The sequence below is a fragment of the Macaca fascicularis genome, chromosome 1 (assembly GCF_037993035.2).
Source record: "Macaca fascicularis isolate 582-1 chromosome 1, T2T-MFA8v1.1".
Lineage (NCBI taxonomy): Eukaryota > Metazoa > Chordata > Mammalia > Primates > Cercopithecidae > Macaca > Macaca fascicularis.
Genome location: NC_088375.1, coordinates 229645633 through 229717721, shown reverse-complemented (window position 1 = coordinate 229717721; position 72089 = coordinate 229645633).

Sequence of the window (72089 nt, the reverse complement as noted above, 5' to 3'; positions counted from 1 at the left end):
GCTACTGTTTATTCATAGAATGAGACAGTACATCACAGACATTGTCATATCAAATAGATGTTTTTTGTATTACATTGTATGCAGTTTGAATGAGCCAGAAGTGATTTGCCAAGTAGGAAGTGCATTAAGAAATGAATTTTGAATTTTAAAACACATCCACTTGCTGTTGCTTGAGTGGCGGGTGTCTTGGGTTCCAACTTCCTTTTTATCTTTGGGTTTTTGCCTTAAGAAAATGTGAGCTGGCTGGTGGGCTGAAACATTGAAGAGGGGCTTGTTTAGTGTCCTCAGGTCACCAGGGGATGTTGCTTTCCACTGCCTCTGTGCACAAGAGTGGGTGTCTTGCTGGCTGCAAAAACTGTGCTACCTCCATTTCTCTACCTTTCATCAACAAAGATGTCAGTTATCTGGCATGTCAATTTGGAGCCATAAGGAGATCAAGCTGGCACATTCTGCAAAGCTTAAATGCTTGGTTGCCATTAGGATTCGGAACAGTACTTTCAGGAGCCACCAAATGGAACCTCACATCTGCAGGGACCCGGGGAGAGATCACCTCTCTCCATTTGTGAGGGACACATATGGAAGCAGACAGATGTTCTTGATGAGATGGCCAGTTCAATTTGCAGTTCCTAAATCTGCAGAGACGTCACGTCCTGTCATTAAACATTCATTTAGAACCATCTTCGTAGGAAATAATGTAACAGAGCATTGTACCTAGATGATAAATGGTGCTTTTTCTGCATGAAATATTAAAGTGACAACCGCTAACTTTTCTCCATCTGACTGTTCAAGTAAGTACTTGGCTGGTTAAACCAAGTACGTTTCCTCAAAGCTCATTCATGTGGCTGCTTGCCACACGCCTACTGTGTGTTGGACAACGTGCTAGAGGTGAAATGGCATAGACAACATACGAGACAAAGCGTAGCCTTCCGAGAATCTTCCAGGAATATGTTCTGAATATTTAAGAATACATAGAATGGGCCGGGTGCAGTGGCTCACGCCTGTAATCCTAGCACTTTGGGAGGCTGAGGTGGGTGGATTATTAGATCAGGAGTTCGAGACCATCCTGGCCAACATGGTAAAACCCCATCTCTACTAAAAATACAAAAATTAGCTGGGCATGGTTGTGGGCGCCTTTAATCCCAGCTACTCGGGAGGCTGAGGCAGGAGAATCGCTTGAACCCGGGAGGCGGAGGTTGCGGTGAGCTGAGATTGCACCATTGAACTCCAGCCTGGGTGACGGGGTAAGACTCTGTCTCAAAAGAAAAAAAAAAAAAAAAAGAATAAAGTCAAGATATGTCTCAGCAAATGAGTACTCTTCTTTGTTGGATTCACTTTTAAATGAGTTACATTTTAAAATTTCTCAAGCATATTGGACGTTTCCCTGGATGTTGTCAATGCCATTTTGAAAGCTTTCTATATGCACTACACTTCATAAAACTTCTTTCTTATTCAAAGACATATTTAATTAAAACCCAGTTTTATGGTGCATGCACTAATTATTACTCTTGGCTTGAAGGCTCAGGCTGAACCTGCTTTGAAATTCTGCGACTCAAATCCTTTGCAGTCATTTTGGAAGCCTGGATATTTTCAAAATAATTCAGTGGTTCTTATGTAAGCTGCTCGCAGATTTTTTTGTAAATGTAAAAATATAAATAAATAGAACACCCAGGAACTTGTTATAATACAGCCATATCAAGAGAGATTTGGCTTGCTGAAAATATCATGCTCAGTTAAGATATTGTGAGAGGGTATAGACTTTCAATGGAGGAAACTATACTTCTTATCTAGCCGAGCCTTATTATAACTTTCAAGATCTGCCATGCCCATCTCCCTTCGTGACATGAGTATGCACTAATACTGGTTGAGTTGAATGGAGATAAAGCACTATTTTGACAAAATCTTGTTTGACCTACTGTTGTGCAAAAGGATTCTGCTTAGACGTAGTATAGATGTGGCTGCAGAAAGAAAAGTGGAACTGCTGAGGATGGTCGAGAGAGTCTTGATGTTAGGGTCAGAACTTGCATTTAACAGGGCCAAACTCAACACTGGCCTGACGCTGTGTGTCAGAGTCCTGGCTGATTGTGAGAACTTCATGGGGAGCTTTTGAAACATACCACATAGAGAATCCCCCACTATGCTATCCCCTGGTGACCTGAGGTCACTGAACAACCGCCTCTCCAGTGTGTCCCTTACGGTTGACGTAACAGATACCACAGACTGAGCAGCTTCAACAACAGGCATTTATTTTCTCACAGTTCTGGAGGTAGAAGCCCAAGATCAAGGTGTCGGCAGGGTTGGTTTTGGGTGAACCTCTCACCTTGGCTTGCAGATGGCCACCTCCTCCCTGTGCCTTTCCATGGCCTTTCTCTGTATGAGCACATCCCTGGTGAGTCACCCTCTTCTTCTAAGGATACCAGTCCTATTGGATTAGGACCCCACCCATAAGACTTAATTTAATCTTAATAACCATCTTAGAGGTGTTATCTCCTAACATAGGCACACTGAGGGGTCAGGGATTCAACCTATAAATCTGGGAAGGACACATTTTTTTTTCCATAGCACCCCCTAGACAAATTAAATTAGAATCTGAGACAGTAGGGGGAATCATTACTATTTTAATGACTTTAATTTAAATATTTAAATTCAGATATAGTTGACGTACAATAAACTGCACACATTTAAGGTGTACAATTTGATATGTTGTGGCACATGAATCTGCCAGTAAAACCACTTTTATAATTAAGAGAATAATTATCATGCTCCAAAATCTAATCATAACCCTTTGTAATCCCTAGCTCCTGTATCCCTCATCTCCAGACAACCAACAGATCTGCTTTCTGTTACTGTATTAGTTCGTGTTTTATAGCCTTTTACATAAATGAAATTTTACAGTATGTACTATTTTCTTTTTTGGGGAAGGAAAGTGTCTGTTTTCTCTCAGCATCATTATTCTAAGATTCACCCATGTTTTGTACATATCCATAGTTTATTTCTTTTTGTTGCAAAGTTGTATTTTATTGCATGGTAGCTTTCTTTTGATTAGTGTTAGTGTGGTACATCTATTTCTATCCTTTAATTTTTAACTTATCCATGTCTTTATATTTAAAGTGGGTCTCTTGTATGCAGCATATTGTTGAGGCTTTTTAAAAATCTAATTTGATTGTCTTAATTCAAGCTGCCATAACAAAGTACCATAGACTGGGGGGCTTACAGATCACCAAAATTTATTTCTCACAGGTCTAGCAGGGAGTCAGCATGGTAGGGTTCCGGTGAGGCCCCTCTCCCATGTTGCAGCCTGCCATCTTTTCACTGTATCCTCATGAAGCAAAAAGAGAATGAGAGAGCTCTCTGGGGTCCCTTTAATAAGAGAATTAATCCCATTTATGAAGGCTCTATCCTCATGACCTAACTTACCTGTTAAAGATCCCAGCTGCTAACACCATCACATTTAGGGTTAGGATTTCAACATATAAATTGGGGGAGGGAAGGGCACAAACATTTAGTCCTTAACACTGAAAATCGATGCCTTTTAATTTGAGTGTTTGAGCCATCTACTTTTAATACAATTATTGATATGCCTAGATTTGAGCCTATCGTCTTGCTACTTGTTTTGTATTTTTGCTATCTGCTATTTGTCATTTATTCCCCTTTTCTTCTTTTTCTGCCTTATTTTGAATTACTCTATTTTCTCTCCTTTTTTGTCTTTTTAGCTTTAACTTTATTTTTTTAGTGGTCGCTTTTGGGGTTATAACATACATCTTCAACAGTATATCTTCAAGTGCCAGTATACCACTTGTTGGTATAAAATACAGGGTATACAAAACTCAAAATGGTATACTTCATTTCTCTCCTCCTGGTCTATTGTTATGCATTTTGTTTTTATGTGTTATTAACTCCAAAATACACTGTTATTATTTATTTAATTAGTTTTCTTGAAAAGGAGTTTAAATAATAAAAACTATGTATATATATATACTTTTGTAGTTACCACTTCTTGTACTTTTCATCCTTCACGTAACTCTATATTTCCATCTGGTATTAGTTTTCTTCTGCCAAAAGGGCTCCCTTTATTGTTTTTTGTTTTATTTTGGTTTTTAGTGTGAGTCTACTGGCGATGAATTCTTCAAGCTTCTGCCAATGTTGAAAAGTCTTTATTTTGCCTTCATTTTGTAAATATATTTTTCATTGGCTATGTAATTCTCTGTTGCAAATTTTTTTCTTCAACTTTGAAAAATGTTGCCCCACCACCTTCTTGCTTGCATTGTGTTGAATCCTTAACTTTGTTCCTCAGTACGTCTGTCTTTTTTTCCTCTGCCTACCTTTCCATGTTTTCTTTATCACTGTTTCTGGACAATGTGATTATGATATGCCTTAATTTTGTTTCTTCAGTTAACAAATGTTTCTTGTGTTTCACATTTTTATTATTTTGTTGAGTTTTATGAATCTGTGGATTTAGAATTTTTGTCAAGTGTGAAAACACTGTGGCCATCATTTCTTCAAATAGTTTTCTTTTCTGTCCTTCCCTCTTTCTCCTGTCTTTCAGAACTTCCAGTTATACATATATGAGGCCACTTTACATTATGTTACAGCTCACTGATGTTCTTTTATTTTTTTCCAGTGCATTTAATTTGAGTCAATTTTATTACTGACTTTAAGTTCACTCATTTTTTCTTCTACAGTGTCTAATTGACTATTTATCCCAGCCAGTGAATTTTTTTTTTATCTTAGACATTGTAGTTTTCATTTCTAGAGATTTGATGTGAGTCTTTTTTCCTCATGTGTCATGTTTTCTGCTCTTTTCATGCCTTGTAATTCATGATTGGACTTCAGACAATGTAAGTTTTATTCTTGGGTAATGGATATTTAGTCAGAAAAAGTTTAAACCTTTCCAGGCTTGCAGATTCGTTAGGCCAGATGACAGCAGCATTTACTCTAGAGCTACTTTGCTTTTTGTTTGTTTGTTTGTTTGTTTGTTTCCATTACTGCAGAAAGATCCTTCTGCGGGACTTTCCCAATTCCTTTTTGAATTTTGAGGTTTTCCAGTCTGTCTGGTGGAAAGAGGCATTCTTCCAAGCCCTATGTGACTGCCGGATACTCTCATTATTCCTTAAATGTTCCCGAAATGTTTGACAGTTAATGTTTTGTTTTGGTTTGGTTTTGTTTTGTCTTCTGGGAGTTCACTTCCAATGTGAAAGGAGACTTTGCTTAGAAAGCTGCTGTTCCTGGGGGTTCTCAGCCTCCATTCCATGAGCTCCAGTCTTTTTGGTTTCCATGAAGCTTGTTGGGCTCTTTTAGATCTTGGTTTCTAAAGCTTTGAGCTATCACCTGAGTCAAATGAAACCAAAGAGGTAGACTGTCCATTATAAGATTTAAAAAAATTTTTTTTCCTATTTAGATGATACAGAAAACAAACTCCCTGAAAGACATGGAAATTTTTGGGGAAAGATACACATATGCTGTCCGTCACAGAGGAAACCCGGGCTGCTATTGTGTCCTTCATAGACCCTAGAGGTCAGCAATTTTGGAGTTCCACATACTAAATTCCCCAGTATCCAAAGCAGAGTTGATCCCTGACTTAGAGGAACATGAAATGTAATATTCAATTACATGGTGTCTGAGCAATGCCTCACAGCACCTGATACATCTCAAATCCCCCTGGATACCTTCTTCTATAGACAAAAGCACCTTTATATTAGAATAAACTTTAGCTACACACTGTTCTGCTCTCTCAAGATGCTCAAGACAATTACATTTGGTTAATGGAAATATAGAGGACCTTATCATTTTAACAATAGAACATTCACTTCTTTGAGCCTTATTACCAGGATAATTTGTTGCTACCTTCCTAAAGGATATATTTATTAATTTCTTTATTCCACAAAAATATATCAAGCACTTGTAGTGAGCTAGGTACTTTTCTGGGACGGGGTCAAAATAAAAACACAGTCCTTGTTTTCCAAACAATCTCTGTTGCTCAGTGGGGCACCCTCTATTAGAAAAGGCTTAAGGGAAACCTTGGCTGCAGGATGAAGGAATACATTGGGTCATTTACTGATTAAACAAATGCCTAGTACCCTAGTATCTGCTTCATGGCAGGCACTGGCCTCAGTCATGTGCAAGACATGGTCTCATTCTCCCATGGATGGTCTCAGTCTCCCATGAAAGTGGATGGCTTGGCCGGGCGTGGTGGCTCATGCCTGTAATGCCAGCACCTTGGGAGGCCGAGGTGGGCTGATCATGAGGTCGGGAGTTCGAGACAAGCCTGGCCAAAATGTTGAAACCCCATCTCTACTAAAAATACAAAAATTAGCCAGGTGTGGTGGCGGGTGCCTGTAGTCCCAACTACTCAGGAGGCTGAGGCAGGAGAATCGCTTGAACCTGGGAGGCGGAGTTTGCAGTGAGCTGAGATTGCACCACTGCACTCCAGCCTAGGCAACAGAGTGAGACTCCATCTCAAAGAAAAAAGAAAGTAAAAGAAAGTGGATGCTTTTCAGCCCCTTCTTCTTGACCTTCATCCCCGTGATTCTGGGGTATTTCATCATCCTCCCAATAGTTAGCAACTCTTTCAGTTCTTAAAGTTGCTGTCCTCACATCACACCAGATGGAGCTAATTTGACAAGGATTTATCATGGAAATGGGTGCACAGACACCGCCCTGACAGGTTGCACCATATGAAGACAGCAACTACAAAATGAAAATGGCAGAACTGAAGTCTAATTCAGCTTTGTGTGAAATATTCCAATTTACCCCATTTACAATCTCTCATACAAGAGGCTGGACCAGAATATTAAAAACCTATCAACCTTGAAATAGTTGCTCCTAATCAAGTCAGGTAATGAATGATGAGAAAAGAAAATACTGGGATCGTTGGCTGTTTGTCACAAGCAGTGAATTACTGAGCAAGAATGAGCCATGTACTAGCCACTAATTGTTAATCTGGCCTCTCTGATTGTTTTCATTTTAGGAAATCATGATGGCTAATTTGACTGATGGATTTTCACAGACTTAATTGACGTCAGAGTTCTCTTTGCTTGGTTTTTAGCCACGTATCCATTCTTTAGTGTATTCACAAGGGAGGTAGAAGAACATACAAACACTGTGTCCTTAAGGAGCTTAGAACCAAGTAGGAGTGGGTGAGCAGAGTAAAATCCAGCTATGCAATCATCCATTTATTCAGCAGATGTTTGTTAAGCACATAGGGTATGTTAGGCATTGTGTAAAGTGCTGTGGGCATTCTGGAGAGTTCATCCAAGCCAAGTGCCTGGCCCATAGAAGATGCCAAATAAATATTCATCACATGAATGAATAAGTGAAGATACTTGAGATCAGAAGAGACTTTCACTTATTGAAGGTGTTTGCTATGAGTACAGATATTTTCATAAGAAAAGAAGTTTTGGAAAATGGAAGATGGGATTTGAGGAAAAGGAGTACATGCAGTTGGCCTGCAGCCTGGTTGTGTGTAGGAAAATGGGAAAAATCAGTCTGGGATAAAAGGCAGGGGCTTCTTGCAACAGGACAGAGTCCTTGGCTAGGGAACGTAGGCAAAGAGAAACCAACAGTGCCTTAAGCAGCTGAGGAAGGTGACCCAGTCACGGCAGCGCGAAAGTGTTTGTGCTTCCCGAGACATGCTGGCTGATATCAGAACAATCAGTCCCTTTAGAGAAACTCCACTCATTTCACAAAGCGAATTTTCTCCGTGGAACCAAAGGTTTTATCCAAGCTCAGAATGTAGTATCTCAAAAAATGGAGCCAACACACCACAGTCTTGGTTCCATCAATTCCAGACTAGGTGGAAACTACTGCTTATTACATTTGACTTCAGGGGAATTTGGCTCAAATATCTGTGAGATCCTACAGTAGAAAATCTGTCCCTAATAAATCTACTTTCTCTCTAATTCAGAGTGAAACTGTTGGCCTTTATTCAGCCAGAATCCAATTCTACAAATAGCACATTTCTCTCTAACTAGACAGTGTGGCCACTGTGCCAACTGCCCTTTGCTGGCATGAAACACCAGTTTAACCAAAACAACCTCATCTAGACCACTCTGATATGGGATGAAGATGAACAGCCAACACATTGACTCTGTGATGAAAGGACCAGTGATACTCACTAAACAATTACAAAGCACTGATAGAACCTCCTGTTCTCATCATGAAGCCAATTTTATCTCTCTTCAGTAACTTCTACCATTCTCTCTCCTATGCCTGTTGCCTTTATAGATCATGTTTTTACTATTACAGATTGATCTTTATGAGGCTACTCCACTGCAGCTGAGAATGCCATACCTTCTGGAATTTTCCCCTCTCTGTGGCATCAAAATTCCTCTAGGGAAAATGTTGAAAAAGGAAAGAACCATTCCTCTTTCACTAATCATGTGGAGGTAAGATCATTCTCAGGCAGCTGGTAAAATCTGCAGCAACAATAAAGATGATTTGAGATTTGAACTGCTGTGCTGGTTAAATAACTCTAATGGAGACCACAGGAGTTGACCATCTGAGCCAGTGCTGAGAATGCATCTTGGTGGCTGTTAATTTCCAGTAGTTGGGAGAAACAGTAGGATATTGGAGCCTGTAGATGAATTCAAGAGAAAACCCCTGGGTAGTTGCTGATGAAGATCAGAGATAGAGATTTCTGTGACTCTGAGGTCATCAGATCGATAAAAATATACAACGGTCTGGAAGTAGAGTTTTCTTGGAAACAGGGATGGGGATGGAGGACTTACCCTTCCACTGCACTTCCACAGCAAGCACACCATGTTTGCTTAAGGTGCGTGTTTATTTGGGCATGTCCTGGAGGGGCTGATCAAGATTATAGAAGGATCAACCAATCTTGACGCCTTCAAGGCCGCTCTCCAACCAGGACTTCCAACTCTCTTGTTCAAGGGTTTTCCACTAAAAGAGTCCTTTATTCTTCAGAGGTCTCCAACTCATATTGGCCTTATCCTCTATCGCTCTATCCTAGCTTGGATTTCATGCTGCTTCATTAGAAGCTCTCCTTGCAGATAGTTTTAGCATCCTTTCCCTTCCTTCTTTGACAATTGGGACAGAATCCTACTCTGAATGATTAAATCAGCCATCACTCTCATCTATGACTATGCCTAAAACACAGACATTTGCTGGTCGTTTGCTTTAGATTGATGGTAGGAAACCTTGGCTGGAGCCTTGGGTTAGTTCTCAATGAGCTCACTCACTCACTCAGCCTCTGACACAACTATTTCCTCTCCTTGCTTCTCTTCTTCAACCACACTGTCAAGCATCTGATAGCCTCAACTCATAGAATCCTCCAGACAGAACTCTTGCATCTTTCTTGGTCACATTTAGATCTTCTGTGTCTCCTTCTACCCAGTTATTACAAAGTAAAAAGTGTCCCTCCACCTTGCAAGGACTTCACTTATTAGGGTGTCTCTTCTCTATGCTAACAATAATCTCTCTCTATGTGATCTTTTCTCCACAAAACATACTCTATTAAGACCCTTCTGAAGGAGGAGGAAGAGAAAGAGGAGGAGGAGAAAGAGGAGGAGAAGAAAGAGGAGGAGGAAGAGAAGGATATTCATCTTATATCCCTCTTAGCTTCCTTCACACCAGCTGGTAAAGAGAGTTGCCTATACACTCTTCCTCCAACCTTTCATCATATGGTTTCTCCTTAAGACCTTCTCTTTTGGATTCTGCCCCAGAATCTCTCCAAAAAGACTCTTAATAAAGTTACCAAAAGCACAGATGCCCCTTCCTTTTTCCTCTATCCACTCTTTCTTGGGTGCAAACACCATCTCCTTGGATTTGTCTTCTTATACTCTTGTTCCTCCTTCTGTAGCACTGTCATAAGCTTCTCCAGCTCTGATTTCTAAGCACTAGCCTTCTCAGGATGTACCCCTTTCTTTTTAACTATATATCCCTCCTCAATGATCTCATCCCATGGCCTTAAAAAGCATCCTTGCAATTAAATTCATATTTTTATTTCTGCCAAAAAGCTCTCTTTCCTGAATAGCTCCAGACATATGTCACAACCTGCTACCTCGTGGGCAGGTCACACTCAAGACTGAGATGTTGATCTTTGTCCTTCCTTTCACCCACTCCTCCCACACTCCATCTTCCCCACTGTAGTGACATAATCATATGCCAAATTCTCAAGCCAACAGCCCAGAGTCATCCTGAAACTCACCTTCTCCCTCCCTCCCAGAGCATTCACAACCCAACCCTCCAGCAACCTGGTCAATTCTACTTCCACGAGACGCTCTCATCTGCATCACTTTGCTTACGACCGCCACCTTAGATCAAGCCATCTCCCTCGCTCACTCAGACTCCTGAAAATGCTTCCTCGGCATTCCCTCTGCTTCCATATTTGCTTTCTGATCTATAATATGCCCAGCAACCCATGTGAACATTTTAATGAAAAAAATTATTTATTCTTCTCCTTCAATTTTGCAGTGACACCCCATTGCACTTCAGATAAGATCCGAACTTTTCCTCATGACCTACAAGGTCATGGTTGACTCCATTCTCTCTGTTCAGCCACACTTCCTTTTGCCCACTGTGATTTGTGGCCCTGGACTCACCAATTCCATGAATGTCCACACTTCTTTCCCACCCCACAGCAGCTCCTCTCTTCATCATCTTCACAAGATTGGCTTCTTGCACTCATTCTCATGCTACTTCCGGCTCCTCTGGGTCATCTTCTTAGGGCTGCTCTATCTGTTAGGTTGCTTCTGTTATGCCTTTAACTGCTATGACATTTTCCTTTTTTATTTAGAGTCCTTTCAGAATTTACAATTGTGCATTTAATTGTGTGCCTGTTTGCTTATTGTCCAATGCTCCAATTAGACAGTAAGCATCATAGCATCATTGGGGAAAGACCAAGTCCACTTATTAGCCTTGGCATCTCCAGCAATTGGCTTGGTGCCAGCACTGAGTGGTTGAGAATATCTGAGCATATTAGGAGAGTGAGTTCAACTTTCTGTTTTTTCTATCCAATCACCATTGCTTTCTTCTCACTGTTTCTGAGCCTTACTTAGTGATTCCTTGAATCGATTCCTTGCATCCCACCGCTCTCTCCATCTGGAATTCCCTCCTTGAATTCTCCCAAATGCCCAAATGACACCCCACTTAAGGCTCAGCCAAAAATCCGTCTCCTCCAGAAGGTGCTTTAGATCCACACAGCACTTGACTCAGTCCCTCTGTGCATTTCTGAGCAAGCAGCCCACTTGAACTTCCCTGTGTTGAGTGGGCACCCATCTCCCTGGTGTTGAGCGGGCACCCATCTCCCTTGTGTTGAGCGGGCACCCATCTCCCTTGTGTTGAGCGGGCACCCATCTCCCTTGTGTTGAGCGGGCACCCATCTCCCTTGTGTTGAGCGGGCACCCATCCTCCTTGTGTTGAGCAGGCACCCATCTCCCTTGTGTGGAATGGGCACCTATCTCCCCTGTGGGACCAAGGCTCTTGCAGGCAGAGACTGGGCCATGCATTCTTCAGCACCCCAGAGGTCCTTAGTTCTATTAGTTGCCCAAAGGTGTGTTGAGAGAAACTCTTATTCCCTGTTCCTCTTTCTTTGTAGTAGAATGCAACAGAGCAAAGAATATTTCAAATAAGACAGCTTCCATGGTGTCCCAGATAAAGACTCTGTCTTATCTCTTTCAATTTAAACTATTATTGGGTTTTGGCAGGTCAGAAACTCGGTCTGTATCTTATCTTATATCTTTACTGGTATTCAACATTTACAAAGGTCCCAAGGGCAAATGAAACAGGCACAACAAAAGTTGTATTTTCAGGAGCCAATTATTGAATATCAGCCTAGAACCTTCCTCTGGCTTCTTTACTGATCATCAAGGAAGCACTGACCTGGACGCTTGGAAATCAAAGATGCGCAAGATATGACCCTTAATCCTGAAGACACGTTGGCAAAGGACACAAGCCAAAAGCCAGAGCTCACAGCAGGCATGCTGCTCCCATTCAGAAGAGACCCATCTCTGTGCCGGTGCATGGACACCTGCACATTTAAGGATGCTGTGGGAAGATGGTGTGGCCACAGAACCAAGGACATTTCACCTTCTGCCCTGTAATGGGTACGTTAGATTAAATGGTAGACAAATGTATTTTCTTTGTTTTTGTTTTGTTTGTTTTTTCTTGCTTTTGTTGTTGTTGTTGTTGTTGTTGTTGTTGTTCTTGTTTGAGACAGTCTTACTCTGTCACCCAGGCTATAGTGCAATGGCATGATCTCGGCTCACTGAAACTTCCACCCTCCGGGTTCAAGCAATTCTCATGTCTCAGCCTTCCGAGTAGCTGGGATTATAAGCATTTGCCACCACAGCTGACTAATTTTTGTATTTTTGTAGATGTGGGGTTTCGCCATGTTGCCAGCCTGGTTTCAAACTCCTGACCTCAAGTGATCCACCCGTGTTGGCCTCCCAGAGTGCTGGGATTATAGGCATAAGCCCGGCCGGCAAATGCATTTTTTAATTAGCCAAACAGGCTAGTCTTGTTCAGAAGACAGTGTCTGTTGGAAATGGTATGACCCTGGAGACTGAATGAAAAACTAACCCCTCAGGTGTTCCAGGTTCAAATCTCATTACCCCCACGTTGGCCTTGTGAGAAATATTTCATCACTATGGTGACCTGGTTTTGACACATGGAAAGTATAATAGGGAAATGATGTCCTATTGGAACAGGTCAAGGTGAGAGGGTTGGAGCTTTCAAGTCACTAAAATTATTTAAAATGTCCACCTGTTCCTATTCAAATAACATATTTGCCTATTTCCTATTCTTTTCAACATTTCTACGAAGTCATGATCAGATGTTTGGAAAAAATATGTACGTACAAGTATATGTATGATATGTATATGAATCTGTATTTACATACGTTATTCTAAAATATATCCCCAGCACTTACAAATATTTGTTTTCAGTAAAAGTGAAATCCAGAACTGCAAAAACTCATTAATCCTCTTTGAATTCCTCATGGAGATCCACTTCTGTGCCTGCCCTGCTGGCTCACAGCTCCCTGTGCAAGATGTTGTGCATCGTTAACTTGACCTTGAATGCAAACTCACCAGGGACACAGGAGAGCAGGGCTGCACCCCTTTGTGGCTGTGAGCTCACGTTGCCATAGTGTCAGGGAGCACATCTGTTTCCAGCTGAGCTGCTTTTGTTTAAGCTTCAACTCTTTTCTTTTTCTTACTTGAAAACAGTTTACCAGGAGGCAAAATGATTCAAAGTAACATCTGGGTCCCTCTTGGCATGTGCGTGGTAATTCCCTTCCTTCCATCCTGTAATTAAGTCAATTAGGTTTCTAAGTCTTCTATGAGGGGATTTCCAGGAATCTTTTCTCAGTGACACACACACCACTCTCTAAATATGATCAGCCCCTCGGAGCACCACCTCCTACTCTCCTGCCTTCTTTCTGTAGAACAAAACGTAAAGCAAAACAAAGCAGCTGAGAGTCCCTCCAAATGTTGACCAGTAAAGATGACAGACGAAACACACCCTCTCTGGTCCCAGCTCTGGATGGAGGGATCCTCGGCCTGGGCATGGCCAACTGTTCTTCCAGTTCTGGTCAATCTACAAAGGCTGTTTCCTGGATGCTGTTTATTAACTGAAATCTTGGCAGACTTAACCTATTGCTCCAGAGGAGTGGCTGAGTTTTTGGTGCCACAACTTCCAAAATATCAGGGAATGAGAGAATACAGTTGAAGTACTTCTTGGTATGTGTGCACACCAGAAAGCAAACAGACAAGTGAAGTTTGTCTTGCTTACTTTTTTTTATGAAAACTGGAACTGCAGCTATGGTTGATTCGAAAGACTCCAGCATGTTTGATAAACTTCGTACCTCTTATTATTTGGGACGGCTCCAATTACATTTTAAAAAATCTGCCTTAACATCTTAAATTTCATTTCTCTAAACACTCATTTCCTGAAATGCTAAAGAGTGTTCTTCAAGGAAATGATTCATAACTTCCTATTAGTTGTGTGGACATCAGTAGCCTTTCTAATAAAAGAACCTGTCCTCTCAAATAGCACCACCAAGACCTATCTATCAATCAGGAAGTGCACTTACCGAGACACGGACACAGAAGGAAGTACCACAGTGATGTTCTGCCATGAACTCACTTGGAATTCCAAACAGTTACCCATTTATGCCTTGTGTTCCATTATTGGAACGCTAAGCATGTGGGAGTTATTTATATCCTACGGCTCAAGGTCGTCGCCAAGGTCTGATTGCAAAAATTCAAAAAACTGCAACCTCAGGCACAAATGGGTTAAATCAAGAGAATATTGGACGTGCATGCACATGCACACACACCACACACATGCACACTCACACATGCTATGTTTTGGATTTAAAATAATTAAGCTCAGATTGATTTATTCACCAACCTAATCAATTCCAAATCCCTGTCAGACCTGGGTCATTTAGAAAATTGAAGTCAAGTATGGTGATACCATTCAAAAATCAGAATAGAAAATTATTTCTTTCAAGAGTCAAACTTCTGGCTGGGTGCCGTTCCTCACGCATGTAATCCCAGCAGTTTGGGAGACTGAGGCAGGCAGATCACTTGAGGCCAGGAGTTCCAGACCAGCCTGGCCAACATGGCAAAACCCTGTGTCTATTAAAAATACAAAAATTAGCTGGGTGTGGTGGCGCACACCTGTAATTCCAGCTACTCTGGAGGCAGGGATAGGAAAATCACTTGATCCTGGGAGGTAGAGGTTGCAGTGAGCTGAGATCCTGCCACTGCACTCAAGCCTGGGCAATAGAGCAAGAGTTTTCTCAAAAAAAAAAGAAAAATAAAGAGTCAAACTTATGTTTTCATTAACGGCAAAGCCAAGTAGAGAAAGAAGAATGAATGCAGGCGCAAAGCTGTAGTGGGAGAAAAAAAACGAAATGAGTTTTCTGCTTCTCCCAGGTAGCTTTAGCTGAGAATTCTGATTAACATGAGTCTTTAGTAAATTTAAGAATCATGTTGGCTTGTAGGTTTGTAGTATTGAAATTTCAATTGGTGATGACATTTGCTGAAATAATAAACACAAATAACTCCCAACCTAAATCACTCTCTTCAGATTTGACAATTCATCCTGAGATTTGTGTTAATTACAAACAGAGAATCCAGGACATTTTTTTTTAAATACCGTAGAGGATTCCATAGGTATCTGTTTAATTTAATGAAGTATTTCAACAAATATTTGTAAGGCTTATTATTTGTGAATCATTACCATAAGCACTGAATTCATCCGTCTATCCACCCATTCATTTAAACAGTAAAAAGTCAACTGAGTACCTACAATGTGCCAGTCACTGTTGTAGGTCTTGGAGATGGAGCTGTGCATAGAGGATCAATGAGTCCCATAAATGACCACTTTGTTCTCTGACCAGGATTGGAACCACAGAGCTATAGAAACAGGATTGGACAGATGGAGATCGAAACATCAGCATCCTTGCTAATAAAGGCTGGAGTAGAGGTATGTGGCAATATGGGCTTTATAACACAGAACACAGAATTAGGCAGACTCGAGCTTTCAGTTTCAGGACAGAGCCCTTACAGTGACATTGGACAGGCAGGCTGACCTCAAGGAGCAGCTGTGAGGCCAGTTCCTACCCAAACTCACCCACCCAAGAAGTCACCCAATATGGAACTGAGGGGCAGAGGCCAGGGTATCATCCTGTTGGGTTTCTCTTCACATAGAAATCTAAAGGCCAAAGAGATTCCCTAACCTCCTGTCTATTCAGTGAACAAAACAGGCAGGAGTTGACTGAGTTCCTAAGGAGTTAGGATTCCAATGGCAGAACGAGCAGACAATGAACAAGCAAATAGATGAAGGAGCTGGGCAACGTGCGTACAGGAGACTGAACAGGGCCCCGTGGGAGGGAGGTGGCATACGGAGGGGGTACAGCTATGGACAAGGCAGCTGTGGGCCTGCCCTGAGAAGTCCCCGTTGCAATAGAGCAGACAGACATTGAGTGCAGTGCAGGTGACTACCTCTTTACGGCCAAGGTACGTGTTGTAAAGGAAAACCATATGGTGCTAAGTGACCCTATAACAGGACGAAGGCAGTCGGTGGGGAAGACACAGACAGTGTCCAGGAGCCCGGCTAGCTTGAGAGGCAGCTTCTCTTCTCATCTCCCCAACCTGGGCTTGGTCATCTCCTTCAAATGCGTGGTTCACCAAATGGAACCATCATTTTAAAAGATGCCTTCCAAAGAGGTAATATTCTAGAAAGAGTAGGAATTTTCGATTTTTTGAATGTTTGCAATCGGGCCTTGGTAATGACTTTGAGCAGTAGGATGTAAATAACTCCCACATGCTTAGCGTTCCAATAATGGAACATTAGACATAAATGGCTATAAGTTCGGAATTCCAAGTGAATTCATGACAGAAGACTAGAAGCCAGTCTTTTTGAGATCAGCCCATGTGAAGCTGACAACTGAGCTATTCATGCTGCCCCAACATGGCTCCCCCCACAGACACCCCATAATTTAGAACAAACCGTTAATCCCACTATTCTTCCCATACCACCATAAGCTGGGGAGCACATGGGGGAGAGAAGCAGGACAGAGAGCCCCACTTACTAAACCTAAAGGTGGCTCAGGGAATTTGCAAACTTTTGAATCCCCCCTGCTCCATCACATAAGAGAATTCCAACTGCAGAGGAACTTTTCCTCCCCAGAGGAGATTCAGAGACAGGTGCAAGTCATTACCAATAGCACGGGCACGGTGTGTGATGAATTTTCCAGCTAATGTAAGAGCTATGTCCTCAACAATTTCTCCCTGAACATTTTCTTTTCCTCCAGACACCCTAAGCCCTTAAGCATGAGTTGTTTTCAATCATGGGCCTGCAATTGGCTTGTGCCTCCAAACAGCTCTCCTTGTTTGCCTGGTGTAAGGGAGATTTGTGAACGTCTTTCTCCTTTACTGGTTAAACTCCAAGGCCGCACAGCACAGCATGAGAGCAGGGTGCTTTGGGGATGATTCTCTGTCTCCAGCAGGAGCAGGTGAAAGCCCCCTGCTGCCTGCACAGCAAAGCAGCTCCTCCTCCCAGACCCCACTCTTCTCAGCTACTCAGTTCCCGCAAAGGAGGTAGGAAAAATTCTTTTCCTCGTTGTTCAGTTGTTCAATCCACAGATGTTTGCTGGATGCGTCATGTTTCGTTTTTTCTTTTTCTTTTTTCTTTCTTGTTTTTTTTGAGATGGAGTCTCACTGTGTCACCCAGACTGGAGTGCAGTGGTGCTATATCTGCTCACTGCAACCTCTGCCTCCTGGGTTCAAGTAATTCTCATACCCCAGCCTCCTGAGTAGCTGGGATTGTTGGTGCACGCCACCATGCCTGGCTAATTTTTGTGTTTTTTAATAGAGACAGACTTTTGCCATGTTGGCCAGACTGGTCTCAAACTCCTGACTTCAAGTGATCCACCCACCTCGGCCTCCCAAAGTGCTGAGATTACAGGCATGAGCCACCGCACCCGGCCGGATGTACCGTTTTTCTGATGCTGCTATAACAAGTTACCACAAACTTGGTGACTTAAAACTACATAAATACAGGGAGGCTGAGGCAGGAGAATGGCGTGAACCCGGGAGGTGGAGCTTGCAGTGAGCTGAGATCCGGCCACTGCACTCCAGCCTGGGTGACAGAGCGAGACTCCGTCTCAAAAAAAAACAAAACAAAAACAAACAAACAAACAAACAAAAAAACCAAAAACTACATAAATACATCATCTTACAGACCTTGAGGCCAGACATCCAAAATAAGACTTATGGGGCTACATCTGGGAAATGTATGGGTTCCTCCAGAGGCTCTGGGAAGAATCCATGTCCTGGCCCTTTCCAGCCTTTGGAACCTCCTGAATCCCTGGGTTTGTGGCCCCTTCTCACATCACTCCCACCTCTTGCTTCTGTCGTAGCCATTCCCGCTTCATCTCTGTTGTCAAATGTCTCTCTTCTTCCTTCTTACAAGGACCCTTGTAATGATGTCCGGTCCCACTTGGATCCTTCAGGATGATCTCCTCAACTTAATCACATCTGCAAAGTCCCCCTGGCCGTATCAGGTCACATATTTGCAGTTCCAGAGATTAGGCCCTAACATCTTAGAGGACCATCATTCAGCAGGCCACCTTGGGTGCGGTGGACACTGCATACCTTGAGCGCACCGCACCTGAATCCCCTCCCTAGGGTTGTAGAAACGCCCACCTAGGAACGCAGAGCCAGTCACTTACTCTAGAGACAGAAAATTCCAGATGGCCTGGGACTTGTTTCCCTCCTCTTCTGCCTCTAGGACTGAAGCACGTGACTCAGGCTCTGGCAGCCAGATGCACACTTTGCAGGTTTTGCTTTGGCAGCTGATAGTGAAAAGACACAGGGAAGTGGAAAATTTAGCCTAGCAAGGGTGGGCAGAAGCTGCCACACTGCACTTGAAGCAGTCTCGGTGGCAGGGGTTCTTACAGCACAGCCACGGAGCAGGGTTGAAGTATCAGTGGAACGCGACTAATTCTGGGGTGTCATTTTGCTGCGTAGCTCACAAAACCTGGCTCTCTGGCTCTCCCAGATATTTGGTGGGTAATCAGTGTCCTTGGATAAATTTATTTTCTATTTAAGTTGACCAAAGGCTTTTTCCTGTTGCTTGCAATTGAGAAACTAGGCTAGGTAGATTGTGCCTGTGGCCCCAGAGTTGTTGCTAAGTCCCTCAAACTGAATAAAGGTTCCAGGCCCTCACCAGAAGCAGATGCTGGTTTCATACCTCTTGCACAACCTGCAGAACTGTGAGCACATGTAAAGAGAACATGATATTCTCTTCAGACTTGAACACGTCTAAAGAGAACTCCTGGGAAGCTGTAAGGACACATCACCTGAGCCTCCTGAGGCAGCTGGGACATTTCCCATGAGCTGCCATGCCAACCCCTCTTCCCAAGCCTGCACAGAACCTGAGAAGGAAAGAGAGTGAGAAGCATCAGGACTGGCAGACTGGGGATTGTGGAGGAAAAACAAGGGGTTATGGTAAGACGTCATTTCCTTCTTTATGAGGGATGGGAGCTTCATTCCTTTCTATCCCAAATCACCTAGAGAGAGTGTGTGTGTGTGGGGTGCTTATATGGTTTGGATATTTGTACCCTCCAAATCTTATTGTATTGTGATCCCCAGTGTTGGAGGTGGGGGCCTGGAGGAGGTGTTTGGGTCATGGGGGCGAATCCCTCATGAATAGCTTGGTGCTATTGTCATGGTAATGAGTGAGTTCTCACCCTAATCTTTCACAAGAAAGCTGGTTGCTTAAAAGAGCATGCACCTTCCTTCCATCTCTCTCTTGCTCCTCCTTTCACCACCCGACGTGCCAACTCTCTTTCTCCTTCCATCATAATTGGAAGCTTCCTGAGGCTCTCACCAGATGCAGATGCTGGTGCCATATTTCATGTACAACCTGCAGAACTGCGAGTCAAATAAACATTTTTTTTATAAGTTTCCCAGCCTTGGGTATTCCTTTAGAGCAATGCCAAATGGACCAAGACAGGATTCTAAAAGAATCACTTACAGATAGGATGGCTGCACATCTTGGCTCACTTGGGGCAGATTCACCCATTGTCTCAGAGTCATTTCTAGTAGCATCTCCTCTCACTCTCATAAGTGTCTAGGTTTGGCCAATCAATTCTGTGGTCACCGATTTACTGAGCACTCATTTCCAGCAAGACTTGCAGACCCACTCTAATGCTGGGGGACAATTATAAGAGGGTCCTTGTGAGAGAATGACATGGATCTCTTGAATTTGGGAGGGGATAGATATTTGCCTATTTTATACCTGATGGCAAAGAGCTTGCTGAAATACCAGCTCCAGCAGGACAAGATGAAAGTGGTGTGTACTGGGTCTGGAAAGGAAGACGGAGAAACTCCCACCTTACCCTGATCCTCTACAACTCTCAGAGTTCACAGAGAAATCTGGGATTCTCTTGGTTTCATAAGAAGAATTAAGCAGGTTAGAGGAGGATGCAGGAGTTATGGGGATGCCGTGAAGATGCTGCAGGTGGAGAAGAGTGGGATGTGGAGACCTGCATCCCTCTGAGTCATGCTCAGTGATGGAGGCTCCTGCCGTAAGAAGGAACGTCACACCATGAGAGAAAACCACACTCAGCCTCTGCACAGGGACACTGATTAGCAGAGACCATAACTCAACTGAACCACTTCAGGACAAAGGACAGCTCACCATTACCAAGAGCTGCTCCTTGCATAATTTGACCATTGTTTTCTCTCTTCGATCCCTGACACCAGAGGTGTTACTAAGCTTGTCCAGCCCACCTTATTTTGTTGTCATTGCTGCTGTTGTTCTGTTTTATTTTGTTTGAAGCTTTTAGTAGCCTGAAGCTGAGGTTTTTTAGTTTCTGTCTCTAGTGATAAGCAGAAAAGAGGGATGAAAAGGGGGCATTACTAGCCCAGCCAGGAACAGAAACTAAGAACCCATGCCTGTATTCTTTCCCTTGGGCATCCCTGTTATATACTAGGAAAGGGTGGAGGGGACAAGAGTGACCTACTGTTTCCTCACCCCCTCTTCGCCTCAGGGACACACACACAACCATATCCAAGTTCTTTAGCTGAGGGTTTGGGCCACTCAGGGTCAAGAAAAGTATTGAAACATTCACAGAATTAGAATTTTAAACAGAACTGGACTGATTTGAATAACCAGCAGCAACCAAGACATTCTTAAGTAACAGGAAAGGAAGGCTTAACATAGCATGGTTAGTGAAAGAGATTGAGAAACAAATTTCCACGACGTTGAGACTATTCCATAAACCAGGTTCAAGTTCAGGACAAACATATTTTATTTTCACTTGTCCAGCATTCTCTCCCCTCCTAATTTGCCGTTGGGAAAATACGCATTCTCCATTCCCAGTTTCTGCCGTGGAGGAGGGGCTGCCCATTGTGCACCTTCCGCCCACTCATCTTCCTCATCTTCAGTCCAGGAGGAGACATGTGAGTCAGGCCTTGCCAAGCAAGAGTGATTATCAGCTAGCCCGGCTTCTGTGGCGACTCTGTTGGAAAGAGAGGTTGTCTTTCCACTGTGGTAACTTAGCTGGTGGAACTGCCAGCCTGGAACTCATGATCACTATCTGGCCCCTGACAAGAGAAGAGCTCATGCCAACATGGTGAAAAGGGGGGCCAAGAGACACAGAGCACCTGGATACCACTGTGCCTGAAGCTAGATACCCCTGAGTTTTTTAGTTTCATGAACCAATCCATCCCCTTCAATGGTTAAGACACTTTGAAATGGATTTGTCACTTTCACTGAAAAACATTTTTCTGATGCAGATGTTCGAGTAAGTGTAAAAGGATAGTGTATCAGTCAGATTCTAGCAGGAAACAAAATACAGGAGATAGATGAAGTTAAGGGAGCCAACAAGAGATAGTAAGGCACCCAGGCAAGTGTGGGAAGGCTTTACCATCCCTAGGCTTGTGCTATTGGAGTCCCATAAGAGCAGAAATTCTGAAAAATGAATCACCTGCTAGAAGTCACAGCCACTTCTGTAACTGTGCTGAGTAGGGACCTCCCGGCCTTTGACCTCCTGCAAGTTCTTTCCATTAGCCAATCTCAGAGGGAGGGAAGTCAGGGCGATGCAAAAAGTAGAGAGGGCATCTCCACAGCATTGTGCAGAGGCAGGCAAAGAGTAGAGTTTGTGGGAAGACGAGGGGAAAATGCAGACTCACAAGCTGAGGATGCTTCTAATCTCCCAACAGTATCCCTGTTCAGACAAACAGCAGGCATGTGGGGGGCTCACATTGTCCGGTCATTTTTAGCCTACAATGAATGCCCCATGGAAATCAAATGGCACAATGACATCACAGAGAGCAGGAATGAATGCTGACACTATTTATCCTTGGTCATTCCCGTCTGAGTTCAAGGCTGTTTTCCCCATGGTATTGTGTCCATTGTTCCATGGCTGGTGTGTCCTTCCTCCTTTCCCTGAATTCCACCCTTTATTCAAGACCTAAAGCTTCATCTTGTTTGTGAATCTGCTCCTGACCTTCCTAACCTGTGGCGCCCACACCACCTTAGTCTCACTGCCATTGATAGCACTTTTCTGATCATGGGGACACTGAGTCAGGGCTAATGCCTCTGATTCACTCATTTGAGTCGCGATTTTTTTAGCCTTCTTAGTCAGGGCTCGCATCCCATGAGGGAGGGCTGGGTCTTATGCTCGTTGCACTCAGGGTTTCCACCCCATTCTCCTTTCATCACCTGCCATCCCCCTCACTCATCCCTGCCAATGTGCCATACACCGGGATGTAAATGCAGGCACCTAATGCATATTTATGAGCTGGAGTGTTTTGGGAGGGGAGATTGTTTTTGTTTGGCTAAATCTAGAATCCTAGAACCACAATGTCTAAAAAAATATATTTTCAAAGAGAATTGGGCAGCTTTGAACAAGGTAAAATGAATGAACTAACATAAGAAGAACTGTTCCAAGACCCACGTTCCCAGTTAGCTTAGGGCATGGGAGATGGGGTACACAAGAGACCTGAAGCTTCAGGAAAACTCAACCACTCAGCATCCTGTGCCCCCTTAAAATCTTATCAAGGAGATTTTATCTATGCTGTTGTCTATGCTTGCCACTCAAAGTTAATCAACCTTACAGTCTTTGGAAGGAAAAGTTGCATTGCATTTCTTACCTGCTGTGAAAAGCACAGATTCTTTTTGGGATACTTGATCTTGGTTCCTGCCATCATCATCTCATGGCCCATGGTGGAGGAAGGGAGCCCTTGATGGGCCAGTTGCTGCCTTTCTACACAGAGATTCCAGTACTGCCCATGGGGGCCCCCCCTGCACCACATGAGCCACCTGCAGAGAAGAATCCCTGATGACCTGGGCTTGAGAGAGCAAGGGAGAACCTGCACCATGGATGCGCTGTGTCAGTTCACACTGCAGGAAGGCACTGACCCTACCTACACAGTCAAAGACTTGGTTAATTTCTCAGAAGACCTCTCATTTTCTACCCACTGATTTCAGAGTTTTCTCCTGGAATTGCAAATCATGGCTCTTGAAGGCCACTGGCTTGATAGGCTGGTTACACTGAAATTGGGCAATATTGCTGTATTCTATGCTGGTGCAGGCCAGGGCCTACGGGGGGCCTCTGGGTGGGAATAAAATGCATTACCTTCAAAAGCTATTTACTTCCTTCACCTGCAGCTCAATCTAATGCCGCCTCTTGTTTCCAGAAATGTCATAAATAACAATACAATTCCCAGGCAAGAATACTTCTAGCAAGTTTGTATTAAATGTTTAAAAAATACATTTTAAAATTTGCAGAATTCGAAAAACTAAATCCAAATTTAAAATAATAATAAATGGGGAACACTGCACAAAACCCAACCTGCATTCTGTTACAGTTCACCTTGGAGGACAAGGATGTTGCTTGAGGAAGGTGGTTCTCAGTAACGAGAGAGGCACCAAGGTGAACATGTCACAGTACAGCTTCAATGGGGAAATTTAAAACGTATCACAAAGAATATGCAGAGCTGCTCTGAATACTTCCAGAATGAACAGACCACAGATGATGTCTCTGCAAAAGTACTTTCCCCACCTATTCAGCTGAGTCCAGTCAACCAGACCCACTCAGTTTAAATGCAAAAGAGGCATTAGGGCAACAAAATAAGCTGATCTGATGACTCACCCCTGAATCTGCTAGCTCAGACTTCAGAAAGGGACAGTTCACAGTTTACAGTGCAAACACAGATCCAGAGAAAAAGAGTGATTTCTCACTATTTCAAAGTCAGCAAGAGGCAGACTTCCTCCTGGCCACATGGCTCCAAACACTTGTGTACACACCTCTTGGGAAGACATCACCTCCATGCTGGGTTAATTTCCTGAGCTCTATGGGGACAGCATGTCTGGTTCCAGCCTCCCTAGCTTAGCTTAATTTTGTTTGTTTCTCCCTCAAAAAAAGAGCTTTGCTCTTTGCCCACCTGTAAATAATATACTATCAGGTCTTTAATGATTAGGGGGTTGGGTGAACTGCTCTTCAATGCAAAATGAAAGAGTGAGGCCCATGTGCCCCTGTGTCCACTCCACTTCAAATTCCACCTGAATGTGGATATGCAAAAGGAAGAGAAAGTAGCTGGTGCTCCAGAACTTGCTTGTGCCAACCACAAGCATCTCCTGGTTTATACACTCATAATCCCAGGGACTCTCAGCTGCAATGGCATGAGATTAGATGTGTGACTTATTATAAGAGATTCCACACTGTGTGGATCAATAAGAAGCTCATTGAACATGAAAATTCTCTCCTTGCCATCCCAGATAGAGAATGACAAATCTAAACACCCATGCTGGGTAGGACCCCATCTAAACCCAATTATATGCTGTAATTGGAGCTTAGCATAACACGAGCTAAGGGAAAACTTCAAACATTTTAAAGGTTCTATTTTCAATCTGCCTTTTGAGTTTACTTCCCTTAATGCAATTTGGTGCATGATGAATGAGCACTTACTGTGTGCTGGGCTTAGCATGTCACTTAGTCCTTAAGGAGCTTGCAACATAAAGGTGGAAGCCACCTATTCATCTCCAGCCATGCTGTTTACCAGAGTGCTCAGCTAGAAATGCGAGTAGTAGTCAGGAGTTTCATCTGCTTTCCTCCAACTGGCCTCCTCTAAGTTAGAGGATCTAGGAAGCAGATATACCTGAAGGCAGGCAACAAGAGAAAGAGAAAGAAAAGTGCCTGAATAATCTTCAAACTATACAGTGGACATCACATGATTTGCAGTTTGTTGCTTTCAACAGCCCAGAGAGACAACAGCCCCAACCCTATCAGGATGTGGGCTGCATTAGATGGGTAAGGTCTATAAAGGGTTTAGAACGTGATCAACGTTAGTGTATGAGTCCATTCTTGTACTGTTATAAAGAAATACCTGGGCTTAGCACTGTGGCTCACACCTGTAATCCTAGAACTTTGGGAGGCTGAGGTGGGCAGATTGCCTGAGTTCAGGAGTTTGAGACCAGCCTGGGCAGTATGGTGACACCCCATCTCCACTAAAATACAAAAAATTAGCCAGGCTTGGTTGTACATGTCTGTAATTCCAGATACTCAGGAGGCTGAGGCATGAGAGTTGCTTGGACCTGGAAGGCTAAGGTTGCAGGGAGCTAAGATCGTGCCACTGCACTCCAGCCTGGGTGACAGAGCAAAACTCTGTCTCAAAAAAAAAAAAAAAAGAGAGAGAGAGAGAGAAATGCCTGAAACTAGTTAATTTATAAAGAAAAGAGGCTTAATTGGCTCACAGTTCTGCAGGCTGTACAGGAAGCATGGCTAAGGAGGCCTCAGGAAACTTACAATCACGGCAGAAGGGGAAGGGGAAGCAAGCACGTCCTTCATGGCAGGAGCCAGAGGAAGAGGGTGGGAAGGGAGGTGCTACACACTTTTAAACAAACAGATTTCATGATAACTCACTCACTATCACAAGAGTTGCACCAATGGGGAAATCTGTTCCCATGATCCAGTCACTTCCCACCAGACCCCACCTCCAATATTGGGAATTATAATTCAACGTGAGATTTGTGCAGGGACACAGACTCAAACCATATCATTTAGTTTCCTACTGCAGTGTGTGTGTGTGACAAATTGTCACAAATTTAGAGGCTTAAAATGACACCTATTTATTATCTTATGGTTTCTGTAGTTCAGAAATTTGGCATAGTATGGCTGGGTTCTCTGCTCAGGATTTTGCAAAGCTAAAATCAAGGTGCCGGCTGATTGCATTCTCATCAGTGGCTCCACTGGGGGAGGATCCACTTTCAAGCTCTCTCAGGTGCTTGGCAGAAATAATTTCTTTGGGACTGTAGAATTCATGGAAGCTTTGTTCTCCAAAGCCAGTAACAGAAAAGTCGCTTCTGCTTAGAGCCTCTGACTTAGAAAAAGTCCTGGACCTTCTTTGAAAAGGCTCACTTGATTGGGTCAGGCCCACCCAAGGAAAACACCCTTTTGGTTAACTCAACTGATTAGCAACTTTATTGAATGTTTCCACTTTTGCCACCTGCCATCACTTAGAAGTGGCATCCATCATATTCACAAGTCCCTCTCACACTCAAAGAGAAGGGAATATACAGGTGTCAGTGGTAGGAGATGGAAATCTTGGTAGCATCTTAGAAGTCTGCCTACCACAGTGTCCAGCATGCACATGAGTACCTAAGAGATGGTAGCCGCACTTATCTGAATCCTCATTAACATCACCATTATCTCTACTCTCCATGCTGGGAAGCTGAGGCTGGGGTGGGTTAAATAACCTGCTCAAGATCTTACAATTAACCAATAGCAAAGCCAGAATTTGAACCCAAGACTTCTCATTCAAAACTGCATGTCCTCTTCCATACAACAGCCTACTACAAGCAAACCAATGAAAACCAAGTAGGGGTGTTGTCTCTGTGTTAAATTTGATGATCCACCTTTCCTGGGGTAGGAGGGAAACCGATATACACATTAGATTCTTCCTTAAGAGTCATTCTCCATCTTTCTTTGATAATGTGATTCCAAATTTTTCAGCTTTGAGCACAGATATTTATGTGCTTATGAAAGGTACACAGGCCCTCTCCCCAGGCCTAAGGATGCATCTTGCTTGCTCTAAGCCAATCAAGGCACTCCAATTCCTCTTTTCCTATTGTGTTCAATGATGTCAGGGGAGATCTACTTGAGGTTACTGGGAAAGGTCTCTGTATTTGTCTATTCTCATGCTTCTAATAAAGACATACCCAAGACTGGGTAATTTATAAAGGAAAGAGATTTAATTTACTCACAGTTCAGTATGGCTGGGGAAGCTTCACAATCATGGCAGAAGGGGAAGGAAGAACAAAGGCATGTCTCACATGGCAGCAGAAAAGAGAGCTTGTGCAGGGGAACTTCCCTTTATAAAACCATCAGATCTCATGAGACTTACTCACTCTCATGAGAATGGCATGGGAAAACCTGCCCCTGTGATTCAATTACCTCCCACGGAGTCCCTCTCATGACACGTGGGGATTATGGGAGCTACAATTCAGATGAGATTTGGGTGGGGACACAGCCAAACTATATCAGTCTCCCTCTCAATAAAGAAGAAAAGCTTAAGAGAGGAAGGTCTCTGCTCCTTTTCTCCTGGCTTTTTTTTTTTTTTTTGTAATGACTTGAACAGAGTTGCAGGAAGTTGTGATGCTTGGAACCGGGCTATCATTTTGAAAGTTCAGAAGTTAACAGAGAACATTGCCCCAGAGCCCTGATCTTGTCAAATGCTGACCTAATACTGGCTCTGACTTCCACCAGGCTTCTTGTCAGCTAGAATGAATGTTCACATGGCCTAAGATACTGCCAGTGGCCTAGAAGCCAAAAGCATTCCAACTGAGAGATAATGAGAGGGAAAGGGAACGAGAAGAAAGGGGAAGGGAAAGAGAGGAAGGGAGAGAATGAGACACACAGAGAGAATATGATTGGTTATAAAAATGTTGTAGGAAACCCAACTATCTGTTAGGATATAAGGAGATTCATCTTCTCTCCCACCACAAGGACCAATACCCCTGCAGCTTAGAGTGGGGGTTTTGGAGCTGCAGGGAATGGGACAGAGCCACCTGTCCGTACTCATATTCTAGTAACCTCCTCTATATTTGTATAACATCATTAAATATTCAAAAATAATATTTCTTGATCAGCTGGGCAAAAATTTCAGGAATGTAGGAAACATCTGTGAGACTTACACACACTTACCACCAGCTGTCTTAAGATAGGCATACTGGAATCAATGGCTAAAAGCAAAGGAATATGATTTGAGACAGACTTTTCTCATTAACTACTGATACTTTCAGCAAACTAATGCTTAGATATGTTTCCCCAGGAAGCCTCTACCCCTGCCCAGATCATTTGGAAACAGACTCTCTTCTTCTCCCGCCCCTTCACCACTCCCCATATCACCTTTTAAGCACCAACATTGGTGTCTCAGCACCAACATTGGTGTCTCCATTCTGGGTTCCCTGACAGATAAGGCTAAGACAGAGAATCAGTTCTTTACTGCCCTCTTTGAACCTTATGTATGAGCCACAAACCCAACAACTTAAAGTGGAAAAGGGACCAGGGCAAGTTCAGATGGTTTGTGGTTCTCTCTAGTGCCCTGGGATAAGGTCTCAGAAATTATAAGAATTCCTTCGTCTAAACCTAAGGCTCAACATTATGGGCAGTTAGCAAGCTTTTTTCCTTAATCCAGAAGGACAAGTAATTTAGGACAAGACATGGGTTAGCTCTGATAAAGTAAATGCATTCACATCTGATTTAAATCTTCTGCAAATATAATTGCTTGTATCCCAGACTGAGCTAACATTCTTTCTAGCAGCCATGTGACCATGATCAAATGACCACAGAATATATATTTCTTTACATGCAACATACTATGCTAGGTGGGGCATAGACCCTGCCAGCAAGAAGCTTACAGTATAGAAGTGGAGGCAAGACATTTCTGTGGGAAATTATATAATAAGGGACTCAAATATCATTTATAGACAATGAGAGAAGAGATAACCTAAGGCAAGACATGATTAATTGCCAAGTGAATTGTTCAGACAGTAATGACAAGAGGTCAGAGTGGAGAATGATTGCTTCGGTCTAGGGCAATCAAGGAAGGCTGTATCAGTCTACAATTAGAACTGTGGAGACAAGTCAGGGTGGTGAGCAAATGAGTTTAATATCTATTCCTCAAGGGAGAATATTGGAAATAAGGGTGTTAAGGAAGATGGGAGCCAGCATTTGGAACATCTGTGTTCTTCTCTTGTCAAGAGGAGACCTTATTCTGGGGAATTCCTTTGAAATGGCATATCATGTCATAGGGAAAGTGGCGAGGAAAAGTAAGAAGGAGAATGACAGTAATTTCCATGGATAAAGCATGCAGTCTTACACAATGCATCTTCCCTCCGTGAGTAAATGTTTGGTTGGACTGGACTCAGTATGGACCTCCAGAAGGAAGAGAGCCTGACTGTGCTGCTTTAAGGATGTTCTTCATGAAGTGAAGAAGAAGCCCTAGGACACCTGCTTCTGGAAAAGCAAAGAGTATTGAACTTCCCTTCTTTCTTTAAACATCTATAAATCTGGACAGTATATATAAGGCAAATGTTTTCAGGCAATGGAAGATAGCAAAGATTGAAACCCCTGAGAGAGGAAAACATATGAGGAGGCCCTGACATTTACCCCAGTTCTCTTCCTGAGGGCAAGACAGTGCACAGAGGTCCCACTGAGCTAAAGGGTGGATATTTGAATTTAGTGGTGCTGAAGCAGCTTGAATTTGTGAGGACGAATACTGGGGAAAAGGAGCTGCAAGGGGGGAATAGAAGCCTGTGCAGGGTTCCCCATGGAATAAGGGTTGGTTAGTTGGCCAATGGCTGGGCTGTATTCACACAGGGAACAATTCTCAAATCCTAGCAGAGAGTGGTTGAACTCCATGGGGTTTAGAGAAGAACAATACTAGAAGTCTCACAGTGCTTCAAAGAGGGCTCATTAACCATCTGGACTTTCAGTTAAGAAGCAAGAAAAGGTATGGATTGGGAGTGAGCACTGTGACTTAGAGTAAGAGCTACCTCAGATCCCTTTTCCCTCAATAAAGCCTAAAACCAAGCTTAGACAGAGTTAAGGACAATAGCATATAAATTAATGATTTCATAAAGCTCAATCTTCTTTAAAGGAAGACAACAAAATACAGATTTCCTACACTGGATCATACACAATGTCCAACATTTAAAAAATTACTAGGCATATGTAAAACCAGAAAAATTTTATCCATGATCAACAAGAACCACTCAATAGAAATATTCCCTAGATGACATGGATGATAGAATGAGGAGACAAAGATTTAAAGCAGCTATATGAAGATGCTGAAGGGCTTATTTAAAATATATTCTGAAAGAGTAAATGGATAGGGGATCTCATTAGAAAATGAAAATAACAGATGTTACTCAACTTACAATGGAGTTACATACTGCTAAAATCATTGTAAGTTGAAAATATTGTAAGTCAAAAATACTGTAAGTCAAACATGTTTAATACACCTAATATACCAACCATCATAGCCTATCCTACCCTGCCTTAAATGTGATCAAAACACCTACATTATTCTATCATTAGGCAAATCATTTAACAAAAAGCACTGAATGTCTTATGTAATTTATTGAATATTGTACTAAAAGTGAAAAACAGAATGGTTGTATGTGTACTCAAAGTATGGTTTCTACTGACTGCAGATCACTTTTGCACGATTGTAAAGTCAAAAAAATTGTAAGTCAAACCATTGTAAGTCAAGAACAATCTGTAATTAAAAAGAACCAATGGAAATTCTGGAACAGAAAACTAAAACATCTAACATTAAAAAAATAGTTGATAGGCTTAAGAGAAGATTAGAAATGAAAGAAGAAAGAGTGGGGAAACTTTTTAAAAAGAGAGAATTAACCTGAAGAATGGGAAAAATGAGTTTAAAAAATACGACCAGAGCTCCAGCAATCTGGCATTATTTAAAGTGATCTAATGTTCATGTAAGTGGAATCCCAGAAGCAAAGGAGAGAGAGAGACAATGGGACAGATAAAACATTAGAAGAAGGCATAATGATTACATTTTTAACAAATTTGGCAAAAAATATTAACTGACAAATCCCCAAAGAATGGCAAATCCTAAGTAGGATAAATACACAGACAAACATGCCTAAGGACATCACGGCAAAACTGTTGAAAACTAAAGCGAAAGAAAAACATCTTAAAAGCAGCTAAATAAAACCAGCATATTAAATATAGGGGACCAACATGAACAATGGCTGACTTCTCATCAGAAAGAATGAAGGCCAGAAAACAATGGAATTTCAACTTTAAAGCAGAAAAAGAAATTGTCAATGCAGAATTCTATACCCAATAAAAGTCTTTCAAAAATGAGAGTGAAATTTTTTTTAAAACTTGAGAGAATATATAGCATTTGAACTGCCCATTAGAAATGCTAAAGAACATTATTCAAGCCAAAGGGAAATTGTATCAGATGGAAACATGTATCCACAGAAAGAAATACAGAGCACAGAAAATAACAAATATGTGACTAAATGTATTTTTAAATACAGCTTATTTTTTACTAGTGTTATTAAAAGAAAAATTATCAAAAAATGGTAATGAAGTGTAGTTTTTAGCACACATAGACGTAAGATATAACAATAGCACAATCAGATGGTCAAATAGAATTATAATTTTGAAAAGTTCTTACATTTGTGAAAAATGAAGTGATACACTAAGTAAATGGTGGCAACCAAAGGATATGTATTGCAGTCCTAGAGCAATTTCTAAAAAGAGTAAAACTCCCAAGTAAATATTGAAATAAAATATGAAAACCCTAGCACAGTTGTTTTACTGATTTTTTGTTATCATTACAGAACTTGTCCCCAATATCTGTTCTCAATTTCTTCCATTATATTAGGTTTTACAACTGGTTAAATAGCTATTCAGAGAGAAGGCTATATTTCTCAGCCTCCTTCACAGCTTGATGTGACCATGTGACTAAATCATTGCCGATAAGTAGGAAAAGAAGTGATCCATGTATAACATCTGTGCACTTTCCTTAAAATGCAGTAAACCATGGAAGGCATGGAAGAGCGCTGATATGAAAAAAATCCTCAGCTCCCAGATAACTTTGCAGAAGAGTGCCATTATATCAACTTGGAAATTTACTTGAAAGAGAAATAAATGTTTATCTTGTTTAAGTCACTGTTATTTTATGTTCCTGTTGTATGTAGCCAAACTTGAATTCTAATTAGGACAGGGACTAATTAAACTTATCAGCAAAAAGTCAACTATAAGATTTGGAAATAATAGATGCACAGAGCACATATATGTCAACTACTGAATATTGTACTAAATATATGTCAACATTTTGTACTAACTATATGTCAACTATAAGATTTGAAAATAATAGATGCACAGAGTGTTCAGATTCATACAACAAACACTAATAAATCACCTAACATGGGCCAGACTTGGGATTAAGTGCTAAAATGCATTGGTGGACAAGATAAAGCTTGACCTTGTCTACACAAGACATGCAACCTTGAAGTATTTCCCCTCTTTCTTTTCCTTAAAACGTCCTTGCACTTGGACTCTTCGCTTCCTTACTGATCATTTATTCTTTAACTTTCTACAACCAAATTTTCCTCTGCTTTACTAAATCTATGCTTTTAAAAGTCATTGCAAATAAACCCACCAATGTTCTTCTTCCAGCAATGGCAAAGCAGTTCTTATCAGACAGACTACCAGATAGACCCTTCCACAGAGGGCAGCTACATACCTCAGAAGACACCAGCAATCACCACAAACACACAGAAACTGAAAGTTCTCAACACTTGAAATAAAGGAATAGCACTGGGTAAGTTTCTTTTCACCCACGATCAGGACCTCATCTAGAGTACAAGGTGGATAAAACACAGAAAGGAACCAATATCTAACAGGATTGAAAAGCCAGGGGAAGAATCTGGTACAATATCATCAGCTGAAAGATGTAAGTAGGGAGGATTTTAGAAAGAAGAGCGCCACAAAGAAGGAGCAAAATATTCTGCATATAAATGCTGCCTAAATCACTGGGTGACCCCTGAACTATATATGTGCAGAGCAGACTCCAAGCACCCAGTTACATCTAAAGGGACTGAACAGAGATTCAACTTTCTGCCCACCACAGTGAGAAAAAAACGAATAATGATGATAATACGCTGTGTCAAAATTTGTGGGATGCTGCTAAAGTAGTAATATAAGGAAATAAATAGCTTTAAGTGTTTGTATTAGAGGAGAAAGAGGTCTAAAGTCATTGGTGTAAGATTCAATGTAAAAATGGTCTATAAAAAATAAACAGAGAAAAAAAGGAGAACTATAAGAGAAAAAAATCAATGAAATGGAAAAACAATAAAACCAAATGTTTGGGTTCTGAAAATTTAAAAAATAGATAAATGTATAGCTAGGTAATCAAGAAAAAAACAGAGCTATAACACAGATTAACAGTATCAGGATTATAAGAGGTTATATTATTGCAGATCCTATAGGCATTACAGGAATAGCAAGAGATTATTAAGAACAACTTTTTGCTGACAAGTTTAACAACTTAGATGAAATGGACACATTTCGTGAAAAATGCAACTTACCAAAACTGATGCAAGGTGAAACAGAAAATCCAAATAGCCCAGCTTTTACAAAACAAATTGATTTGATTTTTGATCATCTTCTGACAGATAAAGTTTTAGTCCCTATTACTTTCACTGGTGCATTCTATCAAAACTTCAAGGAAGAAATAATGCCAATCCTCCATAAACTCTTTCAGAAAATATAAAAGAAGGGAATATCTTCTGATTTGTTTTGGGAGATATTTTAGCTCAATGTTTGCTGAGACTAGCAAACTAAGGTACTAAAATATAAAAAATGCATATGAGAGAGAGGAAAGAAAGAAAGAAGGAATGGAAGGAAGGAAGGAAGGAAACTATGGGGAGGGAAGGAGGGAGGAAGGAAGGAAGGAAGGAAGAAATAATATAGTAAGGCAAAGAAAACTACAGCTCAACAGCTCCCTTGAACATAGCTGCAAAAATTCACAGTAAACTTTTAAATAAATAAAGTAAAATATGTAAATAAATAAATAAGTAAATAAAAGTAATATATTAAAAAGACAATGTATTATGTTGGGTTATACTAAGAAGTAAAGATTGATTTAATATTTGAAAATAAATCAATAGGATACATCATGTTAATACAATTAAAGGTAAAATCAAATGTTTATTTAAATAAATTAACAAAAATTATTTGATAAAATTGAGTACCAATTAATGTTAAAACTTGCCAAATTAGGACGTTAAGATTTCTCAGTCTGATTTAAAACAAAAATAAAAACTATGACGGACTCTATACTAAATGCTATGTTATGAGCTTCTTCCCTCCTAAGATACAAACAAGTCTAGGTTGTTTACTGACATTATTTGTATTCTAAATTAGTAGGTATTTCGACCATTGTAATGAGTCAAGAAAAACAAATGCATAAAGATTTGGAAGAAAAAAGAACAACTATCTCAGTTCACAAGTGGCATGGCTCCTTTAACAGGAAATTCTAAGAAATCTACACACAACTACCATAATCAAAAAGTAAATTTAGCTATGTCATGGGAGATGACCTCAACACACACAAGCCAACTGTGGTTTTATAAACCAGCAATAAAGCATTATAAATTTAATTTAAAAATCAATTCCATTTATGATAGTTTAATTAATTATAAAATAGTTGAGAATAAATTTGATAAAAGATGTGCAAGAGCTCTGCACTGAACACCATTAAACAGAGCTAAAAAAAAAAAAAAAAAAAAGAAGGTCCAATAAATGGAGATATCCATAGGATGGGAGACTTGACATGGTTGAGATTAATTCTCTCAAAATTTCTCTATAGTTCCAACTTAATCACAATCTAAATTCCAGCAGGAATTTATATAAGATTTGAGGAGCTGAATCTAAAATTTTTATGAAAATGCAAAGGACCTAGAATAGCCAAAAACAATGTTGAAGACAAAGAATAAAATTAAAAGATTTAGAATACCTGATTCCAAGTTAGTGGGGTATTGACATAAGAATAGACATATAAATTTGTTGAACAAAATACAGAACTAGACCCACACATATATGGCCAATTAATATTCATCAAAAATGTCAAGGTAATTCAATGGTGAAACAATATCTACTTGATAAATGATTCTAAAATATCCAGATATTCATACTATGAAATATGAATTTTGATCTCTACTTCATACATTATACAACATTTAGTTTGAAATGGGCAATAGGCCCAAATATAAAACTTAACACTATAAAGCTTCTAGAAAAAAATCATGGAAGAATATTTTGTGATTTGGGGATTGGCAACATTTTCTTAGAAAGGACATGGAAAGCAATAACCACAAAAAAAGATAATTTCGACTGCATCAATATTTCAAATTTCTGCTCATAAAAAGACTCAATGAATAAAACGAGTGAGCCATAGGAAAGGAAAAAAGGCGTTATAGAATGGATAACCCCTACAGTAGCGGTAGAAGTTCAACACTAAAAAAAAAAAAAAGAATTTAAAAGAGACAAACTTTGAACAAACATGTCATACATGAAGGTATATGGATAATCAATAAACACATGGAAAAGTGCTCAACATCATTAGTTATACCAATATCAATAATATCATACCAATGCAAATGAAAATCACCATATGGTAGAACTCTACAGCCACCAGAATGACTGAACTTAACAAGACTAATGATGTAAAATGTTGACAAGGATAAGGAGCAAGTAGAACTCTCATATGTTATTGTCATACCTTATTTTTAAAAAATTTTATTTCGATAGGTTTTTTGGGGAACAGGTGGTGTTTGGTTACCTGAGTAAATTCTTTAGTGGTGATTTGTGAGATTTTTGTGTACCCATCACCTGAGCACTCTATACTGAACCCAATTTGTAGTCTTTTATACCTCACCCCCTTCCCACCCTTACCCCCTGAGTCCCCAGAGTCCACTGTGTCATTCTTATGTCTTTGCATCCTCATAGCTTAGCTCCCACTTAGAGTGAGAACATACAATGTTTGATTTTCCATTTCTGAGTTACTTCACTTAGAATAATAGTCTTCAGTTCCATCCAGGTTGCTGTGAATACCATTAACTCATTTCTTTTTATGGCTGAGTAGTATTCCATCATATATATATAAACCACATTTTTTAATGTGCTTGTTGATTGATGGACATTTGGATTGGTTCCACATTTTTGCAATCGAGAATTGCGCTGCTATAAACATGAGTGTACTAATACCTTTTTCACATAATGACTTCTTTTCCTCTGGGTAGATACCCAGTAGTGGAATTGCTGTATCAAATGATAGTTCTACTTTCAGTTCTTTAAGGAATCTCCAGGCTGTTTTCCATAGTGCTTACCACCAGTGGTGTAGAAGTGTTCCCTTTTCACTGCATCTATGCCAACATCTATTATTTTTTGATTTTTTTATTATGGTAATTCTTGCCGAGGTAAGCTGGAACTTAATTAAACTAAAGAGCTTTTGCACAACAAAAGGAACAGTCAGCAGCATGAATAGACAACCCACAGAGTGGGAGAAAATCTTCACAATCTATATATCTCACAAAGGACTAATATCCAGAATCTACAATGGACTCAAACAAATTACCAAGAAAAAAACAAATGATCCCATCAAAAAATGGGCTAAGGACATGAATAGACAGTTATCAACAGAAGATATACAAATGGCCAACAAACATATGAAAAAATGCTCAACATCACTAGTAATCAGGGAACGTAAATCATAACCACAATATGATGTTGTACTTTTCTGATGAAAGGGCAGCATGGTTTGGCATTTTCTCATGAAAGTTAGAAAACACAGAACATTCCACACTTGGGTTTATTTGTGTGAGAAATGCAAGCATATGTCCACAAAAGATTTGTGTAATTATTCATAGCAGTTCATTCACAAGAGTCAAAAATTGGGAATAGCCCAGGGGTCCATCACCAGCAAAAACAGCTAAACAAACTTTAGTATATTCCTACAATAGAATACTATGCAAAAATTTAAAAAGAATAAACTGCTGATACACAGTACAATATGAATGAACCTCAAAAAAAAAAAAAAAAGGAAAAGTTATCTCAATGGAAGAAACCTTACGCAAAAGAGCACATATTGTATATTTTCACTGAGTGTTCTAGAACAAGCAGAACAATAGTAAAAAAAGAATCTTTTAAATTAGAGAAAGGGTTATAGTAGGAGAAGGGCAGGACTGACTGGAAATAGGCATGAAAGAATGTTCTTGGATGATGATGTTTGCATTACACAGCTTTACGCATTTGTGGAAAGTCATCAAATGATACACTTAGATTTATGTATTTCTTTGTTTTACTGTCATTTAAAGTGTTTCTTCTGGATATTTATTATTTATTTAGGATTAATAGAATACCACAATGAAATATCACCTCACACCTGTTGGGATGGTTGTTATAAAGAAAAGATAACAAGTGTTGATGGGAATGCAGAGATATTGGAAAACTGGGTAAAGTGTTGATAGAAATGTAAAATGGTGCATAGGCCATAGAAAACAGGCCAGCAGCTCTTCAAAAAATTTAAAAAGAATTACCTTATGATCCAACAATCTCACTTCCAGGTGTATACCCAAAAGAATTGAAATCAAAATGGTGAAGAGATATATACATTCCCACAGTCATAGAAGCATTATTCACAGTAGCCAAGATATGAAAATAATCTAATGTCCATTGACAGATGGATGGCTAAAGAAAATGTGGTATACACACACAATGAAAAATTATTAACTCTTAAAAAAGAAGAAAATTCTGCCATATGCAACATCATGGACAAAATGAGAGGATATTACATGAAGTGAAATAAGCCAGTCACAGAAGGACAAATACTGCATGATTTCATTTACCTGTGGTATCTAAAATATTCAAACTTACAGAAACAGAAAGTAGAATTTTCCTGCTATAGAATTTTAGTGGCTTTGTAACACCTAGCAAAACTCAGCCAGCTGGGTATTAGTCTGGTTGTCCAGAGAAACTGAATCAATAGAATACACACACGTAAGTGTGTATACGTGTGTGTGTATATATGTGTGTATGTGTGTGTAAAGATATATAAAATATGTATATGTCTATACACGTATGTATATGTGCATATATATACACATGTATATGTATAAACGCGTGTGTATATATACACATATGTATATGTATATGCACGTGTGTATATGTGTGTATGTGTGTAAATATATATATACATATGTATGTGTATATACACGTGTATGTATGTATATACACATGTGTGTACCTATCTGTATGTGTGTGTAAAGATATATACACACGTGTATGTGCATATACACATGCATATGTGTGTGCATACACGTGTGTCTATATGTGTGTGTATGTGTGTATATATACACATATATATGTATATATGTGTGTGTATGTGTGTAAAGATATATATACACATATGTATATGTATATACACGAGTATGTGTGTATATACACGTGTGTACATATCTGTGTATGTGTGTGTAAATATATATACACACATGTATGTGCATACACACGCATATGTGTGTATACACATGTGTATACATGTGTGTGTGTGTGTATATCTACACATATGTATATATGTGTGTGTGTGTGTGTGTGTGTAAAGAGATTTGCAATTGACAAACTGTAGAACCAGTGGCATGAACTCCAGTCCAAGTCTGAGTCTGAAGGCAAAAGCTCTATGTCCCAGCTTGAAGACAGACAGAATTCTTTCTTACTCTGCCTTTTATTCTATTCAGGCCTTCGTTGGATTGGCTGATACCCTCCCACACTGGGGAGGGCCATCTGCTCTTCTCAGTCTACAAATTCAAATGTTAATCTCATCCAAAGACACCCTCACAGACACACTCAGAAATCATGTCTAACCAGGTATCTGGGCACCCCATGGGCCAGTGAAGTTGATGCTGAACCAAGACGAGCCATCACAAGCTCCAAAGCCTGTGTTCCAGGCTCTCCATCATCAGGCTCTATCTTTCCTGGCAGGGGCACTTCTCTTCAGTTCGCAGTGCTCTCCAGGGTACACCCGCCTCTACCTGTGCCCTGCTCTGCTCTCCACAGAGGCTCTCCTGAGTCTCCACCGGAGGGAGATTTACCCAGCTCAAAAGACCACGTCTTCTTTATATCTCCAGCCTCACCATCGCCTCGAGACCTGGATTTGCACGTCCCTCTCCTTCTGACATCTCTCTGTAGCTAAGAGGCCTCTCAAACAGCCTTTGGGTCCCTCCAAAGTCTACTTCTCCCTGGTCTTCCGCACACTAATCAATAGAGCTGCTGCTAACTCAGGTAGACCAGAAACTTTCCCCGTACACTCCCTAACCAGTCCATCAGGAGGCGCAGTTGAGTCCACTTGCCAAATTCCTCTCTTACTTGACCCCTCTAACCTCTTCAGGGACACCAACCTGCTCCAAGCCACCTCTACCTTCTCTCTAAAACCTTAGGGTAGAAGCCCCCTAGTCTTCTTGTCTTCCTCTTACACCTTCTCTTTTCTCACACACAGCTTATTCTCAACCAGCAGCTGGAGGGAGCCTTGCAGGACATCATTAAGATCATGCTTGCACTCTGGCACTATGCCGTTTGCCTCATCCAAATGGGAGCCAAACTCCTTGCCATGGTCTAAAAGCCTTCACAGGTCTGGTCCCTGGTGGCCTGTGGATCCCTGTCCCTGACCTTCTTCCCCTCACTGTCTGTGCTCCCGTCACGCCTGACTCCTCCCCCGCCACATTCCTGCCAGCTACAACCTTCTCTCAGGAGCACCATCTTTGAACCTTCCTCCGCTAAGAACTCCCTTGCCTTAAATATCCAAGTGGCTAGCTTCCTAAGGTCCCCCACCCCCATCCCTCTCTTCCCCTTTTCTCTGCTTTATTTTTCTACACAGCATCTGCATTAATTAGGGTTCTCCCAGAAGCAGACACCAGGATGAGGTTAAACAGGCAGGATTTTCACAGGACTTTATTAGGGAAAATGTCTATGAAATAAATTGAGAGGGAACCCAAAAAGATGGGGAGAAGATCAAACCTGCATGCAGCTCTGATGCCTGCGAAGAAGAGCAGGGGCAAGGTTGAGTGAAAGTCGAGGCTGCCAGGAGGTCTCAGGTAGTTTTGGCCAAGCTGCGGGGGAGTCCTTGAGCCAAGGTCGGCTGTGAAAAGACTCCTTCTGCACCCAGTCCCTGACCTGGGTGCAGATGCAGGCATGGATTTTAAAGGACAGCAGTGGGGCCCTGGTCAGCCCTGCTCCCTACAGTGGGAGGCACTTTCTTGGGTGGCCACAGCACCTGGCAGTCCACAAGCTAGTTATGCTTCTAGCTGCCGTCTCCCTTCTGGAAGGTGAGCAACACGAGGGAGCTGCTTTGTTCACTCCTAATCCCATCACCTAGAATAACACCTATCACATAGTACATGCTCAGTTAAATGTCTTGCATGAACAAATGAATGAATGGATAATATGGTCTTGCTGTGTCCCCACCCAAATCTCATCTCGAATTTGTAGTTCCCATAGTTCCCATGTGTCATGGGAGGAATCCAGTCAGAGGTAATTGAATCATGGGGGCAAGTCTCTCCCATGCGTTCTCGTGACAGTGAATAAGTCTCATGAGATCCAATGGCTTAATAAAGGGGCGTTCCCCTGCACACGTTCTCTTGCCTGCTACCATGCAAGACATGACTTTGCTCCTCCTTTGCCTTCCACCATGATTATGAAGCCTCCCCAGCCATGTGGAACTTTGAGTCAATTAAACCTCTTTCCTTCATAAATTACCCAGTCTCAGGTCTGTCTTTATTAGAGCAATGTGAGAACAGACTAATACAATGGATAAGTGGATGAATGAATGCATTCGTAAGCCCAGAGTGGCTTCCTTTCTTATTTTATTTGGATACTTAGAACTTTTTATACTCCTCTCCTTTCCCACACAGAGTTTATGCATTTTTTTTATTTCCTTACTTGGATGTGGGTATTGAGGGCTGGGCCCTGGCCACATACATTTGGCTCCACCATGATACCAAATATCCCTCTGAGAGTGAGTCAGCATCTGCTTGATAAATCTCTGCTGGTCCTCATTTGATCTTCAGGAAACCTATGTAAGTAGGGGCAGGACTAGGCTGCCCCTCTTGCATGTGAAAAGCAGAATTCATAGTTATCGATCACCTTCTAAATGCCATCATTTCATACCTTATGTAATGTAACCCCTGATCTCCCTCTATCCCTCACCCCCTTCAATGGTCAAATCAGCTGAGACTGGGGAAGGGACACAGCAGTGCTGAAAGCTGGAGCCTCCAGCCCTTCCCCTGCCCTGGGCATCCTGCACGGAGCACCGCGGCCTGGCACCCACCGGGGCAGCATCTCTACGGAGCTGGAGGTTGGGAAGCTCATTCACCTGTGAGCCACGCTCCTCGTGACTCGCCTTCGTCACTCAAGTACTGTGAACATCGGAATTGCAAAGGCACGTGAGTGAACAGGTTAATATGGGGACAGTGGCTTGGAATTCAGCAATTCTGCAATGAAAGCTGCTCTGAAAGCCCGGCTATGATTATTCATGATTATTAATAATAAAGTCAAGGGAAGTGGAGTCGCGGTACCCAAGACTCTGCAGACTGATGGATTGCCACATCCCTTTGCTATTTGCTAATGTCATTACTCTTGAAGCGTAATCTTCCTGTAACCATTTTTCAATAATCAGGGAAGCTAAATTAAATTAAATGCAACTCCTTGCTATTAGGTCCCAATCTTGCTTACCCTGCGCTTACTGAAGGATATCGACTTGGAGAGTGAGCTCCTTACCGCCTTCCAATGCTCAGACTCCCATTCTTCATGTTGCCTCCACCCCCGCATTTCTCCTCCCAATGCACAAATTTTGACCAAATTGGACAAAGCGCGTGGATTCTGAAATTCACTCGCCGTTAGCACCACAGATCCTGTGCCTCTCGCTGGAATACTTCCCTTAAGTTAATGCTGACAAAGTCTGAAATTACAGAACCCTCATAAATTACAGCCCACATTCTATCGAAAATATCAGGATAACAAGAAGTTTTTCCAGATGTGAACCAATGCCTGCTTCTTTTGAGCACTTTGTCGCTTTGTGCAAGTCTGGTTACAGCAAAAGATTGAGGTAGCCCTTTCAGTTTCATTGTCACGGCCTGAGAGCTGCAAATTTTTTCTTTTAGTGAAGGATAACCCACATTGGGGTTTGTTTGGGATTAGCTTACTTCTGTACAAACCTTCAGTAGGATGAAAAAAAAATGGTCAATACCTCATACACATCTGCGGTTGCCATAAGGGGATGCTTTAAAGATAGTACCATACAAAGAGTGTAAAAATAAATTAAGGAGGCTTACGAGCTGTGCATCAGAGACAGTAGCACCATCTGCTTTAAGTAACATTTATTTTCCTGAAAAAAAATATGTTCTAAAACTGAATAATGTCCATGTAGTCTAAATATTTGCTTTCCATGAGCATTCTGGGAATGATATGCAAACGTCCCGAGAATTCAGAAGGCAGTACAAAATATCAAAGTGAAAAGAAAAGTCATTCTACTATGCAGTGTGTTCAATTGCCATGTAAATGTGAGAACATTATTATTTATTGCTTTTTCAGCTCTGACAGTTGGAAATATTGCAGAATCGAAAGACATCTGTTGAGTGTAGCAAGAGTGTCTGCAAAACTGCGATCAGGATTGAACCGTGCTATTTCTGGACCCCTAGGTGCAGGTGCGAAGTCACAGCGAGAAACAAATTGCAATGAGCTCTTTGCAGCCACTTACTCGGCGCAAGTTAAATACTCCAGGAGGGTGTTCCAGGAAGTGTGACGTTAATTCTGGCTAACCCGTGGAGTCCACTTCCAACAATTGGATTCAGAAGGTCAGATTCTGGTGGACTAAGCCATTCCATTTTCTAAATCACCCATCAGGCGTCTTTGAAGATGGGAGTCAATATCACAGGCGTAGGAACGGACCGACCTGGGCACCAACCCCTGGCTCTGTACCTTACTGACTGTGGAGCTTTGGACAAGTTGTATAACTTCCCTAGGTCTCAGTTTCTTCATCTGTGGAATGGAGATCATAACCCTCTCCATGTCGCAGGGTTGTTAAGAGAAGAGAATTATCTGATATGTATCAAGTGCTGACCGACTTGGCTACCAGGACCTCAGTTCTCACACTGCTTTGCCAACCAACACAAAAGCTCTAATGGGGCCCTAGGGGAGCTTAAATAAAAAATATATCTGAGACATCTTGGCTAACACTCTGAAAATTTTATTGACACACAACAGGGGACATTTGGTGGAGAGACATGATTCATTAACTTGTGGCTGCAACCTTTGAATTCTGTCCTGCAGGGTCTCTGACTCAATTGCCTTGTTTTATCCTTCGATATTTCAAATCTGCCAGGAGCACTTGCCCCAAGCCCCAAACACCAGATTTTAAATATCCTACAGACGCCTTCTCACCTTTCCCAAGCTCACTCAGAGGACCTGGCAGCGACACTAAGCAAATCTTAATGAGCATCAAAAAAACACCATTATGCAATGCCTGCCCACTCCAAACCATTCTCGCCAACCGTTCCCCAAGAATGGAGAAAGCGTTCTGTCTCCTAACAATTCACTGCAAGATTCTATTTTAATAAGAAAGATTCATCTGGGATAATTATCCATCATGCCTCAACAGTTAGGTAACATTTATTTAGGAAATGCTTGCTCTGTGCCCAGCATGGTGTTATTATTACTATTTAGGTTATCGGTATTATTATTAAACTCACTTTATTAATGATTCCCCTAAGTGTACCAGTTAATGCACTGGCCACGTAATTGCAAGAGGTGTTTATGGGCTCTTACAGGTCTTGTTTCCTAGGAATAACTTATTTATTCTCATGGTTTCTTTCTTTCTCTCTTTCTCTCTTTCTCCCTTCCCTCCTTCCTTCCTTCCTTCCTTCCTTCCTTCTTTCTTTGCTTCCTCTCTTCCTTCCTTCCTTCCTTCCTTCCTTCCCTCTCTCCCTCCCTCCCTCCTTCCTTCCTTCCTCCCTCCTTCCTCCCTCCCTCCCTCCCTCCTTCTTTCCTTCCTTTCTTCCTTCTTTCCTCCCTCCCTCCCTCCCTCCCTCCCTCCCTCCCTCCCTCCCTCCCTTCCTTCCTTCCTTCCTTCCTTCCTTCCTTCCTTCCTTCCTTCCTTCCTTCCCTCCTTCCTTCCTTCCTTCCTTCTTTCTCTCTCTCTGTCTTTTTGAGACAGAGTCTTACTCTGTTGCCCAGGCTGAAATGCAGTGACACCATCTCTGCTGGCTCTCTACAGCCTTGACTTCCCTCCCACCTCAATCTTCTGAGTGGCTGGGACAGCAGGCGTGTGCCACCATGACCAGTTAATTTTTTGTATTTTTTTGTAGAGACAGGGTTTTGCCATGTTGCCCAGGCTGCTCTTGAACTCCTGAGCTCTAGTGATCCGCCTGCTTCGGCCTCCCAAAGTACTGGGATTACAGGCATGAGCCACTGCCCCCAGCTTCACGGTTCTTTAATTGAAAATGATAAAAGTATCACATCACTATGAGATACTCAGTAGCGGATTCAAGTTCTCGAGAAAGCAGCTGTCTGGCTCTGCACTGAGAAAGCACAGTCTAAGCTGGCTTTCTGCTTTCCTCCAAATTAAAGGGCATCTATTAGTCCAAGAGTCCTCAAGGTGAGTGCATGAGTCCAGCATTAGCAAGCACCATTCCCAGGGTGCCATGGCGATGCCAGCGAGATAGGGCCAGAGAGTCTGGGAATGGGGGATGCTATAAACCACACTGAGATAAGTCCCTCCCTTTACCCCTCTGGGAGCTGGAGCAGGCAATGTAGAGACAACCAAAGGGGAGCCCTGTCCCAGGCACTGCATTTCCAACTGCTGGATAGAGGTGTGGCAGGGCAGGGAAGCCCTGTTGGCCACGGTGGAGCTGGAGGGAGTACTCTAGGTGTTTGTGGAGCTATACGGAGATGCCAAGGCTGACAATGGTGTCAAAGAGTGCGGAGAAAGACCTGTTGTTGCAGAAAGACAGGAGCCAGAGAGAGCCTGAAGGGACATGGGGCTCAGAGGACAGAAAGATGAGAAGGACCCACGGCTGTGGCAGGGGAAGGGTCCAGGGACTTTTTATGGAAATGCACCAACTGATGGGATCAAAAAACATGCTGGGTAATAGGAAGTATCTCAGGAGAGAACCCAACAGAAGAGCTAGACTGGAAACAGATAGACATAGACAGCCCAGGAGAAGAGGAGTCAGGGACATGCAGGCACCAGGGCCTGGGTGGGTTCAGATGGGGAGAATGACTGGTAGGACACAGGAAGGGAGGGAGGGATGGAGGCACAGCACAGCCCTGACAAGCAGACAAAGGAAAATTCTGGTGACAGGGCTGACCCTGCAAAGCTGGACCTTCTAGACAAAGGCAGCCCAAATAAGAACGGAATGCCGACCGGAGAATAAGGAGTGAAAAAAACCTGATTGGACAGCCATGGCAGCCGGGCGCTGTGAGCTTCCATGCGGTGTCATTCAGTGAGGCAGGAGGTTCCCGTATTTTAACACTTGATAGCTCTCTGAAGAGCTATTCACTGACATAGGGCAGGCCAGGCACCCAGCACGGACCTATCCATGTATCATTTTGGCCCAATCAACAGGGATTTCAACCAATTTCTACCGTACAAAATGTGGCTCCTTAAGCATCAGGAACAGCGGATGGAGTAGACAAGGGATGATCTTTTTAGTACAGTCTGCCCCTTGCTGTCAGGACAAACAGGCGAACCCATACCCCCATACGGACTGCTCTAAACGTTCCCACTTGACTGTAAATGGGAGTACCCTGAGGATACGTGGATCTGTGCTTCCAGAAGCAACGCTGCTGGGCTACATCATCTGAGATCATCTGGAAGATGTGCATGACCGTGGCATGTAGTTAACACTTTCTTGGTAAGTGGTTCTATTTGCTGCTGTCCTGAAAAGTTTTCAGACTCCATTTTCTTGAGTACTTGCCATGGACCATACTCTGCATAGGGAGAAATTTAAAAATTAAAAAGTCAAAAAGGAAGCAGGATTTTATCTGGGCTCTGAATGTTGGTTATGAAAATAATTATGTTATGTTTTTCAATCTCCTAGACAGGCTGAGCATGTATTGGATGCATAGGAAAGTTCACACAGCTGCAGGATTGGGAGTGGGCAAGGGTGGGTGGTGCCACCACAGTGACTCTCAGGGCGGGGGTTGCAGGGTAGGGGGAGTCCCACCAACATCCAGGAGGAGCCTGTCTTCAGCCACGCACTGTTAACGCTGCTTTCTCCTGCATCAATCATCAGGAAATACAATCCCCCTCCTCTGTTGTAGACCAGAGAGACAGGAAGCTGGAAAAAGAGGGCTCCTCTCCAGCCTCACTCCCAGACCCAAACTCCAAGATCCTCAGGGAAACTGGGGATGGCGTTGGCAGTTCAGAGATGTTATCCTGGAGGAAACAAATTGGACTACAGAAGCTGTGAGCTTGAGTCCTTACTTTGAGCAGCTGCAAATGGGGAAGTTCAGAATGCTCCACTGTTGCAGCTAAACACCTCAAAGCAAAACATGGTGCCCAGACATGAGGGAGGTAAACTGTGTTGGACACAGCAGAGGCAGGAGGAAGGCATAGCAGTTTGCCCAGCACAAAGATTCCTTCTTCAGCAACACCTGGCCAGTTTCACCAGTTTCTGTCATTGGATGACAATGGCATGGGGCTGTCTATTTCCGCTTTATTGTTATGTAGCCTCTCATTGGTGCATTATCTGATAAACATCTGTGAGTAAGGCCAACGATGGGATCGTGGACTTTGGAATCGCGAAGACCTTAGGTTTAATGTCCCATCTCTGTTTCTGACCAGCTGTGTGATGCCGAGTGACTGTAACTTCTCTCATCCTAATATTAACCTTCCTAAAGGTCGTTGGAGGATTAAATGAGATTCAATCCTGATCCTGTCCCAGGTACAATACTAGTTGGTCGATAAGGGGTGGATGCTTTTTCTTCTTCTCTTTCTCCTGCTGCTGCTTCTTCTTACTATTATTATTGTATCTGAAATCAAGAACCTTTTTGTGAGCATTAAAGTCAGGTATCTGGAAGAGTTAAACCTTTGCTCACAATTTCAAGTGTGGTCCATTTGTCCAGGGAGGAGAGGCCAAATCCACAGCCCCCTTGGTTCTGTGATGAGACTCATTTTCGTTGCCAGTCTCTGGCTGTAACACCTTCACATGTGTTATCTTGTGTGAACCTCATAATAACCCCATGAACAGGGCCAGCTTCATGGGCACTCAGCTTGTGCAGTCACATGTGGTCCCACACTCCAAAGACCATGCACTTTGATTTTACACTCTGCTGTCAGCATCTGGAAACTCTAAATAATCTTTTAAGAATTTTTTTTTTTTTGAGGCAGAGTCTTGCTCTGTTGCCAGGCTGGAGTGCAGTGGCGCGATCTCGGCTCACTGCAACCTCTGCCCCCCTTGGATTCCAAAGCATCCACCACTTATTGACCAACTAGTATTGTACCTGGTACAGGATCAGTATCGAATCTCATTTAATCTTCCAACGACGTTTAAGAAGGTTAATATTAGGATCAGAGAAGTTACAGTCGCTCAGCATCACCCAACTGGTCGGAAGTGGAGCTGGGGGCATTAAACCCAAGGTCTTTGCGATTCCAAAGCCTTTGCGAACCCAGAGTCTTTGCGATTCTCATCTTTGGACTTACTCACAGATGTTTATCAGATAATGCACCAGTGAGAACCTCTGCCCCCACCCCGCCTCACCCCCAGGTTCAAGCAATTCTCCTGCCTCAGCCGGACTACAGGCATGCACCACTGTGCCTAGCTAATTTTTGTATTTTTAGTAGAGATGGGGTTTCACCATGTTGGCCAGGATTGTCTCAATCTCTTGACCCATGATCCACTTGCCTCGACCTCCCTAAGTGCTGGGATTATAACCATAACTCACTGCGCCTGGCCTTAAAAATATTTTTTTAAGGGACCCTACATTTTCATTTGCACTGGGCCCTACAAATTATACAGTATCTGCAAAGTATTATATTATCCTCATTCAACAGCTGGGGAGGGGCAGGCAAAAACCACGTGAGGAAAGCAAAGGGGGGCAGGATGATGAAAGTCGTATACCTTGGACTCAGACTTGCGTAAGTTCCTTGAACTTTTAAAAAATTGTGGTAAAATTTTTTAATTTACATAACATGAAATTCACCATTTTAATTCTTTTACAATATGCGATTCAGTGGCATTTAACGCATTCAGTATGTTGTGCAACCATCACCACTATCAAGTTCCAGAACATTATCACCATCCCAAAAGAAAAGCCTATACCCACAGGCAGTCCGTTCCAACCACTCCCACCAACCAGGCCCTGGACACCACTCATCTGCTTTCCGCCTGTGATGGCAAATTTTATGCATCAATTTGACTGAGCTTAGGGATGCCCAGGTAGCTGGTAGAACATTATTTCTGCGTGTGTCCGGCGGTGTGTTTCCAGATGAGATCAGCATCTAGTCAGTGGATGAGTAAAAATCTGCCCTCACCAATGTAAGTGGTCAGCATCCAATCCACTGAGGACCCAGATAGAAAGAAAGGCCAATGCTCCCTCTCTCTCTCTCTCCTTGAACTGGGACATCCATCTTCTCTGCCCTTGCACATTAGAACTCCTGGTTCTTGGGCCTTTGAACTCCATGACTTAAACCAGCTCCTCCCCACTCTCCCCCTCCCTTGGTTCCCAGGCCTTTGGCTTCAGATTAATCTATACCTCCAGCTTTTCTGGATCTCCAGCTTTCAGACAGCAGGTGGTGAGACTTCCAAGTGTCCATGATATTCACAATCACGTGAACCAATTCCCATAATCAATCTCTCTTTCTCTCTCCAAACACACACACACACACACACACACACACACACACACACACTTCCTATTGGTTCTGTGGTTCTGTTTCTCAAGAGGAACATGACTGATACCCTATCTGTATGGGTTTGCCAATTCTGCATATTTCACTTAAATGGAATTATACGCTATGGGGGTGTCCTTGAACTTCAGGGTTCACATGTAACTCCCTTGTAAAACATGATAGCGATGCTTAACTCCCAGTGTGGACATGAAAGCTCCATGATAAGCTCCTTAGGCACAGCGTAAACAATGGATAAAGGGTGTTTATCATACTAGCATTGCTGCATTACCATTATTATTATTATTCTTGCTGTTGTTATTGCTGCTGCTGCTGTTGCTATTGTAATGAAGACAAGAGAACGACAGTGGTGATTGTGATGAGAGCTAGCAAATCCAAGATCACACAATTAGTAACTGCTGAGCCCGAATTCTGGCCTTCAATTCTAATTCTTAATCCTATTGATTCTAATTCTAAATCTTTGTAATCTCCTCGTCATCTGGCTAGGACTTTTAAAGGAGCAAAAATGAGGAGCTGGTGAAGGCAGTGCCCACAGAGAAAAATTACAAGCCAAGGTGTGGAGGAAGAAAAGACAGGACAGGAGGTAGGACAGGAGGTGGTGGATGGAGACGAGACCCGAGCCGCACTGGGCATGTCAGTTAAAGCCACATCCTGCGACCTTCAGTGCCTTTCTGTAGGGGCTGGACCACTCTCTGCTTGGGCCTTGCAGCGCCCCAGAGGCCTTTGAATAGATCTTCACAGGAGCCAGGCTCTCCTCTCTGAAAATTTTAGCTGGAAAGAAGGGTTCTGCAGGATAAGAAGAGGCAAGCTGAGCCAGTGCAGGGGTCCCCGGGAAGCACAGGGCCCAGGGCACATTCTTTCTCTATCACAGGATCAGTGATTCGTATCATCTTAAAATAACTACAATGCTTTGGCTGGAACCCCACCAGGAGCCTCCAAGCGTTTGCAAACAATGTCTCATTAGGTTTTATCCTTTATCTACCTGTCTGTGGATTAAATGGAACAGGCATGGTTTGATACCTGCCACCCTCCTACATCTTCCTCTCCTCTAGGGCTGAGGGGAGGTAAGGACCTGGCAGACCACGGAGGATGGTGTCGTCCCACTGCACAGTGGGCCTGGGTCAGCGGCACAGAAACAAGCTCAGCTGGGTTTAAAATGGACAGAGGCCTGGACAAGGGACAATAATACCCTGGCCAGGTGGGCCTCGAAATAGCAATAGGCATTCATGACAGTTTTCTAGATGACTCTGGGCAAGAGATCTAGATGTCATTGCACTTAAAGATTCTCCTTTTATGCAACCAGCTTTTCTCCTATGGAAGTTCATTCTGACACAGGTTGGAACCTTTACAGTCCATGACATTGAAAACAGTTATCTTTTTCTCTGGACGAGTCAGATAGCCATAGAGCCACCTCCTTGAGGACCAGAAAAATACTCCAATTTCAGAGTGGTGCCATACAAGAGGAGAGCGATGGACTGCAGGGAGAGCTGCAAAGCCTTTGTGTCGGGGCTCTGGTTGCAGGTTGAAAATTCTGATTTTCTCTTTGGAACAGGATGACCAGAGAGAAAGAAAACATGCGCCCCAGCTGGCATGACTTCTTACATGACACCCAAGAGGCTGTCTCCATAAATTGCAAATCCTGTTCCCAGCTCTGCCACATCCCGGCTTCATGATCTCTTGGCAAATTGCTTGTCTTCTCTGAATCTCAATTTCCTCATCTGTAAAATGACTACAAACTCACACAGTACATGGGTTTCTTGTGAATATTAAAATGGAAAAATTCTTGCAGAGCAGTCGACCAAGGCTGTACAGGGTTCGTGACATGGCAGCTGATTTGAGCCCGTGCTCGTTTAGTTGTTCTTAAATCTCTAATTGTAATGACAGAAATATTTCAGTTATTATTATTTTCTTAAAATAGCCATTTCCTTTTTGTTGTTTTATTTCAGTTTAGTTTAAGTCAACTTTTAGGATTTTTTGTGTTTTTGCGTTATTTTATTTTATTTTTTATTTTATGATGGAGTCTCGCTGTGTTGCCCAGTGCAATGGCACAACCTTGGCTCATGGGTTCAAGCAATTCTCATGCCTCAGCCTCCCAAGTAGCTGGGATTACAGGCATGTTGCCAGTTGCCACCCCACCCGGCTAATTTTTGTATTTTTTAGTAAAGATGGAGTTTCACCATGTTGGCCAGGCTGGTCTCCAACTCCTGACCTCGTGATCTGCGCCATTCGGCCTCCCGAAGTGATGGGATTACAGGCGTGAGCCACAGTGCCCAGCCTGTTTTTGCTTTATTTTAATCTAAATTTTCACTCCATCACAATCATTGAAGTGGTATGTTCTTTCATTTCTATTATCTTGGTGCTTTTAGCTCTCTTTTTTTCTCCCTCTTGAAATGTACTGTATAAATGTCATTTCTTTTATTTCATTTGTTTCCTTCCAGAAGTTTGAAATACCTATACCCTAATTCGAGTAAACTAATAATTGCCTTTACAATTTTTGCCAAATATATGTGCTTTTTCTCCTTATTCAGATGATATAACTCTTCACCATGAAGACAAGACTTTCTACATTCCCTAGGCTAGTGATCCAGACTTTCAGCTTTTTCAAATTTAGTTTTAAATTGTTTGGATTTTTTTTTCATATTATGTCTCCTTCTAATCCTCTCATAACGAGTGTATTCAATAGCGACAACAGTATTTTGAAGGTTTTGCCTGGAACTGCATTTTACTCCTTTCTTTGCCTGATATTTTCCCTTGTGTCACAGGCAGTTTTTTCCTGGGCTTCAACTTTTGCTTTGTGGCATATAAGCTCAAGGATTTTTCGTTTAGAAACATTTAACAGAAAGTATAATTTTCTTTAAAACTGCCTGTTTGGGAAATTATGTTGTTCCCTTTCTTGACGGTTTGGCTTAGTACACAATTGTAAGTTCAAATCCTTTTCCCTCACAACTTTGGAGATAATGCCCTTATTATCTTTTAGAATTTTATGTTGAAAATTATAAAACTGACGTCAGCTTAATTGTTGCTGTTTTGAGACTAGCCTGCCTTTTCTCAATACAGTTTTAGGATTGACTTTTTTTTTAAACTTTGATTTCAGAAACTTTAGCTGTATTTAGTGCTAACATTTAAAATGTATGTTTAAAACAATGTTCAAAAAGCCTGTTAAATGTTCATTTAAAAGGTATGTTTAAGATGTACATTAAACATTAAAATGTACATTTATATTTTTTTCTTAGTGTTCAATTTTAGACTCAAGTCTTCCTTAACTTAAGATCTTCTTTTTTTCCTATTTTTTTAAATCATTTTTTTCGGCTGGGTGCCATGGTTCACACCTGTAATTCCAGCACTTTGGGAGGCTGAACTGATTGGATCACTTGAGCACAGGAGTTGGAGAACAGCCTGGGCAACATGACAAAACCCCATCTCTATTAAAAAATACAAAAATTAGCCAGGCGTGGTGGCAGGAGCCTGTAGTCCCAACTACTTGGAAGCTGAGGCAGGAGAATTGCTTGAACTGGAGGTAGAGGTTGCAGTGAGCCAAGGATCTTGCCACTGCACTCCAGCCTGGGGGACAGGGCAAGACTCCATTTCAAATAAAAAAAATTTTTCTGCTCATTTTTTTTGTCACTTTCTGGATCACCCATTATTAGACAGTTATTTTATTTTTTGGGTCTCTCATCCTTGTCTCTTAATTTTTCTCTCTTTCTCTCTGTATTCTTCTTTTTGTGTGATAGGAGATTGCCTCATTTTATCTTCCAAATCAGTACTTCGGTTTTGAACCACCTTCATTTTACTCTCCAGTCATCGAAAGAATACATATTTTACAAATCTTGCTTAGAAGTGTTTGCTATTTTCTACTCTTATTTCCTAATATCTTCTCATTTGGGAAAGCAATATGTCCACGTTCATAGTAGGAAAAGTCAACACTGAAAAGCTGAAGGTCCTCCCTAAATTGATCCATTGATGCAATGTATTTCTGATCCAACTTCTAGCAGGGATTCTATGGAACTTGACAAGTTGATTTAAAAATGTTTGTGGACATGCAGAAGACCAAGAAAAACAGTAAAGATGAAGAATAGAATGAAACATTGTCAGTACCAGATCTCCATGCTTACCATAAAACAACAGTAAGACAATGTGATGTTGCCATAGAATTTGATAAATTGGCCAAATAGAAAGTAAGCAGAGCCCAGAATTAGATACACACTAAAAGAAAGAGGTGACCGTATACTGAGTGATGGGTAAGGAGGGACTTTTCGATAAATAGTACTGGCACAGTTGGTTATCCATATTTTTAAAAAGTGAAATCGGCTATCCACCTTCCATTAAATACAACATTAATTTCAAATAAGTTTAAAACTACAAGTAAAAAAGCAAAACTCAAAAATGTTTAAAAGAAAATATAGACAGGTATCTTTCTGAGCTTGAAATAGAGAAGGAGATCATAAACTGAACCAAAAAATTAAACATTAAAAAATAATTTTGGCTGCATTGCAATCAAAACTTCTATTTTGCAAAACACACTATACAGACAACTAAAAAAGGGAAGAAGGTATTTTCGATACATAAAACTAAAAATGAAAACAGGATTTACTATTTAGAATATATACAGAGGTCCTTTAAATCAATAAGCAAAAAAGAAAAGAACCAATAGTAAAATGTGCAACGGACATGAACTGTCACTACCCAGAAGTAGAAATACATATTCCACAGACAAGTGAGATAACTGACCTCATTAGAAATCAAGCAAATGCAAATTAAGATACAATGATAGACCATCATATCCCCATGGGATCGGCAGCAACTAACAAACTGATGAGACAGTGGTGGTACAGGTGTGTACAGCTACTTGAGAAACAAGTTTTCATTATCTTGTAAAGTTGAACATGCACTAAGATGTGAGAACGAACTTAGTGATAAGCTCCTGGGTAAATGCCTTAAAGAAATTCTTGCACAGATGCTCCCAGGACAAGCACAACCCAGACCAGGAGCAACCCAGTTCATCAACAGGAGATTGATTTAGGAGGCTGAGGCAGGAGGATAGCTTGAGCCCAGGAGTTCAAGACCAGCCTGGGCAACATAGGGAGACCCTGTCTCTACAAAACACATTTAAAAATTAGTCAGGCATAGAAGCACACGGCTGTGGTCCCAGATACTCAGGAGGCTGAGGTAGGAGGATCGCTTGAGTTCAGGAGTTCAAGGCTGCAGCGAGCTGTGATCACACCTGGGGAACAGAACAAAACTCTGTCTCAAATTAAAAAAAAAAAAAACCCAGAAGAATGGATCAGAAAAATTGTACATTCACACAAATTGAATATTGTGCACCACTACACATGAACGAACTACAGGTACACAACAACACGGGTCATTCTGAGAAGCATAATATCATGAGACAACAAGTCCCTATGATGCACCATTAAAAAGAAATGAATTACAAGAGACATACAGCAACACGGATGAATCTCAGAAACACATCGTTGCGTGAAGAAGACAAGTCCCAGAAGACTGCATTCAATAAGTTACCATTTTTGTAGTAATCAAAGCCAGGCACAATTAAGCAATGCACTGTTCAGGTATATACATATGGAATGATCTGGCTTTCCTTCCAGCCAGACACACACACACACACAAATTGTCAATGAAACAGGCAAGCAAATCTCATTTCTAACTAACTTCAGACAGTGCGCTTTCTGAGTGTCTTTTTCTTAAGAGCCACAGTGAGTGAATTTTTCTATATTATCATGTTACCTAATAATGATAAATAATTTGGAAAACACAAGCGCTAAAAAGAAAAAAATAAAGCTGCCCATAATCTGACATCTTTTAAAAGCCCCCCTGCAAAGGGACTGTTTTCTGTTGTGACTACTGATAGATATCTATTCTAATCCCAACCATTTCTTTCAACCATAGGAAGCAGAGAGAAGAGAGAGAAGCCTGCTCGGGAATTGTATTGCAGGGTGGTGTTTGCCACTTAGAGCTGCGGAGCCCAGTGGCACTGCAGAGACGGTGGGCTCTTGTGTATGCTCTCACACTCCCAAGCTGGTCTTAGAATCTTTCACTTGTGCCCAAGGGACAGATGTTGTCCAACTGGTGCCCATGCCAGAACCAGCACTTGCACAGCTCTGCTTACATGAGGGTGTAACATCGTCTTAAGTATAGTCTTTAGATAACTGGAATTTCTGAGGACAGAATTTCCACTTAAAATAAATCTTAACAAGCTCTCTAGAGAAATTAGCTAGGGTCAGAGACCCAAACTTGCCAAATAAACATATTGTCAGAGACTAAAATGGACAAGTTTCTCTCCCCCCACTCCTTTTTAAACATTAAGAAACTGAATAATCCTATTTTTCTTCTAGCTTCAGACAGAGCAAGTGTTCATAAATATTCATTTTTTCCAACTGAAAGCATTAGGCCTTGTTACTTCAAGTGGAACTAACTGAAAATTAATGATGGTTTTCAGAAAAAAGCAAGATTATATACACAGAAGCAATTAAACACAAACCTATTAATTATTTAACAACTTGTTAATGAGTAGAATTTTAGCATTCGAGTTGTAACTACTCTAGCTTGCCCCTGCCAAGTCACTTACATATCATCCTTTCAAAATTTGGCTTTGAGAAGTGAAAGATGGGGGGATTTTCACACAGATTTGCACCTTGCAAAAGAGAATCTGAGATGCCAATTACAGAGAAATGGCAAAGAACAGAGTTGGAAATAGAGCAAAGAAATCATCTTAAATTTTGATCCCAAACCCAAGATGTAGTGAAGTTTAATTTCACATTTAGAATATTTGTTGTGGGAAAACAAATACTAGTGCTTTTTCTGTTTTGTGCATATTCGTACATTTATATTAAGGATTTTAACATGAATTTGACCAGTTTTTAATTAACTGTGTGTATTATATTAAGTAAATTCAATGTACAGAATAGAAAATTTACAAAGCCACTGAAACAGAATCTTCACGTATATTACAGAACCTTAAGCTTTAACCCACAATTATATGCCTATTGAATATTTCATATTTGTTAAATGGCACCACCTGTAGGCAAAGGCATGACACTGCATCCCAGCACTATTAGACATTACAAAAACCTAGACCAAAAGGATTGACCTTCTAGGATTGTAGAAGGAAATACATCAAGTTGCTAAAACACATTTATGTTTGACTGGTTTTCTTTTGTCTCCATTCTGTCTGTGTTATCTATAGACATTGCAGAACTCTCTCCTGTATCTCATTGTGGCTCAGAACACTATACCCCAAAGTATGGCACCTTGGCATGCTGAGTACTTTGAACTGAAGAATATTGAAAATACCTCAGGAGCAAGGTCTTTCTGGCTTTCTCCCATCTTTCTGACTCCCCTTTCTCTCTTTCCACCAAACAAGTCATAGAAATCGGAGTTTCTTCTTCCAAAGGTGAGTCATAGAAACTAAAACCACTTTCTTCCCAAGCAAGCCATAAAACCTAGAAAGGTCACTCTCTCCCTTCTCCCTTGAAGACTTTCATTCCAGAGAGATCTACCCAGAGGACAGAGTAGTCCACAGAGAGGCCAAGAAGAATGTGAACAGGCAAGTCTTGCTGGGGTTCCTCCTTCAGTCTGTTACCACAAGATTCTACGTTTTTGTCCAAACACATTTGTACATGGCTATCTGACATGGTTTGGCTTTCTGTCCCCACTCAAATCTCATCTTCAATTGTAATCCCGTAATCCCCACATGCCTTGGGAGGGTGGGAGGTAATTGAATCATGGGGGTGGTTTCCACCATGCTGTTCTGGTGATGAGTGAATTCTTATGAGATCTGATGGTTTTATAGGTGTCTGGCATTTCCCCTGCTGGCACTCACTCTCTCTCCTGCCACCCTGGAAAGAGGTACTTTCTGCCGTGATTGTAAGTTTCCTGAGGCCTCTTCAGCCTTGCAGAACTGTGAGTCAATTAAACCTCTTTTCTTTATAAATTAACCAGTCTTGGGTATTTCTTCATAGCAGCATGAGAATGGACTGATACACTATCCATTCTTTATTGAACCTAAGTATAAAAACAGAGTTTTCTCTGAGTCTTTAGGTTCTCATTTCTGAAGGCTCCCATGTCATACAACACTTGACTAAATACATTTGTTATGTTTTTCTTTTGTTAACCTGTCTTTTGTTATAGAAGTGCCAGTCATGACCCTTATGATGGAAGAGGAGTGGTATCACATCTCTCCACTTCTATAGCCTCTTCTCTTCTGGAGATGCACTGTCTCCTAGGTGAACTCACCCAGTCCCATGGTTCTAAATACCTTCCATATGTTGGTGACTCTGAATTACAGATCACAGTATGGACCTGTCCACATGCATGTCTATCAGACACCTCAACCTTGAACCAACATCTCAGTAAATAGAAACACAAGTCTTCTAATTCCTTGACTGAAAACTTTGGAGTCATCCTTGACACTTCTCCTTTCACACCCCACATCTAATCTATTAGGATATACTGTAGGCTCTACGGGCATAATACACAAAATCCCACCACTTTTCCCACCATTACTGTGGTCACCTCCTAGAAGCCATTATTATCTTGTCCCAGCATTAACTGCCTAACTGGTCTTCCTATTTCTACTTTTGTTTCCCTCCACCTTCAGACTATTCATAGGTGACCAATTTAAAACATGAGTGGCATCACGAGAGTCGACTGCTCAGAGCCATTCAGTGGTGTCCTGTTTCTCAGAGTAAAAGCCAAAATCCTTTCACTGCCTCAAGGCTCCACATCATCTGCCCCCACTACGACTCTGACTTCATTTCTGGCTACCTTTCCCATTTTTCACTTGGCTCCAGTCACATGGCCCCCCTGTTATGGCTGGAATATGCCCAGGGCCCTGCACTGAAGCCCTGGTGCTGCTCTTCCCTCTGCCCAAGTCTCTGCTTCAACATGGACCTAACACAGCCAGGCTTCCCCTTGCTGTTCCTCTCCCCCCAGCACTCCCATCCCCTCCTACAACTTTACATAGTAATTTCTCTTTTAACCTGTGTGTTTCCTATGTGCCTCTTATGTATGTGTATATATGTGTGTGCATTCAGTCATTCATGTGTGGAATCACTCATTAGTTGTCTTTTTCAGGCTCTAAAGGTAGGGATAGGGACTGTCTGTTTTGTTTTCTGCTGTATTCTTTGTACTAGAACAATGCCTCACATAGGGTACGCACTCAAAAAATGTTTGTCAGAGAAAAAAACAAAGATGAGTTGCATTACTAAAATTATTAATAAATAAATTATTATTTATTAATGAATGATCAATAAATGAACAAAGATTGCATTGTGACATGGATGGAAGATGGTCTAATGCCAGGAGAGAGCTTACAGAACCAAAAGGGGATTTTGAAATTATATTTAAGTGTGAAAAAATACTGAATGACGAACTCAGATATGAAAATTGCTGCACACCGCCACTTCCTCGACCTCCCACTGTGACGGATGTTACCATGTGATCTGGTGGTCTTCCAGCTGGGCCCTATTCAGGCCTCATCATCCATCTCAACACAGAGTTCTAGAATCTTGCTGCTCAAAGTGTGGTCCACAGACACTGACCAGCATCATGGCATCACATAGGAGCTTGTGGGAAATGCAGAAACTCGCCTCTATCGACTGACTCCGAGCCGCGTTTTGACAAGATCCCTCAGTGATTTGCTTGCCAATAAAGTTTGAGAAGCAGCAGGGTACACAGTGACTGCTGGCTCATCACAGCCCCACAAAAGCTCAAATCCGCTTGACATCTTTGAGCTGAGTGTTGCAACTTTTCTCCTGATTTAAATGACATCCATCCCATTTCTTCACATTTGTCATAAACCATGTCCCAATTCCTGCATCATCCATGTAATCCTGATGTGCATCCACAATGCCAGGAAGATAAGGGGCTGCCAACCATTTCCGTTGCTTTATCAGAGTCCCAGACATCTGCAACTCAGCTCCTGACATGCTGTTTGCAGCACAGTGGTGAAATTAGCGGGTCCCTCTCCACCCCAACTCACCTTCCAGAGAAACAGAAAAGTGAGCAGAGAGAAATGCTGAAGCCCAACTGGGAGAGGGACCAGCAGTCCTGTGAATGGGCTTCCGAGAACTTCCTGTTCCCTGCTCATCTTCTTTCCACTTTCTCAGGTGACCAATGACAAATCCAGAGGCAATTCTCAAAGTGAAACTGTGGGCAGAGGCACTGAGACATTGATGATGAGCCTTGGGGAGCAAGAGAGAAGGGCTGGTGGGGCTGATTGAGCCCAGACTGCAACATGAAATGGTATCGACTCTGAAGCACCCTCTGCCTCCAATGGGAAAGGAAAACTACCTCTTCTACTTGGAGGAGCCCAAGCTGAGGACAAGGAGTTTACCACATCTGGAGGACACACCTATCAGCCAAAGCAGCTGAGGGTTCTAAAGGAAAGGTGGGGGGATATTTGAGAGGCATGCACGCTGTTTCATAAAAGACAACTTGTACCAGACAAAACAAAATCAATGAATTAGGCAGAACACAAGCTTAAAATAAAAAATTTTTAAAGTGTCCTCAGATTGGTAACTGTGGATTTAAAAAACATGAAGCAAGTTCAAGTATACATGAAAATGAATCAGAGAAAAAGTGAGTCTAAAATGATAATATTTTAAATAGTGAACCCAGGAGATGGTTGAGATGTCAGAATACCAGGGAGACAAGGAGGAGCTGGAAGGTGGAATGAGAAGCTCACTCAGAAGGCACAAGAAAGGGTTAAAGAGAGAAGAATGAGCTGCAAAGCTGGATAAGGCAAAATAAGCTCTAGACATCCACATAATAGGAGTCCCACAGAGACAGAGAAAGGTAAACAGAAAGAATAATTGTTGAAAAACAAGAAAAGACCAAGAATTTCACAGACTTAGAAAAAAAAGATGTTCTCAGCTGGAAAGGGCTCACAGAGGGCCCAGCTGGAAAGATTAAAAATATAGAAAAAAAAATAAAACTAAACTTTACCTAGGCACATTAGAATTAGATTTAAGATCATCAAAGGAAAGAGAAGATTCTAAAAACTTTCAAAGGGAAAAAGCAGATGACATGCAAAGACAAAAGAATAAGATTAAAAATATAACTTATGTGCCTTAGTGTTGCTGTTGAGAAACATTATGTTCAAAAGTGGAAGGAAAGAATATCAACCCCAGAACTGGACATTCAAACAAGCTGTCATTTAAATGCAGGTAGAATACAAGCAAGGCTTCAGAACCTTTGCTATAGAGTTAGTACTCACCAATCAAAGCCAGGGACCCTCAGATCTTATTGGATAAAGAACATACATTTAAAAGTAAAATAGAGAAAGAAAACTTTGTGTTTCTGGCAATAGAGCTCTCTAGAAATTCTTAAAAGCTCTTTCACTAAAAAAGACCTGGCAATGTTGAATAAATTACAACAAACGTGACTAAATGAAAAGCTGAGCTCACAAGAATTAAAGGAAACTTGGGAGTCAGGAAAAGAAACAGCAGGTAAAATTAGAGTGGTAGGTGAGGGTGGAGTAATAGCTGCCCTTGGGACATTCACCAACACCAGGGATGCAGGCTTGTTGGTTTTAACAAATGCATGGAGCATTAAGCAAGACCTTGGCCTCTTAGAGACGAAAGTTTGAAACTGAGCCCTCTACATAAGGTTAGTCTCTCTCAGTTCTACCTTCTCACAGATAGGGGTCGGCTATGGGAAAAAAATCTACCTGTGGCAAGTTGGGGGCCAGAAGGAAAGCAGCATTCCCAGCCTTGCCTGAGAATATGTGATCCCTGACTGGCCCTCATGGCCCTGGGCTTAGGGTTTGAATTTGTACTTGTTGCAGAGATGAGCAAATATCATAGACGAGATATATCATAGCAGAGTGACTAACAGCATGTTTGTGGCTGCCCTGTTACAATGTGAGTGACTTTGGTCAAGGTGCATAACTTCCTTTTTTTGCATTCTTCATCTTTAAAAAGTGAATGCAACTTTTACTGTGTCTGACATGTAGAAAGTGCTATGTAATTTTTTTGTTGAGGCGAACACTGGATGAGGTCCTGGGTTTTAGTGCTTCTAGGTACAAGGCAAAATTAAACACGAATCCTCTCTAGAAGAAGGCATCTCAACACAGATTCCTCAAGATTCCCACAAGTTAGGATCAATCAAACCCAAGCTCACAATTGAAAACTGCAAAACACATGAAGGAACTGGCTACTGTGCATTAGAATTAGCAAAAACAACATTCAGAATAACGAGCCACACAAAGGCCTCATGCATTTAAATTACCATGTATGAAATATAAATTACATGTGTTTAAAATAAAATAAATGATTTGAAGACATGGACAAATAAATGAGATTATAAAAATCTTTAGAAAAATTTGAAAAAGGATAAAATAGATGGAAGTTAAAATTAAATTACCTGAAATTAAAAATGCAATGGGCTGATTTTTTAAAAGTCATAGCTAAAGAGAATTAGTAAACTAGAAAACAGATCTGAGGTGATTATACAGAATTATCCAGCACAGAGTGAAAGAGACAGAAAACATGAATGAAACAGTCAAAGATCAGAAACACAGAGGACAGAACAAAAAAGTCTAATAAATATTTCATAGGCACTCCAGAAGGAGTTAAAAGATAAAATAAACAAAATTAAATAAAATAAAGAAAATGTGGAGAAAATGACTATGCAAAGTGATGATGGCTGAAATTTTTACAGAGCAAATTTAAAAATTTAGTTCCCAGACTCAGAGAACACCATGAATCTGGAGCAGCAGGAAATGAAATGAAATCCACAACTAAAGGCTTTTGTATTGAAACCAAAGAACATGAAAATCCAAAAATTGACTAGGGAGAAGGAAACTGATTATCAGAAACACAAAATAGAAACAAAACAAAACAAAAAACACTAATCACATCAATTATAGGTTTTATAACAGAAAAAATGGAAGCCAGAAAAGAGTGGGATAATATCTTTAGATTGTTCTCACCCTAATATTGTCATTCGCAAACACCGGGTGCTTTCATGTATATATGAAATACAGACATTTTCTGACAAATGATGAGGGCTATGACTGCATATTTTTATACTCATGGAATGACCCAGGAGCAAGAGAAAATGTGGCAATTGTTGGATGGTGTCCTTGAGCGTGTGGGAGGGGGAAGGAGTTGGCACAGGTGCAGGGATTAGCTTTGGGGAGACAAGAACAGATGAATCCTAACAGGAGAGAAGACAGAGGCTCTGACGTAGTACACATGAGGGTGGGTACAGAATGGATTTTGTTTTAAGGGTTTCTGGTTTCTCCATGAAATTGGAAGGAGCTCATTATCAGGGAGGGAGCATTTTGGAGGAGGGCTTCGAGGTTTAAAGCCAGAGGAGGTGTGACAAGTTCTTTTGGGAAAGTCAGGGAGTGGACAGAAGGGATTTATAGTGGAAGGTCCTGGCCCCACTAAAGACCCTTTCAGGATGTTGGCTGCCCACATACAGAAAGACCAGCAATACGGATCTGTGTTTTCCTCCCACCGTGCTCAGTTCCCCGGGCACAGATGTGGAGCAGCGGGAGAGTAGGGATTAGTCCGACGCGGACTCTGCAGGGCGAGTGAACACAAGAGCACTGTGTGTTTTCAGACACGCACATATCCGCAGACAGACATAAAATGCATTAGAGCCGGTGCCTGCAGGGGTGCATGTGGGACTGAAGGAGAGTGATAAGAGGAAAATACTAAACTAAGGTAAAATAAAACAAGAGAGGTAACTTGCAAGGGACAATAACGGCAGTGTGCTGGGAGCTGAAGCATATAATTGCCCAGCTGTGTGCACCTGAGGTCCAAAACCAGGAGAAAGGAGAAAAAATAGCACCCATTTATTTGTCTTCTGAATAAATTGGAAAAGATAAAACCCCAACTATTTTTGTTCACCAGCCCTTCTTTGTCCATAGAAATATCAGTGAGAATAGCTGGAAAACCAACACGGGTGATCACGGAGGAAAGACCGCACTTGGACATCCAAGGGTTGACCTCTGGTCTTGCCCAGGCATGGGCTGTCATGTGGGGATCCACTTTGGGTTCAGCCTGGCCGCGTCTATTTGTGGTTACTGATCGGCTGCACAGCCGTTGATTTTATTTTATTTTTTTCAGTGCCTGTGTTAGCAGCTGATTGAGGAATAATCAGCTGGATCAACTGCAGAGCTATGCAAACTAGCTGTTAAAATACCATAAATAACTCAATTGGCCACTTCGCATGAGGGCTATTTCTGTTCTATACAAAAGGGCTTATGTAACTCTCATACAACTCAATATTGAAGTTGTTAGCGGATGGAGAAAAGAGGGGGGACTTAATACTTTTCTCTCCACAAGAAATCCCTGTATGTAATCAGCTCTCTATTATCTGGATGCAGCGCAGAGGAATTTTGATCTCACATCACACTCCTCCCTCCTTCAATGTTCTTTTCCTCACTTTTTTTTTTTTTTTTTTTTTGGGCCAGCAGTCTCCCCACCCAGGTGCTTCACTCGCCTACTGCTATGTAACAAACCAGCCCAAAGCACAGAGATTTAAAACAATAGCCCTTCATTGTTTTTCACGGTCCTGTTGATTGATTGGGCTCAGCTGGGTGCTCCTGTGTCTCCATTGGTATCAGCATGGGTGACTCAAGTGTCCACCTTCAACCAAGAGTGTGGCCAGGGCTGGCCATTCCACATGACCTCACTAGTGTGTCTGCCAGCTGAGGCACCTCCACGTGGCCACTCCAACAGAATAATGACAACTCTTTACGTGCCGGCTAGCATCTCAGGAGGCTAAATCAGAAGCTGGAAATCTTCCAAAGGCTCACCCCTGAAAATCACATGCTGCCCCTTCCAGCACATTCCAGTGGCAAGATCCAAGGGAAGGGAGATAGATTCCAGGTCTCCACAGAAGCAGTGTTCATGGGGATCCTTGGTGGCCTCCATGTTCAGCAATTGCCCACACATGTGGGAACATCTGAGGAACTAGGTCAGAGCCTAGAGTGCAGGTAGGAAGCTGAGCTTGTTGGGAAAGACTGTAGAACACATAGCCAAGCCCAGCAGCAGCGGATGCCCTCCCAACTCCATCAGCTCTGCCTGGGGCTCCCCCTCCTCCGTTTCCTCTGCTGCTGGGCTGCTCTTTTCTTTTCACCTTATCTGTGGACCAGTGTAGATGCTGCCTTACCTTAGAATTTTGGAGTCCCTTGACCTTAGCTCCTGTACAGATCATGCTAGGTGGCCTGCTTCCTGGTTGAGTTATGAGCTTTTCTGGTTTATCCAATGAAACTGCAGTATCCGCTACCCCACAGAGCCTGGAAAAGACTGAGAGTCCCAGGTAGTATTGCTGGAAGCCATGCTGTTATCTTCCGAATGCTATGCATCCAGGATGTGAGAGGTGCCAGTTAGTCAAAGTGATTGACATCTGTCAGTGGCAATTTTCCAAAAATGACACCCCAGGTCAGAGGAGTACAGAGGCCACAAGACCAAGCACGTACAAGCCAGAGGGTGTGTGTGGTCAGGAGACCTGGTGACAGGGATGTAGACAGGTGCCAAGAATGGGACAGGGGAGGCTGGGAAGAAAAGCTGACGTCCACCACCAAGCAAGGCCGACCAGGGATAGGCCTTGAGAAAACCAGTTATCATCATCACCACCTCCAGCTCGCAGCTCTTCTGTTAAATGGGACTGGAAATAGCATCAGCCTAATGGGGTTACTGTGAGGATGAAATTAGTGAACAGAAGCAGAGTCCTAAGAGCCATGTCCAGCATGAAGCAAGTGCTGTCTAAGGATCAGCTGCTAGGACAGAAAGAGCCTCTATCTAGTCCCTTTCCCTGGGCCATGGGCCTTGATTCATTTATATTGCATCCCGTGGTCAGAGCTTGGCAACATAATCGTGGTGGTCAGAGCTTGGCAACCTAATTGTGCTTACTGAGGTCTCTGGAAAGAATCTGTCCTATGGAGGAGGAGGGGCAGGAGGACAGTGATCCCTGCATGCTATGGCGTTTTGTCACCAACACAGACCCAACCCTCTATCTGCTGGACCACCCTCTGATGTGCTTTCTGCTGTTCCTCCGGGAGTTTTTGACTCCTGTTGCTACTAGTTAGGGCTCTTACTTGGGCAGTAGTGTGCTCAGCTCCATAATGCTGAAGTTGGGGCTTGCTTTCTCTCTTCCTCCTGCCCTGCCTTCTCCCACTCCCACCCACTGCAGGCCCAGCAACTCCAGCTGCCTGCAGCTAAGGGCAGGGCTCCCTGGGCCAGCACCCTCCCTGGATGGACCTTGCTCTTGGCTGAGGTTTTCCAGCCCACCCTGCAGTCTCGGGCCCTCTCCCTGTCTGCCTGCATGTGTACATTTCTATCTCTACCTGGGATGTAATTTTCGGGATTATGCTTCTGTATGGCAATTCATCATTCTGGGTTTAAGGACTATTTATTTAGAGATTGCCTTTGTCACTCATTGTGCCTTATTTGCCTTGCAATCTGAAGCTATTGCCCAGGTTTCAAAGAGCTGCCACACGCTTTCCTTTCAAAGGCAGCCTCATCCGGTCTCAGCTGCCATGTTCATTGGTTTTACAAGGCTTGGGAAATGCCTGAACTAAGTGGTCCTAGACAGTCTGCTTGTCACTCACATTGGCTTCCTCAGCAGACACTTGCAAACCTCAGGACGCCCTCCCTCTTTTTGCCCAGTTCCTAGGTTTCAGGGAAGAGTGAGAGGCAGAAAGGCAGCCAAGGAAACCTTGGACTCCATTGGTTCCTCCCTTCCCAGGAAACTACTATGGCTCTTTCCGAACAGAGAAAGAGCCAGCCTTCGGTGAGTGCTGAGCAGGGAGGAGAGGGGGTCTGGGGGTTCAGGAAGATAAGAGCTGGGCTTGGGCACTGGGGACTTTTCTAAGAGCTGGATGTGAGTGTGTCAATGTGCTTCCATTCGTAACCGACCACAGGCTCTGCATGTCACTTCTCAATCCATGAGGAACTTTAGCTGCCAGTTTTGTACACTCTGAAAACCCACTACTTCATAGACATATTCCCTCTAAAAACGAAATCCACTTTGGGGGTCTTGGGCAAACTGCTGTCATCATCTCGTCCAACAGAATTTTTTCTCTGATCACAATATTGATCTAGCACCTATTACATACTAGGATCTGGGGTAAGGGCCCTGCCTTCAAGGAGTTTTTATTTAAGCCCAAATCCATTGCAGATGGGGGTTTCATCTGGGACTGACACCTTGGCTTGTCTTCCCACTGCCATGGAGACCCTAGAATCTGTTCCCCCAGCGTTACTGGGCACAGAACCCTGCAGGGAGCTTGCTAACATACAGATTTCACATCTGTAGGCCTGGGTGGGCTGAGGCTCCACGGAGGCCCCAGGAGATTTGATGCTGCTCTCTGAGGACGTCTCTGAGGATGGCACTGAGACCATCTTCTCCACAGATGCCATCCCTTCCTGGTGCCTGTCTGCCGGTGCCCCTGGCCTGGTCACCAGCCCTCAAAAGGTGACCTTCTCTGTCATGAGCTCCATTCCCAGTCCCTGCCTGCTGTTGCTCTCTGGTCATGTTGTCTAGATGCCTGGCCCTGAAATCCAGAGTCTTTCTCCTCTACTTCCCCACCAGTTGCACTTCCCAGGTGCTCTCCAAATTCCCCTCAAAGGGCACCACCTCCAGGAAGGCCTCAGGAACTCTCTCTCCCTGTGCAACTCAGGAGGACATGCAGCATAAAAGATGGGCATGGAAAGTCTTTGTGTTTGCAAGATTAACTGTGGCCAGTTTATCACCAAAGAAGAGCTGTTTCCTTCCAGGGAACAGCCAGGCCTTGGGGTGGTGGCCCAGGGGTCATGCCCAGGGAAAGTCCATGTGCCTTTGTCCTACAAAGCTCTGAAAGTCTACAGTTGAACTGTCCTAGAGGTGTGTGGGTGGGGAGTGGTGGGGCTCCCCTGGGTGGAAAGGTAGCCTGTGACACCTGTGCTCTCAAAGTCTGAGTGGGTGGAGGGTGATGAATTACATGCACCACCCCAGAGTCATGGTGTCTTGAATGGTGGTAGAGAATTGGGAGCTTGGGCAACACAACTTGAAAGTCTGAGTGAGGTTAGGATGGGAGATGGGGGAGCCAAACCTGCTGGTCTAGGGTCTGCTCTTGGATAAACGCTCAGAAGTCTCTGGGATTATTTCCTTCAAATCCTAGAGGAAAGGATGAAGTGAAGTTGTTTCTGATTTTGAAAATCATGAACTCTGATGTTTCCTATGCCTCAAGCACCCTAGAGTGAATTCTTGCCTAGAGTCATCTGCATGGACAGACCTTCTCATCTTGATCGCCTGCAGCAGCTGTGGCTGCCCCTCCTCCAGGTGGACTCAAGCCCCTGATGCACAGTTGTGGCTCTGCCTCGGGGTATATACCTGAGACACACAGTGCTCTGGGAATGTGCTGGCCCTTGCACACCCACCTAGGGTAAGTTGGCAAGCAACGGTTCTCACCCTAGTGGACGGCCCCCTCATTCAGATTTCTCATGGCATAACCCTAGCCCCCCACCCCACTCCCAGAGGAATCACACAGGGTGGGCAAGGGAAGCAGGTTCCCCATCCCCCATTTCCTGTTGCTGACTCATGAAGAATGTGCTGAAGAGGGTTCCAGGCCAGAAGCCAGGATTTCCTTGAAGTAGCCACCCTTTCACCACCCCAGACCCTCCCACCGTGCCAGAGCCTCCCACCGCCCCAGAGCCTCCCACTGCACCAGGCCCTCTCACCACCCCAGACCCTCTCACCACGCCAGAGCCTCTCACCACGCCAGAGCCTCTCACCACGCCAGAGCCTCTCACCACGCCAGAGCCTCTCACCTCCCCAGACCCTCTCACCGCCCCAGACCCTCTCACCACGCCAGACCCTCTCACCACGCCAGACCCTCTCACCGCCCCAGACCCTCTCACCACGCCAGACCCTCTCACCGCCCCAGACCCTCTCACCGCCCCAGACCCTCGACGAAGTGTCTGTGTTCCAGGGCGACATCTTTGATACCCACGTGGAGTCCCCATCTCTGATCTCGGCCTCTGAAGGACTGTCCTGCACCTCTTCCCACCATGGCTTCCTCCTGGTACCATCCGCCTCTCAGCACTGATGGGGGTTTTGGTGGGGGTGTGTGTGCACGCGTGGGGGTCAAGGTGAAGAACTTGGCACACGTAAGCGCCTCCATCTTCAGCTCCATACACAAACTTCAGGGTTGATGGATAGGGTTTCAGTCCATCTGAATCAATGATCTTTGAATAACACAGAATTTCACTCATACTCTATTGCAGTTATTTAATGGTGATGAAAACTTATATGCAACACAAAATCCCGAGAAGCAGACAAGGTGGTGGTGCTGGGGGGAGATTGCAGATGTCTGATAATCCTTCAGATCTGGGATGACGGGGGGCCTGGCCAACCTCATCTGACTTCCGAGAAAGCCCAAGGAGAGGAATTACTCTGCATCTCCAGCTGTGCTGGTTGTGAAGTTGGGCCTTAGGACATTGCTACTTCCACAGCTCAAAAGTGGAGTAGTAAAGGGTTTAATCTAGAGCAGAAGGCATGTTACAGGGCAAGCCGATTTCCCAACTTTGCAGACATGCGAAGGAAGGGCAGAGAAGGCAGAAGTGAGGGAAGGTCCCGTGGGAACCTCTGGGTGAAGGCTGGAAGCCAGGGCACCTCTGATCTCCCCATGTCCTGCCCCTTCCACTGCACAGAGAATCAGCCACTGGAGGAATTGGCACCTGCCAGTCATCCTTGACAACCTTCCCCCAGGAAGCCGCCTCCCACACCTCCCTCTGTTCACTGTGATCAGGGTCAGGCTGATAGGTACGGCCTCCCTGGGCAGAGAGGGCGAAGGCAGGGGGAAGGCCTTTCCCTTGAAATTAGCTTTTTCCTTTTGATGCCCTGAATTTCTGAATTGATGGTCGTTTCCCTGTAGACCCATAAAAGCAACTGATTAGAAGAAGCCGCGAAGCCAGGGGATCCCCCAAGAACAAGAAAGAGGGTGATCACCGGAGAGTTGAGAGTATGTAGACCAAGTCTACCCATACTCTGATTTCAGAAATGCTAACAAGATGAAAGGGATAGAAATAAAATGAGTGAGGAGGGAGTGGGATGCGGAGGGGGCTGGGCCAGCAGGGTGCCCACAGCTCTGCACCCGGGAGATTCCCCGCCCACCCTGAGAGCAAGAAATCGTGGTGAGGAGACACAGGGATGTGAGGCCCTGGGAGGCAGGTGGACCTGGGAGTGGATTCAGGGGCCCCTCCATGCTGGAGAGAAAATCAGTCACGTCAACCATATGATGAGATAAGTAGCTGATGGCCACCTAAACAAGAAAACACATTGGTCAAGTGAGGTAGGACAACCTGGGAGCAAGAAGACACTGAAGATGGGGAAGCAAGAAAGTCGTCAAAGGTAAGAAAGAGAATACCTTAAAACTCATCTTTTTTCAAGGTTTTGTCAGTGCTGTTTCTATTCCAGAAACAATGCCCTCGGGTTCAAATTTGCCTGAGCCTGGAATCTGAGTTCTCTGAGAAGCCACTGAGTACTCTCAGATTACATAGGCCAAGACTGCTTCTCTGTCCCTTCTGGGCCTGTAGAACGTGATTCCACTCCTTGCTCTGTCCTTTCCCATCTCCCTCCCTCCCTCCCTCCTTCCCTCCCTTCATTCCTTCCTTCCTTCTTTCCTTCCTTCCTTCCTTCTTCTTTCCTTTTTTCTTCCCTCCCTCCCTCCTTCCTTCCTTCCTTTCTTCCTTCTCCTTCCTTCCTTCTTTTCTTTTTTCTTCCCTCCCTCCCTCCTTCCTTCCTTTCTTCTTTCTCCTTCCTTCTTTCCCTCATTCCCTTCCTTCATCCTTTCCTTCCTTCTTTCCTTCCTTCCCTCCTTCCCTTCCTTCCTTCCCTCCTTCCCTTCCTTCCTTCCCTCCTTATTCCCTTGCTTCCTTCCTTCCGTCCCTCCTTCCTTCCTTTATTTCTTCCACCCTCCCTCCCTCCCTCCATCCCTCCTTCCTTTCTTCTTTCTCTCTTCACCTCTATCCCTTTCTCTCTCTTTCCCTCTCTCCCTCCTCTTCTTTCCCTCCTTTCTTTTTGGTGCTTAGAATATTTTTTGTTATTGATCAAGATGAAATTCACTTAATATAAAATTAACCATTGCAAGGGGACAATTTCATACCGTTTAGTACCTTCACGAGATTGTGCAAACACCACCTCTATCTAATTCCAAAACACTTTCATCAACCTGAAATAAAAAGACGTCGCCATTAATCAGTCACTCCCTATTCCTCATCTCCTAGCCCAAGGCAATCACCAGTCTGCTTTCTGTCTTTGCGGAGTTTCCAGTTCCTGCTATTTCTTGCAAATGGAATGTCTTGCTTATTTAATTACCGTCAATTTTCCAAGGTTCATCCACATTGTAAAATGTGTGGGCACTTCATTTTTTATTGCTGAGTAATATTTCATTGCATGGACAGACCACATTTTGTTTATCCAGTCCTCTGTTTTTGAACATGTGATTATTTCCACCTTTGGATATTATGAGTTGTGCTACAGTAGATATTCATTGTAAAGTTCTTGCTTGAGTGCCTGTTTTCAATACCTTTGCATGTATACTAGGAGTGGATTTGCTAGGTCATACAGCAATTCTGTATTTAACTTTCTGAGGAACTGCCAACCTGCTGTTTTCCTCATCCACTGAACTACTTTACATTCTCACCAGCAATGTATAAGATTTCCAACTTCTACACAAACTTGCTGCCAATATTTGTTATTGTCTGCTTGTTTTTAAATTATAGACATCCTATATGTATGTAAAATAATTTATCATTGTACCTTTGATTTGAATTTCTCTAATGAACAATGACATTGCATGTCTTTCCATGTGTTCATTGCCCGTTTGTATATCTTCTTTAGAGCAATATTTATTGAAATCATTTGCTCACCTTTTAATTAGGCTGTTTGTCTTTTTGTTGTTGTTGTTGTTGAGTTGCAGGAGTTCTTTAACTATTCTGGATACTAGGCCTTTATCAGATTTGCAGGCTGGATGTGGTGGCTCATACTTGTAATCCCAGCACTTTGGGAACCCAAGGTGGCAGGATTCCTCGAGGCCAGGATTTCAAGACTAGCTTAGGCAACACAGCAAGACCCTGTCTTTATAAAAAATAAATAATTAGCCAGGTGCGATGGCACATGTCTGCGGTCCTATCTGCTTAGGAGGCTGAGGCAGAAGGATCACTTGAACCCAAGAGTTTGAGGCTGCAGTGAGCTATGATGGCACCATTGCACCCCAGCCTGGGTGACAGAATGAGACACTGTCTATTAAAAAATTTAAACTTAAAAAGATTTATGATTTTCAAATATTCTCTCCCATTCTTTCAATCATCTTTTCACTTTCTTGATAATGTTCTTTAATGTACAAAAACTTTTAATTTTAGCAAAGTCCAATTTATCTATTTGTTGTTGTTGTTGCTCGTGCTTTTGGTGTTATATCTAAGAATCCAACGTCAAAGCCGAGGTCATAAAGATTTACCCCTGTTTTCATCTGAGAATCCAAGGTGTGGTTCTTGTATTTAAGTCACTGATCTCTCATGATTTAATTTTTGTATATACTGTGAAGTAGAGGTTCAACTTTATTTTTTGCATGTGGATATTGTTATTCCAGTACCACATGCTGAAGAAACTATTCCTTTTCCCCACTGAATAGTCTTGGTGCCTTTGTCAAAATTATATTGGCCATAGATATATGGGTTTATTTCCGGACTCTTGATTTTATTGTATTAGTCCATTTGTCAGTCTTTCTGTCAATACCATACTGTATTGATTACTGTATGTTTATAGTAAGTTTTGAAATTAGAAAATGTGAATCCTAAAACTTTGTCCTTTTTTATTCAATATGTTTTTGGTACTTGGGCTCTTGAAATTCCATATGCATTTGTGGATCAGCTTTCCACTTCTTCAAAAAAAGGTTGTTGGAATTATGATAGAAATTGTATTGACTCTGTAGATTGTTTTAACAACATTAAATCTTCCAATTCATGAACATGGGATGCCTTTCCATTTAATTAGGTCTTTAACTTCTTGCATCAAAGTTCTTTACTTTTAAGTATTCAAGTATTTACTTTTGAGTATTTAAGTATTCAAGTCTTTCACCTCTTTGGCTAAATTTTTTCCTAGGTATTTTATTCTTTTAGATGCTATTGTAAATGCAATTGCTTTCTCAATTTTCTTTCCATATTGTTCATTGCTGGTGTATAAAAACAACTATTGTCTGTGTGTTGTTTTGTACCCTCCAACTTTGCTGAATTCACTTATTAATTCTAGTAGGTTCTGTGTGTGGTGTGTCTCTGTGTGTGTGTGTGTGCGTGTGTGTGTGTGTGTGTGTTATTTGGGATTTTTCATATATAGGATTATGTCATTTGCTAATGGAGATAGTTTTGTTACTTTGCAATTTGTCTGAGGACATTATAACCTTGGTCAGTTGTCCTATTTCTTAAGTTACCTTCTGACTGGCTCATACCATGCAGCAGATCTCTCCCCCAGGAGCTTCCCCTGACCCCACAGCCTGGGTTAGCTGTCCCTGCTGTATGCCTCACTCCCTGCATGTCCCTGTTGCTCACCCTCCACCCTGTGCCGTTATTGCCTGTCTACTTGTCCACATGTCCTGTGTGA